A 72,089-nucleotide genomic window follows, 5' to 3' on the forward strand; every position below is an offset into this window, starting at 1 on the left:
ATCTATGAGTTGCAAAAGATGTATCTTGTAGTTTGCTTCCTCTAGCAATGGCAGTAAGTGCCACAAATGCAGAAGGGTAGTGGCACTAGAGAAGGATGGAGGGCAGCGGAGTCTTCCATCTTGATTTTCATCAAATCTAGTAAATGCTTCCAGGCCAAGCTCCCCAAGGTACCCCGAGATCCATTATGCCAACACAGGAGTACCAGTCAATCACCTTGTGAAAAGTGTTAAAATGCCTACTGAAACAAAGGGCAATTTCTCTTCTTCCACCGTTATAAATCAACCATTAAAGTACGTTCCATTAAAATAAAGTAGAATTCTGCAGATGTTGAGCTGTTCAGCAGTGAAATGTGCCACCTCAAAGAGAATAAGTTCCCCACCATTGGAAGTATTCAACGAAGTTGCCTGACATCTGCCAAGAATGATATTGCTGTGGATTGAATTGTGTCTCCCAAAGATATGTGTTGTAAAACCTAATCTCTATGACTGTGATTATAATCTCATTTGGAAACTGGTTTTCTTTGTTACGTTAATAAGGCAGGATTAGTGTAGAGTGTATCTTGAGTCAATCTCTTTTGAGATATAAAAGAGATTAAACATACAGGGGAGCAGAGGAGAGATGAGAGAAGACTGATATCAAACCACATGGAGCTCTCCACGGACCCTGGAAACAAGCTGAAGAGACAAGAACCTTCCTCCAGAGCCAATAGAGAGAGAAAGCCTTCCCCTATAGCCATCGCCCTGAATTTGGACTTCTAGGCTCCTAAACCGTGAGGCATCACAGTTTAGGAGGCTAGAAGACTCGTGGTGGAAGACACATGAACAACATGCAATAGGGTCACTCTGAGTTGGAACCTACTCTACAGCACCTAACAATAGTCTATAGTATAAGTTAACCACTTAAAAAAAAGAATTAAAAGTCATAATTGTCACAAGATTTTTATTTAAGGTTATGCTTTGTCATACATAGTTTTTATTTATTGGACACTGACTATATTCCTGGCTGTGTGTTAAGTGTTTTACATATGAATGTTCACAAAACCAATATGAGGTAGATTCCTTAGTCTTTTTTCCCAGGAAAGAGAGACTCATAAAGGTGAAGTAATGTCCTCAAGATTTCTCAGTTATGAAGAAGAAGAGTTTGAATTCAAATAAAAGCCAGATTCTGACACTGGTGTTTTAGCCATTAAGGTCTCCTGACCCTTGTTTTTATTTGTATGCTAAGCTTTACTTAATATAAAACTAAATTGATGCTTTTAAATCTTAATCTTGCTATTAAACCTACCCTCAGCTATGTTTGTAGATATCATTGCAGATATTACTCATCTAAATTATTATAATAGTACAGAATTGAATAGTATGTGATCTGTCTAGCACATCTAGGTTTTTTCCCCCCTACAGTCTAAGATGTAGAGGCTGACTTCTTCCAATTGGTTATTCCATTCAATTAAAAAAATATTTAAAAATTCCTGAAGATGTTCTATGCATTACTGTAGAAAATGAATATTGATATTTGTTAACATAACTCTGATTTTAATTAACATATTGAAAAGAAATTAACGAGTTTGGGTATTATCCTTGTAATTGTTGATTTCTTAGTTTCTTTTTCGCCTTTGAACTCTTTAAAATTTTAATTTAAACTACAATTTTCATTACTGTTTCAAATATGAAAATTCCCTGCAACACAACCTCTTAATAGTTCCCCTTAAGCATTTTAATCTAGCTTTGACCTAGGCAAAAGCTCAAAGAAAGAGGCGATTCTTATTCCATGACCAGAAAGTCAAAGAATTCTAGTCATTCCAAACCTGTGGTCCAGGAAGAGAATTACAGGAAGAAGAGCCCTCCTGCTTCCTACATTGTGTGTGTGTGTGTGCACACTAGCTCAGTGCTAGTTTTTATGTATGTTTTAAAGAGTACAAATATTGGAAAACTACACAGAGATTTGGTATTGAAAGTGAATATTGTAAACAGTTTTCTTTATACAGTGTGACTTCAGAGAAGGCCTGCTTGAGATAAGGTTTTGCTAACTAGATTTTAAATCTTAGAGTAAAAGACAATTATCTTCTTTGTAGCACCTGCAGCAAGCAAAGAATGTAGAATTCACAATAGGATCATAGAACCTGAACTGTAGAATTCATGCTATTAAATTGCTCAATGAATCCAGCTTCTTGAATAGCCCAGTGACAGGAGCTCTCTAAGTCAGACAGAAACTAATTCTACTGCTGAATACTTTTAATTGTTTTAAAAAAGAACCAAAGGAAGAAAGAGAAAATGGAAGAGAGGAAAAGAAAGAAAGAAAAAGAATTCTAATATTGAACCAAAATATGCTTCCTGGTGATTTGTACCCATTTTACTTTTTTTCTCCACCTAATAGTTATTCATGTGTGTTTCCCTTTAAACCTCTCCTTTCTAGGTAAAAAGTCAATAGAGCTTTCTACTCTTTCTGGGGGAATATCAGACTCACTGGCATGGGTGCTGAGTCTTGAGATACTGTTTCAAACTGTGCAACACATCTCACACGGGGGAAACTGACATGCCTTTAGGATTAGGGGAAGGGAGCCACTGTTACCAATGGGAGGGTTATCACAGGATTAGGATGAGTTGGGATGGGGAGCATCTGAGAACCGCTGGGACAGTGTGGATGCCACCCAAGTGGAAATAAGGATGCTAGTTAATTTGTCTGTGGGAACCGTTTTTGGGTTCTCCAGGAAGCAGATGCTGAGAAGGAGTTAGGAGTACAAAAGGATTATTGGGGAGTAAGACCTATAAAAGCAAAGGAAAGGAAACAGAACTGGGCATGGTGGGCAGTCAGAAGGTGATGCAGACCTGACAAAATCTGCCAGCCCCAGGAGCAGTTCAACCCTGCAACAAATATTGCCTGGTACAGGGACCTTGCATGGGGTGGAAATGGCTAGGACTTTGCACCACTATATTGCTCAGTCATTGGCTGGGGATCCCCCACCCCCACCCCAAGAAGAATGTGAACAACTAGGGGCTGTTGGGCAATGACACACCCTGCATTTGGGCAGCAAGTCCTTTCTTGAAGAGGGATCTGAGAAATGCATGCCTGTGTCTATCTCAAGAGGGAAGGAAGGAAAGAATCTGAGAGGTCTTTTAGAGAAGTTTTGACAAGACTTGGTGATCGATCAGATATACAAAAGGAGAGGTCAAAGACAACTCTGATAAATAGGACAGCACTACCGTCAACAGATATAGTTTGGTTAGGCTGTAATCTCTTCCCACCATGCCCATTGCTGCCTTTTACTGAAAGTAGCCTGATTATTTTCTGCCTAAGTTGCCATGGCTTGTGCCCTCTGTGTTGAGTGACCAACCATACTCTTTAGCTACAACCAATGAAGCTAACCAGAGGCTTGACCCATGAGCAAAGGCAGCCATACAAGGCTGGAGGTGTCTTGATGTGAAACTGTTCCATTTGAATGGGAGCAAACCAACCCAATATATTCTCTTTTGGAAAGACACAAAAGCTAAGTGAAGAAGAGGTTAAAGCACTGCTCAGGCTAAACCCTAAAGGATTGGGCTATTGTTCTCATTCCCCCCTGCTGCAACGGAGTTATCCAGAGAGCAGGAGGACCTAGGAGCCCTGCTGCTGTCTGATGAGATGACAAATGCTTTGCCTGCCAATATATTCTTGCAGTAAGCCCCCATTATCACAGGTGATCTGGCATGTCACTTCCTTAAAGAATGTACCCTTTGCATTTGAAGATGACAATGCCGAAGGTCATTTCTTCATTGTAGAAGAAGATGAAAAGATGAGAATTAAACCTGTACAAATTATCCTTGGTTCTCAATTTGGGCAACTTTTGTAAAACTTACCATATACAGCTTGCCTCCTCACCTCCTGCGTATATTTTTTCCACAGAAGGAGCTGTCATATCTCTCATTTTTGAATGCAAAGATGATCTGTTTATTGCACTTCTATGGTGTTCCAAGAAACTACTTGCAGTAGCCTGGACTAATTGTTTTCTTCATCATTCTGTTCTATTATGAGTTCCAGAAAGATGGAGTGACCGGTGAAGGAAACCTCTACTTTTGCCTTGCCATAAAGCAGATGTGTTATCTGTTCTCTCACTCATTCATTTGTTCATTCATCCCACTGTTCCCAGGTGCAGGGACTCAGCAGAGAATAAGATAGACTTCTTGACCTCTAGAGCTGACATTTTAGTGGGACAGAGGCAGACACCAAACAAAACCAAAATATACGGTATGTCTAATGGCAATAAGTGCTATTGAGAATGGGAGTGCCAGATAGGGGAGAGGAGCTATTTTTAAAGGTTGGTTTTGGGAGGCCTCTCTAATGAGGAGCTGTTTAAACAGATAACTGAATGAAGTAAGAAAGCAAGTTATAGGACTCTCTTAAGAAAGGTTTCAGGCCAGAAGCAACAGGAACTGCAAAAGACCTTGCATGGCGTATTCTAGGAAGGCTTGTTCCTTGGGCTGCTCTATTGTGAGAGTAACCGCTTTTTCACTTTCAAAAACAGACTCATGGGAGAAATCACCAAGGTTAATCTAGAGATGGTCAGGGTATCATCCTTGTTCACACTTAGCAACAATATTAATTGGACCATTTTATAAGGAATGATGATTTTTTGCATATGCTTAAAAATCAGTTGCTGTTGAGTTGATTCCTACTAATGCTGACTCCATGTGTGTCAGAGTAGAACTGTGCTCCATAGGGTTTCCAGTGGCTAATTTTTCAGAAGTAGATCACCAGGCTTTTCTTCCAAGGCATCTCTGGGTGGACTCCAATTGCCAACCTTTTGGTTGCCAGCCAAGCTCTTAACCATTTACACCACCCAGGGACTCTGACTCATTGCCATTGAATCGATTCCAACTCATAGTGACCCTATAGGACAGAGTAGAACTGCCTCCTTGGGTTTCCAAGGGGCAGCTGGGGGATTCAAACTGCCAACCTTTTTGGTTAGTAGATGAGCTCTTAACCACTATGCCACTAGGGCTCCTAACTAAGTACTTAGTTTCCGGAAAAAGAAACATATGTTGACTCAATTTTCATAAATCAGATATTTTATAAAGAACTACAAAATTTTGGACCAGCTCTGGTCCAGTATTATGAGCACTTCCAATCTCTCTTCAGTGATAACTCTAGAGCAGTAATTCCCATGCAGGGGTGATTTTGAGCCCCAGGGGACACTTGGCAATGTCTGGAGACATTTTTGGTGGGACAACTGAATTGGAGGAGTGGTTGCTCCTGGCATCTAGTGGGTAGAGACAAGGGATGCTACTAAACATCTTACAATAATGAACAGGACAGCCCCCACAAGAAAAATTATCTGATCCCAAATGACAATTGTTCAGAGGTTGAGAAACCCTGCTCTAAAGCCATAAGCTTAAGCTAAAACTTAAAAGGTAGAGGAGGGGCACATGTATCCTGGTCGGGTTAAAGCAGATGGTATGAGGCTATGTTTTTTGTTGTTCTTAATCTAATTCACTCACTCATTCACATACTCATTCATTGTTCAACAAATATTTACTGAGTACTTGTATTTGTCAGGAAACCCTGATGGCGTAGTGGTTAAGCGCTATGGCTGCTAACCAAAAGGTCCACAGTTCAAATCCACCAGGCACTCCTTGGAAACCATATGGGGCAGTTCTACTCTGTCCTATAGGGTCGCTCTGAGTCAGAATCAACTCGGTGGTAACAGGTTTTGGTTTGGTTTGTACTTGTTAAATATTACTATGTAATATGTCTTAGGCTGGGTTCTCTGGAGAAGCAAAACCAGTAAAGCATATATATAGCAAGAGAGAAAGATTTACATCAAGGAAACAGCTCACATGACTATTGTAGAGGCTGGAATGTCCCAAGTTTGTGGATTAGGATAGAGGCTTTTCCTGATTCACATAGCCACAGGGGCTGGCGAACCCAAGATTAGCAGGTGGGAGAGCAGGACTCCTGCTCATAGGCTATGAGGATCTGCAAATGCCAAGATCAGCAAATAAGCTGCTACCTCAAGTCCCAAGAGCTGGAGGCAGCTGCAGGATCCAGAGAGGGCAAAAGCCAGAACGTCCACTTATATTTGGACGCAGGCTACATGCCCAAGGAAACTCCCTTTCAGCTGACTGGCTACTCACAGCAGATCCCATTATGGGGTGACCACATATAAACACTGAGAATCATGGCCCAGCCAAGTTGACACACAATCTTAACCACGACAGTCCACCCCTTGTCAACTTGGCACCTGTACACGTCTCCACAAACCATACATATTCTCTGAATAAAGACAATTACAAAGTTATACTTGTGCCTAACGTGATACAACTAACACGCATACAACTGAAAATGCACTAGCCCTGTTTACATCTTATATTTTATAATTGAAGAAAACAAAAATATTTGATGCACACATACAATGGAGAAATACTCATAACAATTACAATCCTTGTTTCTGCAACCGGTTATATGGCCATAACTGGTATTTAGAACTACCTTCTTCACCACCCATTCCATATTCCCTTTGCCCTCAGCAAGCACGTCAGCTGGTCATGGTTTTTTGCCTGGTGGGGTGACCCAAACCTTCATTCCGGAAGGGTCTGGGCCATTAGTAGTCATGTCAGAATTGGGTTGCTGTAGTTTTCCATTGACTTTAATCACAGGGCATGATAGTACTGAGACACCCTAAGGAATCTCCTGCATTCCAGACATACTCTTCTTTACCTCCATTATGTGATATTGATACATTTTCTTCTCAGTAATCAGGATAATCACTTGATTGGGAGGAAGGGTAAGCAGAGGATATGCGTATCCACAGGATACCAGTGGCATAGCTTTCAGCACCACAGCAACACAAGAGCCCCCCCACCGTATGAAAAACTGACAGACACATGGGGGTTAAATATATAAAACCAAGAAAAACCAAACCCACTGCCATTGAGTCGGTTTCGACTCATAGCCACCCCATAGGGTTTCCGAGGCTGTAAATCTCTACGGAAGCAGACTGCCACATGTGTCTCCTGCAGAGCCGCTGGTGGTTTCAAACCGCTGACCTTATCTTCACAATCCTTTGAATGGTAGAGACATCAGATATAACCATTTACAAATAAATGATAACCAAGTTATTGAATGCTTTGTGTTAGGAATCTTGCTAAGCACTTTATGTATATTACTATTTGATCCTCAGCACCACCTAACCAGGTAAATACTTATTACCAGTATTTTATTGATGTGGAAATTGAGGCATGGAGAGGTTAAGCAACTTGCCTGAGGTAACAAAGTTGAGAAGGGAAGAAACTAAAACAGGTCAGGCTACTGGTGAAAGTCTTCAGTAATTTTCTCAGAGTTCAAGTCATAGGTTCTACTTATTCTGCTCCTCTGTTTATCACTGTCATAGGTTATTCCTTATTCCTCAAAATACTTTTCACCTGGGGTTTTCATGACATTTTCTACTTTTGCTTTTCTGCAGTCTCCTTACACCCTTATTCCACAAACATGCTGAGTATGTAAAAACCTAACAGTTCCTATTTCACTAAAAAATGTTTTGCTACTTAAAGCATGAGACAAAAACCTAACTTATCTGTTTCCTAAAGTAAATTCACAATTTACTTATGCAGAGAAATTTTTGCTTCCTCTAAAAAGGCATATATTCTATATAGGCATGTATTTGAGACATAAAGAAATGTCAATTTTCCTTTTTTAAAAAGATTTATTTTTAATGTCCTCTCAAATTTCTGGTGCCTAGCACAGAACTTAAGCAACTTTTTAAAAATTAGCTTTTAATATATTAGTCATTTTAAGTGAGTCACTGCCTAAAAGAATTTACTTGGGAGTCAAAGAATGGTAAACTTAACATCTCAGAAATAAAACCCAATCCATTTGCTCATCCATTCAGCCTACTATGAATCTCTGCTGAAACTTGGAGAAAATAAAAAACACTGAAATTAAACTGGTCACTGGAAACTCTTCCCAGTGTACTAGTTACAAGTAGTCCCGACTTACCACAGGGTTCTGTTCCCAGGACTCCAGGGTAAGTCAGTCCTGACATAAGTCGAATACCTCATTTTCTTTTTAGTTTTCAATATTATTGCCTTTTATTATTAGTATCTTTATAAATCTGATCTTTGTCTTTGGGGATTGGAAACATTACAGATAAATTTACAGATATAGTATCAACAGATTAAGTGCTGCAACACTGTGTGTAGTAAACGCTAACCCAAAAAACCAAACCCAGTGCGGTGGAGTCGATTCCGACTCATAGCGACCCTATAGGCCAGGGTAGAACTGCCCCATAGTTTCCAAGGAGCACCTGGCGAATTCAAACTGCCGATCCTTTGGTTAGCAGCCGTAGCACTTAACCACTATGCCACCAGGGTTTCCGTAGTACATGTTAAAAAAAATATTACCAACCATAAAATGTACAAAAGAAAGGGGCGGGGGTACAGTGGTTAAGCCTAGTTTGTCTTAACTGCAATAGCCTTAAATCGGGAACTACCTGTATTATCCAAACGCCAGTTGTGACTTCAGGTGAAACGTATTTGTAGAACAGTCTATCCACTGTACTCATCACATAGAAGACAAGGTGCTGGTAGGGACAGGAATCATATCGTGCATCTGCTGCTGAGAAATCTAGTACTCTACTGAACAGTAAAGAGGCTGTGCTAGCTCATCAGGCTCTTTTGCCACCTGTACCCAGGGCAGGGCCCTAGTAGCTGTTCAGTAAAGATGCTACGAAAAATGCGTTATGCTGAAAATAAAGATATGTTCAGAAATCAAGAGGCCAACACGGAGATGAAGAATCAAGAGGCCAGGGTAGTAGGAAGAGTTCCCGGTTCTCACTGCTATGTTACTTTTGCAAGTGGTTTTTGCAGGTCATTCCAGGACTATTCTTTTAACAAATTTGAAGGTAGTGGGGACAGAGACATTTGGTTATAAACTCGTTATCTCTTTGAACTTCCTTAAATTGTCTTGGCAGAGGCCCTACCGTTTTAGGTTGGCACGCTTGTGAGGCACCTGCAATTTCCGCCACTGGTCACCCTTCCTTCCCCCAGTCTTCTGGGCTCCTGGTTCCCGCTCACCTTGCCTGCGGCCAGCTTCTACCATCAGCCGGGTCAACAGGGGACTCTGGGAACTACTACAACCCTCAATACTTGCTTTCAGTAGAATAAAAGGTAATGATTTTCGTTTTAAATCACTGCAGTATGAGGTCTTCAAGTAAAAGCTTTATTGGGATAGAAAAATCTAACCTGTGAGAAACGAACCAGTGTGTTCAAAACTCTGCTTCTTTGCCGCCTTCATTTTAAGGCTTTCGGGATCGCCTCAAGCCCCCCATCTAAGACTGTCTTTTCCCCTCGGGAACTGTAGGCTTTTTGGAAGCCGCAGCGTCTCTTTCCAGGCCTCACCTCCCTCTAGCTCCGCCCGGCCCACCTCACCCCCACGTCGGCGCCCACCCATTGTCCCCTCGCGGCTGTCTTTGCGCGCGGATCCGGGGCTCCCGATTGGAAAACTTCCCCGTCACTCAGCCCACACTCGGGGGCCGGACACCTCAGTCTTTCCCTAGCCTTAAAAGGGCTAAGGCCGTTTTTTTCCCCGAGCCAGCAGGTAAACCCGCGAGGCGGAAGGGAGGGGCCGCGCGCCCAGGTCGGCCTCGCCTAGCGCTGGGGAACGGCCAGGAGTGGAGGTGGGGGAGGGAGCTCGCAACGCCCCCTCTCCCTGACCACCTGGCCGCGCCCTGCCCCACCATCCCGATCATAATGCCAGAGCTGCGGAGCCACTCTCGTAATTCAGTCCCGGGACAGCCAGGAGCAGTTACCACCGCGAAGCACGGGGGGCGGGGCGGGCAGGCAGGCAGCGGGAGACGGGTGGGGGGGAAACGTGAAAGGTCCCGGATGTTGCTGAACCGGAGCCCTTTCTGGAAGGAGTGACTGGCGCAGGCGCAGGAGGACCGAACGAATAGCTAAGGTGGGGGTGGGGAGAGATTTCCTTCCCTCTAGTTGAGAGGTTTTTTTTTTTGAATTGAGAGGAAAAGTGAGCCGGAGGTTGAAGGGAGATAAAGAGAGTGTCGGGGATCCGAGGTGAAAGCGAGGTAGGGGGTAGTGTTGGAAAAAAAAAAAGTTTCCTGCCCCGGACAAGAGTGGAGAAGTTGGAAGCTGAGCGGAGTGGGGAGGAGTGTGGGTAGAGGGAGAAGACGCACGCTCCTCCTCGCTCGCCCTCTAGCGCGGGCGGGCAGGGAGCGCGCGCTAGGGAGCGGCGGTTGCGCTGGGCCCCCAGAGCTGTAGGCACCAATCAACGGTTGCCATAGCAGCGTTTGACGTCATCGTACGTGTGGTGCCCCTGCTGCCGGGGCCGGTGATTGGAGGAAACCCCGTGTCTGCGGAGCGCTGTAGCCTGTGAGCAGCGAGATCCAGGGACAGAGTCTCAGCCTTGCCGCTGCCGCCGCCCAGAGACTGCTGAGCCCCCGTCCGTCCGCCGCCACCCACTCCGGACACAGGTAAGGGGCCCGACTGCCGCTGCCTCGCTCCATTCTTTTTTGTCGCAGACCAGCCTTCCGAAAACGTGGGAGCTTTCCCTGCTCCACATCTCCTCACCCCGGCTTGCCCCGCCGTAGCGGCGCTGAGGCGGAGTCTCCTCAGGCGGAGACGGGCGGCGGCTTCTCTTCCGCTGGTCTCGGGCAGGCGGTTCGCGGCTGCCTCCGGCTGCTTGCTTCCGGATCAGTTACTCGGCCCGGATAAGCGCTGGTTCTCCCTCGTTCCCAGTCTGTGGGGGTAGAAAACGCGCCCACACGCGAGATCCCCGGGGATTCACCCGGCCGCCGGGTCCTCGGGTGAGCGACTTATCGCCGAGGCACCCGGGCCCCATCCGTCCCCTGCCCTCGCCCCCGTGACCCCTCAGCCCCCCTCCTTCGGTGCCCCATTCCTCGCTTCCGCCCGAGGTGGCTGCGGGCATTGCAGTGGCGCAGGTGAGGCCGCCCCCTCCCCGCTCCCCGCTTGCCGCCCGCCGCCCGCGCTCCCCTCCCCCTTCCTCTCCCTCCCTCCCTCCCTTCTCCTCGGCGCAGCCTCCGCGCTCCGCGCTGCTGCGGCGGGGCCGGCCCTCCCCCACCCCGGGCGGCGGCGGCGCGGCGGGGAGCGGCCGGGGGCGCAGCGGGGAGGGAGAGGGGCCCTGCCCGGAGCTGTCAGCCAGCTAGGCCTGGGGGAGGTGGCGCTTCGGGGGCCGTGGGTGAGCAGAGCACGGGAAGGAAGGTTTGGGGTGGGGCTCGCCTGGGACCTGGAGCTGAATTTCCTGGGTTCAGCGGTGGGAGGAGGGACTTCAGTGTACCCGGTTTGGGTGGGGGATGAAGGTGGCCTTTTTTTCCTACATGTGAATGGGCGGCGGAGGCGCTGAGGGGGACCGGGAGATCAGGTCGGGAGGGGATGGGGAAGACAGTGGGTCGGTGTCTCGATCTGCCACCGGGTGGACTAGAACTGGAGAGGCCTTGCCTTCGGTTTTGGACAGATATCCTGCTTTCTGCGGCGGGTGTGCCCGAGCTTAACAGCCGGTGGTGGGCCAGCTCTGCTGGGTGTGGCTCTCCCCCTCCCCCACCTGCTGCAGCTGTCGGGACCTCAGACTCTCTAAATGGGCACCAGCGGTATCCGGTGGCGGAAGAGATGCCGGGTGGGAGAGTGGGGTGTGTCCGCGGCCAGACTGGTAGTGGTTCCGCTTCTGCGGGCGGCGCTGGCGTCCCGGCCCCCGGGCGGGCGGGCGGTCCCCCCAGCACGGGGCGGGGCGCCGGCTGCTCCTCCCTCTTGCTCGGAGGGCGCGGTGGGGGGGGGTGGTTAACACTCTGCGGTAGGTTGGGCTCCTTGACACAGATCCGCCATGACAAAGAGGGAGAGTCGGGGACTTGTGCGAAGGCACAAGCTTGGGTGGGGCCAAGGAGAGTGGGCTGCGGATAGCCTGGATGGAAGGATTTACAGTTCAAAATCACTCTCTGCCGTTTTCTATTACCAAACACGACATCCAAAGTCGGTTAAGGGTTAAATGGGTGCGGCGAGTCCTCCGCAATATAGAGGCGAGGCCTTTTTGAGCACTATGCTGTGAGAAGTCTAATCCGCTTCCCCTTGTACTGGAGAGTTGGGAAGAAAAACCTTTGTACTGGTTTTAAATGATTTTGGGGGAGGAACAGCATTAGCCGATGAGTGTTTCTGAGTTCCTAGGAGAGAAAATAATTTCGAGAACTGATGGGAGGATTACTCGATCACAATATTTAAGTAGTTTACACACTGAGACAGTATATCACATATCCACGCTACCTGATTACTTGTTTAAATACCGGGGACCTATGAGTCAGAATCGACTCTACAGCAGTGGGCTTGGTTTTGGTTGGTTTATTGTGATTTGTGGGGGAAATAGTTGCGGGATTTCCCTGGGAAGGTAAAGGATATCATATTGGAGGTTTAGGTCCCATGGGGAAACCCTGGTGGTGTAGTAAAGTGCTACGGCTGCGAACTAAAGGGTCAGCAGTTCAAATCCACCAGGCGCTTCTTGGAAACTATGGGGCAGTTCTGCTCTGTCCTGTAGGGTCGTTATGTGTCGGAATCGACTCGTCCGCACTGGGTTTGGTTTGGTTTTTTTTTTAGTTCCCATGGTGACAGTGGCTCTAATGTTCACCTTTTAGTAGTGCTCCTTAGGCTATAAGTTTTTCCTTAAAATTGTTTATCCTGTGGGATCATTGCATGGTTTAGTATCTTTATGTGCTTTTAGCCCCTTTCAAAAAGATGTCATTAAGGAAAAGTGTAGAGGAGGTAAAATGAAAAGTCTAGGGAGCTCTACAATGAGGGAAAGACATGTGAAGTCATGGAAAAGGGCAGCTTGAGTGGTAACATTCAATTAAATCGTGACTGCTAGAAACTGGAATAGTTTCATGTTTAAACTGGGACAGTGACATTGGAAACACTTGGAGATATTAAGTGCTTCCAATGTGGAATTTTAGTGCTCCTGGGTGAGTAAGAGTTGAAGTTCTAGGACTCCACTATGGGTATGTTTATTATATAAATATGTGTGTATAAACAAGGTATGGGTGCATGAGGCCTTAGGGTCCGTTAGGTATTGATTCTTGGTTATGTTTTACATTCAAAATATCTTAGAACTAGCGATTTGGTCATTTGTCCCATAAAATTGTCATGCTCTGATCAGCTGGCAAATGTTGGAAAGATCCAGTAGAATTGGGGTGGGAATGATATCAACTAAAATTTAAGATTAAATGCTCCCGATAAGAACCCGCTGTTACGAGAGTAAAATGAGCTGAATTACATTAATTTAACATGAATCATGATTCTGGAAGTATGATAGAAATTGTAAATTTTGAAGGCTGTGTTTTCAATTCGGCAGTTGGAACCCACCAGCCTCTTGGCAGGAGAAAGATGTGGCAGTCAGCTTCTGTAAAAGTTGCAGCCTTGGAAGCTCTATGGGGGCAGTTCTGCTCTGTCCTGTAGGGTCACTATGAGTTGAATTGACTCGACAGCAGTGGATTTGGTTTTTGGTGTTTTCAGTAAAGAAAGAAGACTTTCTTAATTTTGATTCACTATTGATACTGCTAACTAGAGTTGAGATTTTGGCCAAGTGTAAGTGGTGGTTTTTAAGTCAGCCTCTTGACCAAGTGTGCTTTGACTTTATGTGAAATGAGGATCGGCTGAACAAAGACAAGATCATGTAATTTTAGTCCCTGAACTGATGTTAATGGCAGAGTATATATTTTTTGATCATTCTTTGAGGTGTTGACGAAGCTTATTTACAACAGGTATAATTTGAGTCTGTTTATTATTATCTAAATGCTACTTTTTTTTTCCCCTCTGCAGAACATCCAGTCATGGATAAAAATGAGCTGGTGCAAAAGGCCAAACTGGCTGAGCAGGCTGAACGATATGATGACATGGCAGCCTGCATGAAGTCTGTAACTGAGCAAGGAGCTGAATTATCCAATGAGGAGAGGAATCTTCTTTCAGTTGCTTATAAAAATGTTGTAGGAGCCCGTAGGTCATCTTGGAGGGTCGTCTCAAGTATTGAGCAAAAGACGGAAGGTGCTGAGAAAAAACAGCAGATGGCTCGAGAATACAGAGAGAAAATTGAGACCGAGCTAAGAGATATCTGCAATGATGTACTGGTGAGAAACATTCAGTCTAGCATCACTAAAAAAAGCTTCACCTTAATATAGGTTTTCTGTAGAGTTACATTACTCTCAACTTTTTCTTTCTCTGATGTTTCTTTTCCTTTTAAAAATTGAGTGTTCTAAATTTAGAAGTCTTCAAGGTGTCATTAATAAAATGGTGTAAAATAAATGCAACAGTGATTACCAATTTTGATAAAAATAATAGGCTGGTTTGATTTTTACTAATTGGAAAGATAAACTGTTAACGTGACCATTTCAATTATAGCTATAATACATGTAGTAGTTCTAGAGCTAATTTCCTTAGATGTATATACATGGATCCTTGGGTTTAGCATACTTTGTTTTTGTAAGAGAGATGTAATAGGAGACTCATAATAGACACAGTACCACTCCCTAGACTAGATGCTATAATGTTTAACGTAATGAGTCAGCCATGCAGAAGATGCTGGCTTCAACAGAGCTTTTGCCTCTTGCTGCATTTAAATGTTAGAAGTCAACTTTAACCACTGACAACCATTATAAAAGGTTACAAGTAACTCAGGCTGGATTTTCAAGTTCAGTCAAGAAGTATTTAAGTATGCAGCACCTACAGTGTTGAAGCACTGCTTATCTAAAAGCTTAAAAGAATTATAGTACATTTTGGCTAATTTTAATCATGTCTCATAAACGATGGCTTTTTGATCCTGAAAAGTTTAAATTTGAGGATAAACTGGTAGATGATCTAACCCATTAGTATATAATATCTTATACATATCAATACTTTTCTTTTTAATGAATCAGGAATTTTTGGGATAAGGCTCTTTTACTAAATGATTATCCTTAGTATTTGAACTTTGTTCAGGTAAGAACTATTACAATGAATAGTGTGGAATTATTTCTGATGTGGTTGTGGGTTTGGGTTTTTTTTTAAGTTGTGACAGTATTTGGTTACTCTAGTCTTTAATTACTGATGAAATAGTTTAAATTTCTAATTTCTAAATATTTTTCACAAATGATTTTTTTCAGGTTATTTTAAAGAACAGTAATTTTTTTATACTAATTAATACCAGTTCACAGTCACAAAGTTTTATGTGGCAGCTGTCTTGGACACACTGACAGCTGTTACATCATAGTTCTAAGATGAGAAAAGTAATGCTGTTATTGAGGCTGAATGACGGATGTGTATCTTGTGATTTACTAAGGCAACAATATTTTAAGTTTTGAAAATTAGTCATTTTTTTCTATAATAAAAATGTTTTTCCCTGCTTTTTAACTAACTAGTATCTTTCTACATGTTAATTAAATTTTGTTCAGTTTGGTGTTTTTCTCCCAATTATTGTACTTGATAGGTTGCGTAATTTGTATTTTGGTTTCAAAGGATTTGTTATAAATTACTTTTAAGTCAAAAGTCAATTTTAGAAGTAAAAGAGGGTGTGTTAACATTTACCCTCTACTAACAAGCTGCTTATTTTGTGATCCCAGGTAGGTATTTGCATGTTTTCCACACACAAAGTATAAAACTCTTGTAAGTGTGAGAATTTTCCTAGGAAAAGACTAGCACCTTTGATTTGACTTCATTTTGGCTTCCTTATCAAGAAAAAAAAATTACTGTTTAGAAGGAGTGAATGTTAATGTCTAGGTTAAGTTCTAAATAGGTTTATTTTGTTGAAAAGATTATTAAGGGGATTGACACTGGTTACTACCCATGTTTAGAATAGCACTGGCTTCTCAAAAAGTCTGTATGGAATTCCCAGTTCGAAAATTTAGATCAATTAAACTTTAATTTCTTTACATACAAAAGGTTAAAGAATTTTCAGCAATCTTCTGGTTTCAGCCTTGGTCTTTTCAAGAGTAAGGCTCTGTTAGAGGTCTTTGCATTATTCATACCTCTGAACATGGAGGAAGAGATGCTCTCAAGTATTCATAAAATGAATAAGGTAATAGAGTTAGGCTAGCAGCATGGCTAATTTTCAGTCTTTTTTCTATTTCACCTTGGGAAAAATTGATAATAATAGACAGTGTGATTCTTTATAAGAGGGCTTCTTTTTGCTACCAGCTTTTTCTAGGAGGGCATGTTGACTCTTGAGCCCCTGTAGCGCAGTGGTTAAAGTGTTTGGCTGCTAAGTGAAAGGTCAGCGGTTCGAACCCACCAGTTCCTCCTCCTCGGGAAAGATGTGGCAGTCTGCTTCTGTAAAGATTTACAGCCTCGGAAACCCTATGGAGCAGCTCTACTCTGTCCTTTGGGGTAGCAGTGAGTCAGAATTGATGACGGTGGATTTGATTTTCTTTGGTTTATGTTGACTCTGGAAACATCTTGCATAAAATCGTTTTTCCCATTACTAGTAAAATGGAAGAATAAAATGTAGCAGGACTGATACTTCTCCTAGAGAAAAAAAAAATTTGAGCCATTCTACTTGAGGATTAGTAAAGTGTTCATGCTAGCATGCTTTAATATGCTTATATATTTTAAGATCTTACTTATCTGGTGAACATATCAGTTCTGTTTTTTTTTTTTTCCAGAATGTTGGTTTTTAAAAATACGTAATTCTCTCATGGAGTCAGTGCCTTTGGCAAGTGGCATTAGTGATGAGCCATACTTCATTTTGTTATTTTGAACACCTAAAGCTTGGCTTCTAACCAAAAGATCCTCATTTTGAATCCACCAGCTGCTCCTTAGAAACCCTGTGGGGCAGTTCTACTCTGTTCTGTAGGGTCGCTGTGAGTCAATGACAACAGGTTTTTTTTTACGGGTATCATAATAAAGAAAGTATCCTCTTTCCTTCCATAAAAAAGGAGCTTATCTCTAGAGATCTGAGTTCTGGTAACTCATTTGCAGTTATCAAGTATTTATTTAATTTATGCCATTTAATAAACAGGTAAAGAGTAGGGACTGTGACTATTTCAGAAGCATTGTAGGAGCGTTACCTTGAAAAATGGTCACTAGTGTATTCACAATATGGGCGTTTTTGTTTGCAGGATGACTCGAGATTCTTCCTTCTCGTGCTGTTAATTTGAAATTGCAGTAAACGTAGCAATGCAACCTGCCTTTGCTGCCAGATGCTTAGTTGTTAGTTAGACCGAAAGCTCTCTAGGTAGTGGGGAAAGGGAGGTGGGGGAGGGGCCCAGCACTAGTGATCCTTAAATACCTCTTCTGTGTAAACCTGTAAGACGTGCAGCCAAAAATTGGGTAGTCCTTTTGTCTTGCACGTGATGATGATGAAATGAGGAAACGTATACCAGGATACGTAATTCAGACTCAAAATATGTCACGTAAAAAGAGCTCCAGATTGAGACAAAGCAACTTTTTACTATTAATAGCTACTTGGCCTAAGTCCCTCTGAGAAAACTGAACTCAATTAAATGGGAGTAATGTCTCTCCCCCTTTCTTCCTGTGGTGGTTGGAAAGGATCAGGGCAATGATAAACAACCATGCAGACAGTCAGACTCCTTGACATCACATGGACATCAAACATCAATATCCCTAACAGATACTAAGGAGGAAAAGCAACCAAACCAAACTGATAAAATTTTGGAATAAAAATTCAGTGAGATGACTAGTACCCTCTCAAAATCTTTTAAAGGCAACCCCCCCCCAAAAAAAAGTGGGTATCTTCTTAACATGCATGAGATCTCACCTCAGTGCAGCCTGTCATTGTCACCATTCTTACTCTTTTGGTATGGGGGAAGGCCCTGTCCTCCTACCTCCTATCAGGTTGTGTGAAGATTGAGAATCAAGTAAAGCGCTACCTTCTGTGGCCTTCTGTTCATCTCAGCTTTTAAGTTCAGCTTAAAAGCAGTGATAACAGTGCAAGCCTGACTGTTTAGGGCAGAGAATGGCTTCCTGTCATTATAGCAGGCATAGGAAAGGAATTAGTAAATAGTATGTCTAACATTTTGAACGGTTGGCAACAGTAGTTGAGTAATCCTAATAGTGATTCAGTTAACTTGACTGAGTTGCATTTTATTACGCTACTGTACATTTTTATTTGCCAAGGGCAGTTTAAGGTGTGGTTGTTGGGCACTAATTTTTACCTCCAGCCCACAGAATGGCCATTACATAGGGAACAAGGTAAGAAACTAGGCAGATCCTCCTTAATCTGAGTATTACAATTTGCCTTGGGCCTTAAAAACTGCTATATATTGTTTTTAAGATGAAAATTAGTAGCTCATTCATTGGAAGAAGGGCCTCAAAGGAATTCTGCAGTGTTATACTTATCTTTACTGCTTTATAGATAGATTTATATACCTTTTTCAAATGGGGCTTTTGATAGGGTTCAAATGGAAGTGTAAGCAATGTGACATTGTACATACTGTAATCCCTTCCAGGAAGAAATTTTTGGTAATAAAGTTCACAGTCTTTTTTTTTAATCGTGGTGAAATGTGTATAATGAAGCATTTTTACATGTATGGTTCAGTGACATTAATTACATTCACCATGTTGCAACTGTCAACACTATTCATTTCCAGTGTTTTCATTACCTTAACAGAAACACAGTGCTCCTTAAGCAATAGCTCCCCTTTTCCCACCCTATGCTAGATCTTTTCATATGAGTGGGATCACAGAATATTTGTCCTTTTGTATCTGACTTATTTCACTCAGCATAACACATTCAAGGTTCCCCCATGTTATAGCGTGTTTCAGAACTCCAAAGAGTTTTATCATAAGCATTAAGTAATGCACTTGGTGGTGAGGTATTTTGTACAGTTGGGAAATCTGAGCTATGTGAAGTAGAAATGAGGAAAATTAAAGAAGGGGAATGAGAAGATAGATGCTCTCTATTTGTGGGAAGGGGAAGAAGAACCAACAACTTGATCAAGAGCCACAGGTTACCTATCCTTTTTCAGTATTAAAAAACCAAACCAAACAATACAACTCATAGCTGCCCTGTAGGACAGAATAGAACTGCCCCATAGGTTTCAAAGGTTGTAAATCTTTAGGGAAGCAGACTGCCACCTCTTTGTCCAGCAGAGCTGCTAGTGGGTTTGAATTGTGGCCCTTTCAGTTAGCAGCTGAACAGTTAACCATTGCACCACCAGGGCGCCTTTTTTCCCTTTTTTTCAGTAGAAAACCAACACGAAACCCATTGCTGTCGAGTTGATCCTGACTCGTAGTGACCCTGTAGGACAGAATAGATTGCCCCATAGCGTTTCTAAGGAGTGGCTGGTACATTCGAACTGCCAGCCTTTTGGTTAGCAGCCATGGTTCTCAACCACTACACCACCAGGGTTTCTTTTTTTTAGTTTAAAAAAAAAAAAACCTATTGCCATCTAGTCGATTCCAACTCATAGCGCCCCTGTAAGACAGAGTAGAACTGCCCCATAGAGTTTCCGAGAAGCGCCTGGTGGATTTGAACTGCCGACCTTTTGGTTAACAGTTATAGCACTTAACCATTACACCACAGGGTTTCCTTTTTCAGTATAGCAATACTTAAATGAGGATGGGGTCTTTACCTGTTCCAATAAGAGAGAAGACAGCCTAGAGATTCATAGCAATAAGATGAGCTGTGAAGATAGTTAAAAGTGAACAAGGAAAAGATTAAAGGTTTCAAAATTGGAGTTGGAGAGAAAACCTGAGAAAAGTCTTGAAGTATAGGAAGAACATATACACATGAAGGGATCTAGCTTTTTAAATCTACCCAGGAAAGAAAAGAAAAAAAAATTACATTCCTAGCAGAAACATATGAATAAAAAAAGGAGGGAAACAAGCCATGCTAGAGTTGTAATAGATTATGAGTATAATTTTGCTCCTCATTTTTTAATAGCCAACCTATTAGTAAAAAAAAATCCTGCTGGTAGTACTTTGATAGTAGTATAGTAAAAGTTTCCCAGTTAGTTGATTACTTGAAAAATAGTTCAAATACGTAATTAAACATTAATTTTAAATTAAAACAAGTGTATATTGATTCGCCTTTCCTTTGAGCATATGTTAGATGCGTCCTCTGTAAAATGCAGTTTGAGTTTCTATAGTAGAATGAGAACTTAAATGTTTGATAAGCAAACTGTTCCAAATCCTAGATACGTACAATTTTTTCTAGTCTTTTAGTTTTGTCGACTCGAAGCGGTTTTTCCGAGTCCCCTTTAAAACTAGTCTTTCCAAAGCATTCAGCTTCGTTTTCACAGGAACACATCTTTTCACAGGTGTGTTTCATTATGTAGCATCTAAGTAATTAACGTCAGTGTAAATGACAAAGTTTTGGAAACAAACATCAGACTTGGTAATCATGCATCTCTGCTGAAGGAAGCTGGACATTTCAGAAAGTAGCTGAAAAACCTATTAGTCACAGCATTCAGTTCAAGTTGTGGGCACTAGCATTTACCTAGGAATGAAGAACCTAGGATAAACCAGCCTATTTTTAAGTGGAATGTGGCTAATCCAGCAAATTAAAGGCTCTGTAAGAAAATTGGGGCATTTTAGATCATTCAATCAGAACGAGATTTTGTGTCACAAAAGTTTTTTAAGGGAGAGAGCTTTGCTGCATTTGGACCTTTTGCAGCAATTTTGCAAGAGGTGACACTGAAAAGTGAGATGATAGGTACTTGTTAGATCACTAAGGGCCTACCATAATGCTGTAAACTAAAAATGGAGACTCATTAAAGGCCACGGAAAATATTTCAAGGTAAAGAAATAATACCAAAATTTTCCCTTTTAGAAGGTGGGTTGGTAGACAGGTAAAAATAGTTTTGTTTTTTATGATTTGTCCATTGTTTTTGTAGATTTGGTCTCTGATAATCTGCTTCTGTTCTTTGGGTTAATTTTCTCCTTTTATCACTGTCAGAACAGATTTTTCAGCGGGACCCTACATCATAGTTTAATCCTTGCCTTATACATTAAGCTTGTTATTTTTTAGACTTTATCTAAATGACTTAGTGGGCTTGACTTTGGTTTCATTTTCTGATTGCAAGCTGTTTTCATCACGTTGCCTAGATCAAAGGTTCCCAATTAAATTCACTGTCATATTCATTTCTATGGTACACTATCGTGGGTAGTATCTGTGTACCAGCAGTAGTTTTACCCTTACTCTCCCACTTGTAGAATAAATTTATCCTTATAGAATAAGCATAAATTTAATTTAAATGGACAAAAGCTAAACTTCAGCGTAACTTCCTGTTGCTGGTGGTCTCTCACTTGACACCTTTATTGTTCCTTTCTGGGCTGTACACTGCATACAGTTTTCATCCTTAATCTTTCTAACACACTACTTTCATTCTATTTGCTTGTTCTTTGCCAAAATCCGCCATACAAAGCTTTTGACTCTTACTGTCCCAGGTCTAAGGCATTGCTAATTCCCATCTTCATGGCCTGAGGGTTTCTGCTTCATTACCCTAATTTAGAATTTATTTTAAACTTGGTGTCTAAGTAATTTTCAGCTTAAGAGGTTTGACTCCATTTTTTCATTCTCCTTGAAAACAGGACCATTGATGTTTGTGGTATTTAGTATATATTTATGTTTTTAGGTGGCGCAAATGTGAATCTGGCCTGGAAAGAATGGTGTACTTAGCCACCATGTCTGAACAGTTCCTACTGTGTACCTTTGAGCAGTGATCATTCATTCTCTACATGTTCTCTAGTCAGTAATTCCCTGTATGATGAAAAACTTGAAAATTACTGTGCAGCAGCAATTGTCATGGATTTAGTTTTTGTATTTTCTGCAATAATGTTTTTTTAGTAATAATGTAATGAATAAACCCATTGCTGTCAAGTCACTTACTACTCATGGTGACCCCTTACGTTACAGAGTAGAACTTCTACTTAGGCTTTTCTTGGCCGTAATCCTGGAAGCTGATCTCTAGGCTTTTCTTCCACAGTACTGCTAACCTTTAGGTTAGCAGTCACAAACCATTTCCGCCATCCACGGGCATCAGTGTAGAATAGAGTCCTATATTTTGGCTAATTTTTTTTTTTTTTTCAATTAACATCCTCTTCTTACAGTGTAGACCTTTGGGCAACAAAGCCATCTAGGTGAGTGTAGCTGATTTGTTATCAGCATGATCCTATTATGTGGCACATGTACATTTGTTTACATGCGTTGGAATAGATTACTAAAAAGTTTCAGCATACGAGCTTTTGTGGACTTCTTTTGATTTATTGTTGTGAGTCTTCTCTCAAATAAGATAGATGCTTTCAATGATAACCACAGGTAGAATGCGAGGTAAGAATCTAAGGACTGTCAGCCGAATGTTAATCTATAAAGTTAAGTAGACCAAAATAAGACTTAATTATTATCCCTGCATTTAATTTGCAAGGAGTGCCCAATTTTTTTTTTTGTACTAGAATTTCGATTATTTGAGTGTAATTGGAACATAATTAGAGAACTTAGAAACATTTTTAAGTGAGGATTAGTTTCCAACTTGCAGACAGGTTTTAGGACCTAAGGGTTTTTAAAAATGGGTCACATTACCAAGGAACTCAGTAGTGAGTTGAGTGTTTCTCATCTAAATGATTAATTACACATGCGTTTCTTAGAGAGACATACTTATTTCTTCTGTTGGTCCAAGACTTGTGAACTGCCTGTTCATAGCCCATAAATACGGTGGGTTTTTTTTTTTTTTTTTTCCTCCTTAAAACACAACAAACATAACTCCCTATCAGGAACTGCCAGCTCATCACCAGTAAATACTTTTTTTTTTTTTTCCTTTCTTAGAAGAAACACCATTTCCCAGAGTTTAGAATGACATAGAATCTATTTGGACCACATTCAATTCAGGGTCACTTGATAAAAATCCTACTCAAAACTCATTACTTAGAATGCGATTCTATGGAATGACATTTGAGGGCAATGTTGTATTAGTAGGCTGTAGTATGCGTAGAACATGCAAGTTTTCAATTCAACAGTTTCATCAGTACTTTAATACTGTGTTTGGAAGATGTTTGGAAACGTGTCATCTCAAAGTGATTGTGCTGTTCATTACATGCTGTTTAAGAGTAATGATTTTCCCTTCTGATTGTTCCTGTCTGATACAGGGAGTTATCATCAGACTGTTTCTTTAATGTGGACCATAAGGATAATACGTGATGAATACGCTCACACAGTAAAGGAAACTAAAGTACTGCCTTACTCTAGAATGCTGGTACAACTTAGCACAAGCTGTGCATTACTTCTTGGGTTTGAATTATGGACCCATTGTATGACTTTGGGCAAGTTATATCTCTCTGTGAGTCTGTTTTCAGATATTCAAGATAGGAACGATAATAGTATCTACCTCATAAAGATCGTTTTGAGGATTTATTGAATTAACACACCCCCATGGTGGTAACAAAATATTGTTTATTTTCTTTTGTATCTCTGATATTACTTCAGTACATCTTGGTTAAGAGGATTTAATAAATTGCTAAACTCTTTAAACACTACTTACCGGTTTATAAGCCCTGTGTTACATGCTAGGAGCAAAGAAGAAATGTATTGCCCCTGCTATTAAAAAATTCTGACAACCTAGAGGGGAAAAAAGATACGTACACAGATAATACAAGGGAGCAAGTGAGAGAGAATGTACGGTATTGCATGTTAGTTGAATACGGAAAAACTGGCCTTGTTCCCAAATTTAACCTTTTTAGTTGCACTACAGAGTTTATACACAAATACACAATGTGCGTGTACTAGTTAAAAATGCTGTAAAAAAAAGTTTCTTTCTCCTCTTTTTTGTTGTACATTAGATGTGTACAGAGCAAACCAGTTTCTCATTAAACAGTACACACATTATTTTACGACATTGGTTAGCAACCCCACCACATGGCGACACTCTCCCTTCTCAATCTTGGGTTCCCTGTTACCAGCTTTACTGTTCTCTCCTGCCATCTAGTCCTTGCCCCTGGGCTGGTGTGCCCCCTTAGTTTTGTTTTATAGGCCTGTCTAATCTTTGGCTGAAGGGTGAACCTCAGGAGTGACGTCATTACTGAGCTGAAAGGGTGTCCTAGTCTCTGTCAGGCCAGCAAGTTTGGCCATTCTTTTTGAGTTAGAATTTTTTTCCTACATTTTTCTCCACCTCTGTCCGGGACCCTCTATTGTGATCCTTGTCAGAGCAGTCAGGGGTGGTAACCGGGCACCATCTAGCTGCACTGGACTCAGTTTGGTGGAGGCCATAGTAGATGTGGTCCATTAGTCCTTTGGACTGTCTTTCAACTACTCTTGTAACAGGGATTAGAATAAAATTTAGGCTGGCCTTAACATTTTTTAATATACCTTTGTTTTATGGTTCCTTGTTGATTTAAGAAAGTTAATTTGGGAAGATTTGGCATCTATTACTGAGAAACACATTCAGTTGAGTGACCTGGATATAATCTGTCATTCATTCATCCTTAATTTTCTACCATTGAAGTTAAGCAACCTCTATCCTGGTTTCCAACTTAGAATTTTACTCTGTTAGGCCAATATTACACAATATTAAATTTAAAGTCAAAATGTCTGAAAATACCTACTAAATTAGCTCTTGATACCATTATAATACTTGATGGAGCACTTTCCTAATTGGTTGACTGGAAGCAACTGAAAAAAAAAAAAAAAACCACTGAGGAAGTTTATATTCAAAGAGGAAAAAAAAGGCCACTCTAGCCACAAGGGGGAGTAAGAGGCTAATTTCCAAATTGGTGGACCCCTATTTTTTATTAAAACAAATTAGTGGCTGCTTTGCCTATTTCCTTTTTAGAATGTTAAGAGATCTAGGAGTGATAAAATGCTCAGTGACTTTACAGAATAAAGTAAAATTTCTGGGAAAATTAAACACATGCCTTATGTCTACACAAAAGATCATGCAGGACTAGAAATGTGAACTCATACATTATATTTTGCTGAAGAGTTGGTATTAAATTATTTTTTATTAGTGAGTATATGTTATTAAAACATGTTATTAATATTTTAATTATTTGTTATTAAAAGTGGTATTTCTTTTTTTTTTTGGATTGAATAATAAATTGGGAGTTGAATTTTATAGAATCATTGAATTTTAGGACTGTTCTAGAAATCAGCCCACCTTTCATTTTTTAATAGAGCAAAAAACTGAAGCTTAGAGGTTCAGTGGTTTACATTAGGTCATATAGTGAACATGACCATTTCCTGTCTCTTATGTAGTACTACCTTATTTGTAGTTTAAAACGGGATTTTAATACAAGGGAAAGATTAGTCCAAAGGACTAATGGACCACATCTACCACAGCCTCGACCACATCTAACACGGCCTCCACCAGACTGAGTCCGGTACAACTAGATGGTGCCTGGCTACCACCCGTGACTGCTGTGACAGGGATCACAACAGAGGGTCCTGGACAGACCTGGAAAAAAAAAATGTAGAACAAAATTCTAACTTAAAAGGCCCAGACTTACTGGCCTGACAGAGACTGGAGAAACCCCGAGAGTACGGCCCCCCGGGCACTGTTTAAGCTCAGTAATGAAGTCACCCATGAGGTTCACCCTTCAGCCAAAGATTAGACAGGCCCATAAAACAAAACAAGACTAAAGGGACACACCAACCCAGGGGCAAGGACTAGAAGGCAGGAGGGGACAGGAGAGTTGGCAATAGAGAACCCAGGGTTGAGAAGGGAGAGGGTTGATGTGTCATGGGGTGGTTAACTAATATCATAAAACAATATGTGTACCAACTGTTTAATGAGAAACTAGTTTGTTTTGTAAACCTTCATTTAAAGTATAATAAATAAATTTGTTACCATTGAGTCAGTTCTGATTCACAGCAGCCTATAAGGAATATGTTAAATACAGAAAAGCATAGATTGCTCTGTTAAAAAATAAATGTATTTTAGAGTGTGCAATAATAGTAAAAAAAAAAAGTAATGTTTACTGTTACTCATTTTGGTGTTTAGGAGGGATGGGGGTTGTCAGAATGTGTGTGGGGCAAATCACCACTTTAATTTCATTAAAAAACGTCTTGAGTTATGGATGTATTTAGATTATATTTTAGGTTGTATATATATATATTATAATTTTTATTATGCTTTAAGTGAAAGAAATCAAGTTGGGCTATCATACAAAAACTTATGAACACCTTGCTATGTACTCCTAATTGCTCTCTCTGTAATGAAACAGCCCACGCCTTCCCTCTACTCTTCCTCTACGTGTGCGTGCGTTCAGCCAGCCTCTGAACCTCTCATCTCCACTTCAGACAGTAGATGCCAACGTAGTCTCATGTGTCTGCTTGATCCAAGAAGCTCATTCTTCACCAGTATCATTGTCTATCCCATAGTCCAGCCCAATCCCTGTCTGAAGAGTTAGCTTTAGGAATGGTTCCTGTCTTGGGCTAACAGAAGGTCTGGGGACCATGACCTCCGGGATCATTCTAGTCTCAGTCAGACCATTAAGCCTGGCCTTTTTACGAGAATTTGGGGTCTGCATCCCACTTCTCTCCTGCTCCCTCAGGGGTTCTCTGTTGTGTTCGCTGTCAGGGCAGTCATTGGTTGTAGCTGGGGTACCATCTAGTTCTTCTGGTCTCAGGCTAATGTAGTCTCTGCTTTATGTGGCCCTTTCTGTCTCTTGGGCTCATAATTACCCTGTGTCTTTGGTGTTCTTCATTCTCCTTTGCTCCAGGTGGGTTGAGAGCAATTGACGCATCTTAGGTGGCCGCTTGCTAGCTTTTAAGACACCAGATGCCACTCTTCAAAGTTGGATGCAGAATGTTTTCTTAATAGATTTTATTATGCCAGTTGACTTAGATGCCTCCTGAAACCATGGTCCCCAAACTTCCTACCCTGCTACGCTGGCCTTCAAAGCGTTCAGTTTATTCAGGAAACTTCTTTGCTTTTGGTATAGTCCAGTTGTGCTGATCTCTCCTGTATTGTGTGTTGTCTTTCCCTTCACCTAAAATAGTTCTTATTTACTATCTAGTAGCTCTCCCTCCCTCTCCCCTCTCATAACCACCAAAAAATATTCTCTTCTGTGTTTAAATTATTTCTTGAGTTCTTATGATAGTGGTCTTATACAATATTTGTCCTTTTGCCGCTGACTTATTTCACTCAGCATAATGCCTTCCGGATTCATTTTAGGTCTTAAATTTTAATGAGAATTATATTTGAGGGCCCCATCCCTTAGTTTCTTGCCACTTTCTCCGTTTTAATCACATGCATTTTTTGTGCATGATTTGTATAAAAGTAAGGATGTCATACCTTCCTAACATCTCTCTTCATTTGTGTTCGTGGAAGAAAGCCATACTAGTATACAATCTAAAATTGGAACAGGTTATGGAGGCTTGATCATTCTCCCAGCTATGTATTTGATGAGGTGAAGTCAAAGGAGACTGTTACCCAGCTTTATTTTAAAATTGCAGTCCATAAGTTTCTCATTAGCAGTTTGTTCTTTTGCTTTGATATTCTGGGCTGGTAATTTACTCTGGGCTAGTGACATTTTAAGGAGCCCTAATGGTGCAGTAGTTAAAGTGCCTGGCTGCTAACCAAAAGGTTGGTGGTTGGAACTCACTAGCCACTTCTCAGTAGAAAGGCGTGGCAGTCTGCTTCTGTAGAGATTATAGCCTTGGAAATCCTGGGGGGCAGTTATACTCTGTCCTGTAGGGTTGCTGTGAGTCGGAATCGACTTAACAGTAACAGATTTTTAATGACATTTTAAGTATAATTATCTTCGTGGAAATTAAATTTAATTCTGTGACCAGTTAGTGGCATATTCTCTAAGAGAACCTCACCCACACTCCTTATTTTTCTTTACAAGTACATCACTGTGTTTGTGCCATTTCTGTTCCAAATACAAAGGTGATAAAAGAAAACAGATGAGCACAAAAAGGGTACAAGGAAGCAGAGCGAAATGCACTGGTAATCCTATCATCTAGAAATAGTCGTTGTTAAAAAAGATTTCTCTTTAAGATTTTTATAATAATTTTAATATTACATTACTGAAGGGGAAATAGAGTCTGGTTTTCACCTTTTTTTTTAACATATGGTAGTTGTCGTTTCGATGAGTTATAACTTTTTTTTAATTCTTCATTTTGAAATAATTTCAGATTTAGAAAAATAAAAAGAGTTCCTGTATATTTTTTACCTAGATACGCCAAATGTTAATATGTTATATAACTGCTGTATAATTCTCAAAACCAGGTCTGAAACTATAATTGAATTTTATTTTAAATTACATTTGCCCTGGAAAATAATTCAGATAATATAGGATATAAAACGAAAAATGAAACTATTTTGACCTTACCCTACTCCTCAGAGCTAGTGTCTGTTGGTCTTTTATATATCCTTTTGGAAATTTACTGTGGCTGTGAGGTAATTCTATCTTTGAGGAATATAGACTACTAGGATCCTGTACATACTGTTCTGTAAGCTCCTCCTCTCTCCTTTTGATGTATATTGTATGCTTCATTCCATATCATCATCTTAATGTCTTTGTAGTATTCTGTTAAATGGTGTGAAATTTGGTTAGCCAGTTTCTTATTGACAAATTAGGATATTTCCTTTAAAAAACAAAAACTCTGCCTTCGATACTTCAAAACAAAAAACAATTTTGATTCGTGGGGACCCCATATATGTCCGAACAAAAGTGTGTTCTGCAAGGTTTTCAATTGCTGATTTTTCTAAAGTAAGTTGCCAGGCCTTTTTTCCAGGGTGCGTCTGGGTGGATTCAAGTCTGCAACCTTTCTGTTAGCAGCCGAGTGTTCAACTGTTTTGTGCCACCTGAGGACGCTGTATTAGACACTAAAACCCAAAAAAACCAAACCCGTTGCCGTTGAGTCGATTCCAACTCATAGCGACCCTGTAGGACAGAGTAGAACTGTCGCATAGAGTTTCCAAGGAGCAGCTGGTGGATTTGAACCACTGACCTTTCGGTTAGCAGCCGTAGTTACCATCGCCAGGGTTTCCGTCGTAGAGAGGTACAGAAAACATAGGTGAAGCTGAATAGTTGGGGAGAAAGCTTCAAGGAGAGCGTAGGATTAGAACTAGGTATTGAAAAGTGAATGATATTAGGCACAGATTACAGTTATCAAAAGTGTGATCTGTTAACCCCTGGGAGTCTTTTTAGGGGATCCATGAGGTCAGAACTTTTTGTGACTACAGTGTCATTGTTGACATCAGCACTAATGATGCAAGAGAAACAGTGGCTAAACTACTGACACCTTAGCACCAACGACAGGTGTACCAGACTCTGCTAGTAATTGTATTCTGTACCACACACTTGTATTTTAAAACAAAAGTCTAGTTTTACTTAAAAATGTCCTTGAGGCCATAAAATTATTAATCAGCCTTTACATAGACGTGTTACATAGACGTGTTTATTCTGTATGGCAAAATGGGAAGTACAATGGTTTTCTCCCAGAAACTGGTTTGAATCGCCAGTTTCTTTTAACGGAGTACCCTTTTTACTTTAAAGAACAACAGACGTGCCGTGGTTATTCAGACTTGGTATTTGTCAGACATTTTCTTGAAAATGAATGACGTGAACCTGTTGATTCAAGGGAAAAATGGTAGTCTTTGTGGCTAAAGATAAAATTTGACTTTTAAGTAAAAGGGAGACTTTTGGACAACTTAGATTCAATTCCGTGATCTTCACAGCTAACATAACATTGTGAGACTGCGTTTTCTTCACATCAATGAAAACATCACGACAGATTAAATGGATGCAGAAGAAGCTACAAGAGTCTAGCTATCGTCCAGGCATTAATGATATTTTCAAACATTTAAAACAATGCCACTTTTCTCATCAAATATTTTTGTTTTGGAAAGTAGTTATTTTTCAACAAAAAGTTGTTAATATGTACCAGACTTTTTTTAGAATGAATTTTTTTTTGCTTTTAGTTTTCATTTCTGATATGGTAAATATTGATGGATATAATCCATGTAAACAAAAGCCCTTTGGGTCCTCAGTAATTTTTAAGGGCTTAAAAAGGAGTCTTGACCAAAAAGTTTTCGACTATAAATAATGCAGCATTCATTGATACTAAACTCTAGGTTTTTTTCTAGAAAGTGTATCTGTTTTAGAGAGAACAAGTACCACACTTGAAATAAGGTGGCCTTTTTTTTTTTTTTTTAGCAAGGTGGCATTTTTTAAATGTAGAAACCGAGCTCACGTAAGAGCAAGACGCAGAATTAAGGTAGATTTCTGGGTGGGTTTGACTGGTTGATTGAAATGTCATTTTAAAGTTACTGTAGTATAGACATGTTCTTGTGATAATTTGCCTGATTAGCTTACAGAGTACTGTAGTTGGTTAGGGTATGTGGTTCAGATTAAATTGTTGTGCCCCCTCCAAAAGGGAGCCTTGGTGGCACTGTGGTTAAGAGCTTGGCTGCTAACTGAGAGGTCAGCGGTTCGAAGCCATCCAGCGGCTCCACAGGAGAAAGACGTGGTGATCTGCTCCTGTAAAGATTACAGTCTAGGAAACCCAGTGGCAGTTCTGGTTTGTCACATGGGGTCGCTATGAGTCAGAATTGATGCAACAGCACCTTCCAAAAGGATGGTAATTAACACTTCTCTGTTGCTTACTGGAAACCCTAGTGGCATAGTGGTTAAGTGCTATGGCTCCTAGCCAAAAGGTCGGCAGTTCGAATCCGCCAGGCACTCCTTGGAAACTATGGGGCAGTTCTACTCAGTCCTATAGGGTCGCTATGAGTCGGAATGGACTGGACGGCAGTGGGTTTTTTTGTTGCTTACTATGTGCCGACTATTGTAAATGCTTTCTGTATATTTAATTCAAGTCATCCTCACAACAAACCCTGTGTGTTGCCTACTACTTAGATTACCCTTTTTAAGATGACAAACCTGAGGCCCAGGGAGATTTTGGTACTTTGTCCAGAGTGACACAGTGAACTGCGATTTCAACTGAAGCAGCCTTTCAGTTAGTAGTTTATATAATTCCTTAATTTTAATGGACTCTGAAGTCAAAGCATTGATGTTTTTGGATTAAGGCATGTGTTAGAAACTATTAATAAATATATCCTGTCCTGGATAAACTGACTGGCTTGCGGGGGAGAAAAATGGAACTTGATCTCACATTTCTTAAGTGTTTTCACAACTTATGAGGTAATTGTTACAGTAAAGAGGGGAAAAAAAGCTCTTATCTCCAAGATCTCAAATTCAACATAATTCATCCATTGATTAGGTGGTTTAGTGCCCTTTTTCAGAACCGTATCATGTGTTTAGCTCAGGATTATGAACCATTTACTGAGAGGGATTAGAAATGTGCTTGTGTTCCAATATTGAGGAAATAAGATTCTGATTTACTCTGGTGGTATCCTACTGCTGAGTACATTTAAGACTTCGTATTCCACTTAAAATTATTAGGGTGACTACTATATAAAGTCAGAATGTGCATTAAGCAGAATTCAGGAAATTAATCCTAGGTATTTTTTAAAATGCTGGCCATGGTATCTTTAAAAGACAGTGGCCACATAGAATTCCCAAGGAGTAGCTAGTGAATTCGAACTTCTGACCTTCTTTCTGGTCAGCAGTCAGGTTCTTAACTATCGCCCCACCAGTGCTGCAAATAAAAGTTAACTGGGAGAAAAAATAAAAGCATGTATGTATTTTGAAATAAATTTTAGTAAAAAAAAAAAAAAAATTTTAAAAGTGTAATAAAAACAAAAAAATGAGTTGTGAATTTCTTGATCAAACGTATTTCAAGATTTATATGGCTTAACATTGTAGCCTCAGTTTACTGTTTGAGTGTAAGAAGTTCTCAGTTAAATTTTGTTTGAGCTGAAAATCTTTCTGTTGTAAATTGCATTTAGGTAAGAGTCGATTTACTATTTTGTATGAATTTTACATGTGGCAGGTACATCAGTAGTCAGCCTAACCCTACTTTTACAGTTCAAGTTATGACTCGTGGTCTACTTTGCTTTACTTATATAATGCTGTACTCACCCCCTTTTTAATTCAGGTTCTTGAAATGTCCCAGAATCATTACTGCTTTCATTTTACTACAGTAGTTAAACAGAGTGTAGGAGGTTTCATTGTATCTCTAACCTGGGATATTCTCTGAATTTTTTTGTGTACTATAAAAATGGCTGCTATCAGTCTTTTCCTCCCATCTTCTACTCTGCTTGCTTTGCCTGCCACCGCTGCTTTCTGATAGGAGCTGCTTTCTTTTTTCCTTTGTTCCCACTCTTCCTTCTCTTTTCCCTACATTTGCCACTCTATTCTAGCTTCCAAATCTGGAAAGTTTAACTTTTATTATTCTTTGGTCATTTTGACAAATTAACACAATTGCTTTTTTGTTAGAATTAATTCAGTGAACTCTGTTTTCCATTATAATTGAAAGAGACCACATGAGATTTAGGAATCCAGTTTGCAAATACCCAAGTGATCCTCCAGTTCTTTAAACCTCTGTAAGAATAGTGAAGCTTGCTGTCTAAGTGGCCTGTTCCAATTTTGGACCGCTCTAATGTTTTTTTCTCATATTGAACAGGAATCTGCCTCTTGGTAAATTAGCACTGGTCTTGTCTCCTGGAGGCATTGCCATGTCATACCTAAATCTCTGATTGCTTCCTTTAATACGCATGACAATTTCTAGTTTCCTTACGGTTTCTACTTGCTGTCCTGTATATTCTGTAGTTTTTGTTAATGTCTGTCTTGATACATTTTTAAAGAAACAATATAGTTTAGCAAGAATTCTCAACAAAATTGCAGCCAATAAAATACAACAGCATAACAGGAAAATAATACATCATGACCAAGGGGAATTTATACCAGGTTTGTAAAGATGGTTCAACATTAGAAAGTCATGATCAATGTAACCAACCACATATATAAAACAAAGAACAAGAATCACATGATCATTTCAGTTGATGCAGAAAAGCTATTTGATAAAGTCCAACGCCTGTTCTTGATTAAAACTCTCAACAAAATTGGAATAGAAAGGGAAATCCTTCAGCGTAATTAAGGGCATATGTATTAAACCAACTGCCACCATTATTCTCAAGAGAGAGAGTCTGAAAGCATTCCCTTTGGAAGAGACACCAGACAAGGATGCCCTTTATCATTGCTCTTATTCAATATTGTACTGGAAGTCTTAGCTAGAGCAGAAAGGGCAATAAAGGGCATACAAATAGTATCCCTATTCGTAGATGACATGACCACATGCATAGAAAATCCTACAGACTCCACAGGAGATCTACTGGAACTAATAGAAGAATTGAGCAAAATGGCAGGGTACGAGATCAACATACAAAAATCAGTTGGATTCCTCTGCACCAGCGAGAACTCGGAAAATGAAATCAGGAAAACAATACCATTTACAATAGCCCCCAAAAGAGGAAATACTTAGGAATTGATCTAACTAGAGATAATAGAAGACTTACACAAAGAAAACTACAAAACGCTACTGCAAGAAACCAAAAGAGACCTACATAAATGGAAAAACATATCATGATCATGGATAGGAAGACAACGTTGTGAAGATGTCAGTACTACATAAAGTGGTCTACAAATATAATGCAACCCCAATCCAAATTCCAACATTAGTCTTTAATGAGATGGAAAAACTAGTCACCAACTTCAAATGGAAAGGGATAGAGGCCCCAGATAAGCAAAGCATTATTGATGAAGAACAAAGTAGGAGGCCTCAAACTCCCTGATTTCAGAACCTTTTGTACAGCCATGGTAGTCAGAACAGCCTCATAGCGGAACAACAACAGACATGTAGACCAATGGGACAGAATCGAGAAGCCAGAAGTAAATTCATCCACTTATGGACAACTGATCTTCGACAGAGGGTTGAAGTCCATTAAATGGGGAAGAGAGAGTCTTTCTAACAAATGGTGCTAGCAAAATTGGATATCCATTTGCAAAAAAATGAAAGAAGAAGCATACCTCACACCATACACAAAAACTAACTCAAAATGGATGAAAGACCTAAATGTAAAACCCAAAACTATAAAGTTCATGGAAGAAAAATAGGAACAACACTAGAGGCCTTAATATATGACAAATAGAATATCCGACATAACTAAAAATACACAAATAGCGGAAGGTAAACTAGATCTCCTAGAAATTAGACACCTAATATTCATCGAGATTAAAAAGAGAACCTCCAGACTGCAGAAAAATCTTTTAGCTATGACATATTCAACAAGGGTCTAATCTCTATAATTTATAGAGGACTTTGGTGCTTCAGCAATGAAAAGATAAGCCAGTGAAAAAATGGGCAAAGGATATAAACAGATGCCTCACCAAAGAAGATATTCCAGGTGCATAACAAACACATTGAAGAGATGCTCATAATCATTAGCCATTAGAGAAATGCAAATCAAAACTACAATGAGACACCATCTCACACCAGCAGTGATGGCACTGATCAAAAAAGAAGACAACAAATATTGGCAATATTGTGGGGAGACTGGTGCTCTTACACGCTGCTGGTGGGAATTTAAAGTGGTATAACTACTATGGAAAGTGGTATGGTACATTGATCCAGCAATCTTACTCCTAGGTATATATTCTAGGAAAATAATAGCAGTGACAGTAGACGTGCACACCCATGTTCATTGCAGCACTATTCACAATAGCAAAAAGATAGAATCGAAGTGCCCATTAGATGGATGGATAAGCAAAATGTACATATACACAATGGAATACTGTGCAACGATAAACTGATGAATCTGCAAAACATCTCACAACATGTATAAATCTGGAGGACGTTATGCTGAGTGAAATAGTCAATCACAAAAGGACAAATGTTGTATAAGACCAGTATTATAAATAGTCTAGGTTTACACAAACTTTTTTGGTGGTTACCAGGGACGGGAGGAGGAGGGAAGGAAAATCACTAGAGAGTAGACACATGTTAACTTTGGTGAAGGGAAAAGCAGTACACAGTATGGCGGAAATCACAGCTTAACCAAGGCAAGGGAAGATGCTGGGGGGTACACAAGAATAAAAGGCAATGAGGGTAAATACTATATAACATACACAGTCCTGCAACAGCAGTGATAATGAGTGGATACATATGTAGATACGTAGTATACCCACATGCATATATAGGTTGGGCTATGGATATTTCTACATATGTATTCATACGTGCTGCATGTATATTCACATATATAATAGACTGCATGGGCGTAGTCATAGGAAACAACCTAACCATAACCAGAAACCTCACAGGACTGAGTTACTGGGCTTGAAGGCTAAGGACCATAGTCTCGGGGCACATCTAGGTCAATTGGCATAATAACAGTTCATAAAGAAAACATTGTACATCCTACTTTGGTGAGTAGCATTTGGATCTTAAAAGCTTACAAGCAGCCATCTAAGGTACAACTGTTGGTCTGTTTCCATCTGAAGCAAAGGAGGGTGAAGAAAACTAAAGACTCAAGGAAACGATTAGTCCAAAGGACTAAGGGACGACAGGAACCACAGCCTCCACCAGCCTGAGCCCAGAAGGACTAGATGGTACACAGTTAACTGCTACCAGCTGCTCTGACCAGGGACACAATAGAAGATCCTGATCAGAGTAGGGGAAAAAACAGGTAGAGCAAAATTCATAAAAGACCAGATTTTCTGGTCTGAGAGAGACTAGAGAAACCCCTGAGACAAGAGTCCTTAGAAACCCTTCTAACTAGGAACTGAAGCCATTTCTGGAGATGACCTTTCAGCCAAATTATAGACCTGTAAACTAAACGATAACACCTTGAGGAAAGTGGTTCTTAGAACAGCCATCTGTTTGAGACCAAAAGGGCAACATACACCCAAAAGCAAAGATGAGAATTCAGGGAAGGGGCAGGAAAACCAGACAAACTCAGGGTGGTAATGGGGAGGGTGCTGACACATTGCTAGGAGTGCAACCTATCTCATGGCACAATCTGTATAAATTAATGAATGGAAAACTAATGCTCTGTAAACATTTACCTAAGGCACAATTTTAAAAAAAATCACATTCTATATTTGATCTCATTGGCACAGTACAGAACTGAATCTTTTTCCTTAATTTAGATTCCTAATTGTATTAATGTGTTATGGGATCACATCCTTTTTCACAGTCATGTCAGTATTGAGGCAGAGAAATTGTAGCATAAATGTTAGGAGTACAGGTCACATTGCCTAGTTTAAGTTTCAGTTTCACAAGATACCCGTTGCCATCGAGTCTATTCTGACTCATAACAACCCTGTAGGACAGAGTAGAATTGCCCCATAGTGTTTCCAAGGAGCGGCTGGTAGAGTCAAACTGCCAGTCTTTTGGTTAGCAACCCAGCTCTTAACCACTGTGCCATGAGGGCTCCTCCACAAGGTAGCTGTGGTTTTGAGTAAGTTATGTTCCATTGCTGTGCCTCATTGTCCTCTATAAGATGAGGATAATTTGTTTCTACCTCACAGACAGTGTTATGGAAAGATCAGATTAAGTGGTCTGTAGAAAGTACATGGATCTATACATGGATCAAGAGGCAGTCGTTCGAACAGAACACTGCATTTTCTCTCAGCTTTCAGAGGTGTGTGTTCTAATCCCTACTGTACAGATGAGAAGACAACTGAATCACTAAGATTAAGTAGGTCACACAATTTGGAGTACCACAGTTTAAACCCATACTGACTTCAAAACTGCTATGTTATGCTATTTCCCAAAGTTTAATGAGTAATGCATAGAAGTGGAAAAAGCCTGGTCACTTTTCTAAGTGAAAAACAAAAAAACCCCACCTACTGTTTAACTGTCTTTTGCTGTTTGGGGTGTATCCCCAAAGAGCAACCATAAGTGTTTGTAGAATAGTATGGGGTTCAAAGTACAGAATGTTTTTTTCATTTGGCAGGTCTTTGAGTATGAAGGTATGGGTGTGATGTAATAAAAATTTTGTTATCCTGACCAAAGTGCTCCTTCTGATTTCAGGCCTGTAGTTACAAATGTTGATTAGAATAATCACAAGCCATTTCAAATCATTTCAGGTTGGCTTTTCACACCTCCAATGCAACTTGGCCGTTAGAGGTAATTTAAAAATTAAGTTAATTTAAAAGCATTTTCAAACTATATTTTGCATGTAGGTAGGTGATATATATGTTTGTATATATACACGTACATATAAATGTGTATGTGGAGCCCTGGTGGCACAGTGGTTAAGTGTTAAGTCCGCTTGCTACTTGGAAACAGCATGGAAGGCAGTTCTACTCTGTTCTATAGGGTCACTATGAGTCGGAATCGACTCAATGGCAACAGGGTTACGTATATGTGTGTGTATGTATATATACACCAAAGTACTGTGTGACTGCCTTCAGAATAGAGACCAAGAATTAGATATTTTTTCCTTGAAAGGATTGATTTATTTGGGGCTCAACCCAGTTGCACAATTGACTTTACCTTGATTTCCAGAGTATGCTTAAGAAAAAGGGAGTGGTTTTTGTTTTTATTTTGTTTTTAACTTTGCCTAGTTCTACTACTAGTTTTTTCTTTATCTTTTTCTCCCTTTAAAAAAAAAAAAATTATCCCTTCTTCCCTCCTCCATACACTAAGGTGAAAACTATGTGGATAACAAACAGTGGTCTCACTTTCTGCTTCAGTTGTACAATATAATTATTAGCATGTTAGGATTTAATTTAGTTTACATTTTTTAGGATTTTGAATAGAATTATAGGATGAAGTCCTAATTTTATTTCTTGTCTCAGGTAATCTGTAAACATGTGTCTTTATTAGTTAAAAATCACTATACTGAAATGAAAGGTCTATTATTCAGATCTGTAATTCTCATAATCATACCACTATTTTAATTTAGTTAGAAAAAAAGGTAAAACTTAGACTTTGAGCAGCTTTTTACCTATTGTAAGTATAACTTGGATTGTGTTATATGAACTTAAATAGTTTTGTTCTCCTTTCTCTGACACAGCCTGTGGTAGTATCTATTACAGTATTGGTTTCTGCTTCAGTAATACTACTCCAGAGAATCCAGAAGGTTGATCTTTTGTGTTCTCTTGTCTTTCCCATTCTAATGTCATGTCTACATTTAAATGGAAAGTTTGCCAGCTTGTTAGAACATGTTCCTAAATAAGAGATTGTGCTTCACATTCATGGGGAAACATGTAGGTTTTATCAGCATGTAAATAACATTGGCAAGGATTAATACTCAAATGTATCATCCTTAAATAATAAACTGAACCCTTGCTGAAACCTGTCCTGGGTGACCCTGCTGGTAGTTGAAATACATACCTCTGGCATGGGTATTTTAAATATTTCTGCCCAGGCGTTTTGCTTCTAAACCACAAAGTCATGTGCCTTCTGCACTTAAAATTGTACTATTGACAGGCAATACCAGGATATTAACATTTTAAAACTTTTAGTCTATAGAATGATCTTAAGAAATGCAAATTGTTTTAAATTTATTACTCTTTCTTTTCCTTCTAAGTCTCTTTTGGAAAAGTTCTTGATCCCCAACGCTTCACAAGCAGAGAGCAAAGTCTTCTACTTGAAAATGAAAGGAGACTACTACCGTTACTTGGCTGAGGTTGCTGCTGGTGATGACAAGAAAGGTATGCTGTTTTATAAGTCTGTTTCATTGAATTTGTATAAAATAAGACTCTATGAAGTCTGTATCTGAAGCATATTTTTTGTTTTTAAAATGCTTATAACACTGAATAAGCTGTAATGTTCTTAAATATTTTTTTCTAGTCCCAAGAATATTTATCTACTACCTAATACGATGTTCTAAAATGTATGCTTTCTGAAAAGATAGTTTTGTGCAAGGAATGTTTCCACGCCGTTTTAAGAAATAGTGGTCACAACAAAGCTATAGAGCAGGGCAAACTTTTTAAAAATGTAATAATGCTGAGATGATTACAAAGTTGTTTTTATCTTGACATGGCCAGTGGCTAGTGTGATATTCCAGGAGGAGCTCCCTATTTTTTTTTTTTGTTGTTGTTGTTGCTGAAGGGTGTTACCAGTTTAATATTTCAGAAGATACGTTGGCTATTAAAGGTTTGGGTTGATGGATGAAGATGAAGTGCAAGCTTCATCAGTACATTTTGGTGTGTTTTATTTTCCAGGGATTGTGGATCAGTCGCAACAAGCATACCAAGAAGCTTTTGAGATCAGCAAAAAGGAAATGCAACCAACGCATCCTATCAGATTGGGTCTGGCCCTTAACTTCTCTGTGTTCTATTATGAGATTCTGAACTCCCCGGAGAAAGCCTGCTCTCTTGCAAAGACAGTATGTATTTTACCTGTTTTGTGAAAATTTAATAATCCTCATTATTTGAGCACTAAAATATACTTTTTTATCATAGGCTTTTGATGAAGCCATCGCTGAACTTGATACATTAAGTGAAGAGTCATACAAAGACAGCACGCTAATAATGCAGTTACTGAGAGACAACTTGACAGTAAGTCCATAACAGCATCATTAATGGTTTTATTAAAGTGTTTAAAATACGCACTTAAAACTGAAGATACTTAACTCTAAGATGTTACTAAAGACATGAGAGTAACTCAGTAATGTTTTATATCTAACATGTCTAACATGATTTATCTATATTAGCAGTTACTTTGGGTTTTATGCAATTTAAGGTCCAGATTTTAGTTGTCTTTTAAGCATTGTTCCATGGAGCTAACTAGAGTATATTGAACTCTTAGGCCACTATTTAAAATTGGTCTCTGAATTTGAGGCAGTATTCATGAGAATCATATGTAACTTCTATAAGATTTGGTTAATGAGGTTTAAGAGATTATGTTTTATAGATAATTAAAAAGAATATTTCCAGTCTCTTTTATTAAATATCCTGTCTGCTGTTAAAACTGTGAGCAAAACTACCTTACAGAAACTGGAGTATTAAACCAAGGACACTTTAATTAGTTACAAGCCTAATCACATAGACCATTTATTTCACATTTCAATCTAAGTGATTATATTTTTTTTTTCCATTTTAGTCACAGAAGAGTTGAGTTTTTAGGGATCAAAAGTGTATTCTGAGACTGTATTTAAATTCCATTTAAAAAGGTACATAAGGTTTTTTGTCCATGAAGTTCCCTCCTTATTTATATCGAAATAGACAGCTGTTGTTGAGCCCATGTAATTCATAGGGACAGACTTGCCCAGTTCTGTGTCATCCTCACAGTCGCCAGCATGCTCGAGTCCATCACTGCAGCTGTTTTGTCATTCCACCTCACCTGAGGGCCTCCCATGTCCTCCACTAGCGGTTGATCTCATCTGATGACGAACCCAAGGCAAGAGAGGTGGACAGTGTTCTGTTGTGATCCTTAACATTTTCATTGACTAATTTTCAGAAGTAGATCTCCAGGCCTGTCATCTTTCAAGTCTGTCTTAAGTCTGGAAGCTCCGCTGAAACCTGTCCTGGGTCACCCTTCTGGTATTTGAAATACCTGTGGCATACCTTTCAGCATTACAGCAACATGCAGGTTGCCACAGTATGACAAACTGCCAGATGGGTGGTGGCATATAGACGTGTAAGGCATTAATAACTTCAACTAGAATTTTTCAGATACTCCACAGAATCCAAATGGAAATCTTTTTTGGCCTAGTCTTTTACTAAAAAAAAAGACTTATTATGGAATGTCATAATTGTCCTTCATGTATATACTCCAGATTAAAAAGAAGAACCATAATGCCATGATCACAGTAAAGAAATCAACAATAATCTCTTTATAACATTAAACATCTAAATAGTGTTCAAATTCCAATTATCTCTCCCCTTCTTTTCTTAACAGTGTATTTGAATTAGAAGCCAAATAAGGTCCACACATAGCAATGGGTTGAGTCTCCTTCGCCCTTAGAGTTTTCCCATTCTTCTCCTTACAGATTAAATATTAAATTTAAAGTTTTTAGGCTTAAGTGAAAGAATTACCAAGTATTTGCTATGTGTCAGATAGAAATCTAGGATTTGGAGATCCATGCTCTAGGAGCTTATAGCCTAGCTTTTACTGGCTTCTGTTAGTTTAGAGCCATTTCTCTTTTGGGACTCAGGATTGTTATTTATATATGTTTCAGTTTTATTCTAGTCTGCTGCCTATTTTCTACAAACCAGTTCTACATTCTAGTGCTGAATATTCTCAGTGAATGAGTTTTTTGAGCAGTATTGCATAATTGTTTATATTAAAAAAATTTTAAGAAAGTATAATTGGTTTCTGTCTACAAACGTTAAGAGTTTTGTTTTAGGCAAGAGGATAAGCTACAGTTCCTTAAAAAGAATGAAAGGCTCTTTTTATCTATATCAAATGAAAGAAGCACTTCAATTCAGTAATTTTAATATTAAGAATTTTTTTTTTTTCACTGATTTGCAGCGATGAGGTAGTTTGTCATTCTGAAAGGTGGAGCTTGGAACCTAGTTACTGTATTGTGTTGTCATCGCTTTTCAAGGGGGCCTGATTTAACTGCCAGTTGAGTTTTGGTTTTAATATAACATGGTATTAATGAAAAGTATACTGTCACAGCTGAGTCTGAGTAAGAGGAAAATCAAGGTTCTGGTTCTGCTCTATCATTATATGTTCATGTGCCTTCTGAGCCCTAGTAGTACCAGCTGTTATCATTATAGGTTGATTGGATCATTTATCGAAGTGGAAAAATTTTGCCAAAACTTACCGCAGTATTTGAGTCTAAATCTGTTTGAACAGTATTAGCAACACATAAACCTGGGAAGAGAAGTATCTTATATCAAACTTTTATGTGTTTATGTGGGAGATTCAAGAATCTTTGAAGACTGGAACTAGAAAAGAGACATTAGAGACGATTTCATCTTGTGGTATAAATCTCCTCGTCTAACAAAAGCACACAGGCTCAGAGAGATCATTTGGGTAGCACTGTGACCTTGCGAGAAGTCTCCTTTCCAGGACAGAGATATATTTGGTTAATAATGATCAGATCCCTGGTGGCACAGTGGTTAAGAATTTGGCTGCTAACCAAAAGGTTGGCAGTTTGAATCCCCCAGCCGCTCTTTGGAAACCCTGTGGGGCAGTTCTACTCTGTCCTGTAGGGTCGCTGTGAGTGGGAATCACCTCAATGGCAATGAGTCTGGATTTTTTTTTCAATTGGGGAGAAGTGTTTAATGATAATTTTGGGAGATAGAAAATTAGGAGGAGTTTTTTTTTTTTTTTTCTCATTTTTCTGTGAATAAGCAACAAAAAATTTAAGATCATTTTGAATCAGTCCTTTTATAATTACTTTTTAAAGTTTTTATATAGTGGCAAAACCTTTTTGTATATTGAATCAGCTGAAGTAAGCACTTTTCAAGTTTTTTAACCTACATTTTTTAATCTGTTCAAAAACTAACATTAATGAAAAAAAATTAATAATAGAATTATCCTACCACTATGGGACAAAAACTTTTTTTTTGATCTCTTAAAAGATTTGGTTCTTACCTTATTTTGTGTTCAGTCTTTAATTTTGAGCTATATAAACTCACGAAAGTACGTTTTTCTAAGTTAAAATGTCAGAAAAGCTAAAGTTGTGGTTTAACTCAGAGTTGATGCTGGCTTTTGAATTTCATGGCGTGTTGGGTTCTTTTTTGGAATGAGAGTTTTAGTCTCACCTCTGCCAAGGTAGAGCATTCAACCTTAGCTCCTAGTCAAGGGTCAAGTTAGATGATTCTGCTTTAGTTGCACTCTGTTAGTATATCACATCTCTCCCGTTGGGGCTCTTCAGGACAATGTTATATTCTGACAGCAGTTGATACTTTGTCTTTTGTAATATTTATCTTTATGGTTTCTTCTGTTTTCTCTTCACTTTCTATGAATAAGAGTTTCCTATATATACTGACTTTTGTTATTTGAAGATGACTCTGCTGTATACTTACTAAGCTTAGAAAATGGTTAGAGGGAAATAAATGCCTTGAGGTGTTTTGTATTTGAGTTATCTTCAATGCTGGTATCTTTTTAAGAAAGACATCCAACTAAAACCATGTTTGCATTCTGGTACCTTGGCATATATATGAAAAATTTTGTTTTTTTTTGAAAATGAAAAATCTTTCCTTCTCTTAACAGTTGTGGACATCGGATACCCAAGGAGACGAAGCTGAAGCAGGAGAAGGAGGGGAAAATTAACCGGCCTTCCAACTTTTGTCTGCCTCATTCTGAAATTTACACAGTAGACCATTTGTCATTCATGCTGTCCCACAAATAGTTTTTTGTTTACGATTTATGACAGGTTTATGTTACTTCTATTTGAATTTCTATATTTCCCATTTGGTTTATGTTTAATATTAGGGGAGTAGAGCCAGTTAATATTTAGTGAGTTACTTGTTTTCACCTTGAGATGGCCAATATGGGGATGTGGAATTTTTATACAAGTTATAAATGTTTGGCGTAGTACTTTTGGTACATTGTGGCTACACAAGGGCCAGTGTTAAAACTGCTTCCATGTCTAAGCAAAGAAAACTGCCTACATATTGGTTTGTCCTGGTGGGGGATAAAGGGATAATTGGTTCCAGTCACATGTGTAGTTATTGTGGGTACTTTAAGGTTTGGAGCACTAATAAGGCTGTGGTAGAAATAGATATCCCATGGATAGTACATGTTGAACCATGTTTATCTATGGAATACACAATCTCAGTGTGCACACCTTTGACTACAGCTGCAGACGTGTTCCTTTAGACAAAGTTGTGACCCAATTTACTCTGGAGAAGGGCAGAAACGGTTCACATTCCATTATTTGTAAAGTTACCTGCTGTTTGCTTTCATTATTTTTGCTACACTCATTTTATTTGTATTTAAATATTTTAGGCAACCTAAGAACAAATGTACAAGTAAAGATGCAGTAAAAATGAATTGCTTGATATCCATTACATCATGTATATCAAGCACAGCAGTAAAACAAAAAACCCATATATTTAACTTTTTTTTAGGTTTTTTGCTTTTGTGATTTTTTTTTTTTTTTGATACTTGCATAACATGCATGTGCTGTAAAAATAGTTAACAGGGAAATAACTTGAGATGATGGCTAGCTTTGTTTAATGTCTTATGAAATTTTCATGAACAATCCAAGCATAATTGTTAAAAACATGTATTAAGTTGATGTAAGTGGAATAAAAGTTTTATGAATGGACTTTTCAACTACTTTCTCTATAGCTTTTCATGTAAATTAGTTTTTTGGTTCTGAAACTTCTCTAAAGGAAATTGTACATTTTTGGAAATTTATTCCTTATTCCCTCTTGGCAGCTAATGGGCTTTTACCAAGTTTAAATACAGAGTTTATCATAATGACAAACATACTACTAATATAACTACTACTCTTGCCAACCATGACCCATTCTCTCCTCTTTCCCCTCTCAAAAAAACTAGTTTCTATTTTTGGAGGGAGATTGAACAGAAAAAAGTAATGTGTTCCATTTAAATTTTGGTATATGGCATTTTCTGATGTAGGAAGCCACAATGTTCTTGGCTCATTGTGACATTGGGTAGCATTAACTGCAAGTTTTGTGCTTCCAAATCACTTTTGGTTTTTAAAAATTTCTTGATATTCTTAGAGCCTGCCTTCAGTTTTGATCCTTTTATTCTATTTGTCAGGTGCACAGGATTACCTTCCTTTTTTAGCCTTCTGTCTTGTCACCAACCATTTCTACTTGGTGGCCATGTACTTGGGAAAAGGCCGCATGATCTTTCTGGCTCCACTCAATGTCTAAGAGACCCTGCTTCCTTTGCTTGCATCCCACAAACTACTTCCTTCATCCTTTTACTACAGCAAATCTCCTTAGTTGATGAGATTGTGTTAATCTCCCCGTAAGCCCTACCTATCCTGAATGGTCCGTCGTCGTCTGCCCTTAAATCCTTTCTCCTCCTCTATTCTCTAAATAATGATGGGGCTAAGTTATACCCAAAGCTCACCCTATTTCCTCAGTACCTTGCAGAAAACACCAAACAAAAATACCATTTTAAAAGAGGTGTATTTTTTTTTTTCTTTTAGAATGTAAGCTCCTCAAGAGCAAGGACAATGTTTTCTGTATGTTTATTGTGCCTAGTACACTGTAAATGCTCAATAAATATTGATGATGGGAGGCAGTGAGTCTTGATGATAAGGCTGAGAAACTGAGATTCCAAATACTGTTTTGTTGCTTGTTCCAGTATGACCTCAGATTAAATTGGGAAGTACCGGCCCCTTTGGACAATTGTCCCAAATATTATCTTCAAATAAAAGTACAATGGAGGCCTGAGGGTCTTTGTTTCAAGGGGAAAAGATCTCATGCATTTGGTACATCATCATGCATCTTCATTCATAGCTCTTTTTAGCTTGCGTATTAATTTGCTCCTGACCCCAGGCCAAGAAGGTGAAATAATTTTATAGCTAAGGAAAATGAAGCGAGACTGAGGAGACGGATCTCATCCAATTAAGTTATAAATAAAATCTGAAACATGTCACATCTGCCTATTAGCTATTTATGTTCATCACTCATCTAGTTTGAATCTGAAATAAATCATAAATACTTCATTAATACTAGCTGTTAATCTCTATTTCTGTGTAGTGGTACTTTTTAAAATTTCAGCTCTGCTTTTACTTTAAAAAGATTTCCAACATGAGTTTTTTTTGGTCTTGGCATTTGAATAGCTAATTGTATATAACATACCTTATTTCCTTAATTATCCCAAATCCAGGCCTCGTGTCCGTTTTTGTCAATATCGCACAATAGTGCCAGGAAATTGGAGAATTTTACACTGTATTTTGTGTGTGTGAAGAAATTGTTTTTTAAAAATTGGCCACTTTAGAGTTGTCCTGTGGAGAGTGGAGCAGCAGTGTGGTCAGTAAAGAGGATGGACTTCTGCAGCTTGGCCTTCTGTCCTGGCTTTTCAAGTTACGTAGTTGTTACTTTGTGCTATAAAAATCATACAATAGTGGGAAGAACGGGAAGGTAAAGGAATTAAAAGAATATATGTCAAGTGGTGTAACTAAAGGCTGGATTTTTTTTTCCTTCCTATGACACATACAAAACAGTCACCAATGCCCAAGGCATATTTTAAAACTAGTCAAGGCCAACTTGGAAGCTGCAATCTTAGATCGTTTACTCAACGTGAGTAAAGCCTTGATTGAATGACTCTGGCGACTAGGTCAATGGGGAGATGTTCAAAATCTCCCATAGGCTCTGGATGAAGATCCAAGAGCTTTGGAGATTTTCTAGCAGTGGCAGCAGCATTTTAAATGATTTATATTGTCAGGGGAGAATAGCACTTTGTTGGGATTCCAGTGCCCCATAGTCACTGAGAGCTCCAATGTTAGGAACTCTGGCGCTTTGTGCTCAGAATCATAAATTGCTTTATTGTATTTTCTGTCATACCATTTTAAAAATTACAGTGGTTTAATTGTAATATCCATCGTCTTGTGGTGGCTGAGACTGGGACTCATGAAATGAGTAGACTTGGTTCCTTTTCTGAATGTGAAACTACATTAATAAAATACTTTTATATAATCTTCAATTTGACTTACAGCAGTCATAGTTGGTTAGTTAATTCTAACTCACCTTTCAGAGGGCGAGAGACCTAAAAATAAGATTCCTGAGTTGAGGGTATGTTTAGAAACTTTACAACAGACATCTAAGAAAACTGGTTTTCTTTTGTGATGTCAAAATGGTGTTGAGGAACCCATCTCAGAAGTAAATGTGAAATCAAAAACTAAAAAATACCCAGATACGATTATGCTGCTCTCCTGAACTTGGAAGTTCACTTTAATTTACATGACTGTTGACCCCCAAATATTTCAGAATGTGAAAGGTAGTGGAATAACCTCTTGATGATAGGCCGGCTGTTTGGAAGACATCTACACCTGCACTGTATCTCTATTAGGTTAATTACACAATTTTGGAAGTGTTGCTTTTTTGTCCACGGTGGTTGGGCAAGCAAGAACGTGTGGCTTTTGTATGCAGAAACCAAGTTAATACATTGAAGCATAGCTGTTAGCAACCCTAGGTGATGCCAGAGACCCTGAGCACTTTTTTAGAGTTTTCATATTACTTTTGAGTTCATTCCATGAAATTTCTGAAAGCCAAACCTAACTAGCGTAATCATAATTAAAGACTTGTCAGAAATTAATTTCTAATTCTAGAACTTCCATAATCATACCAGTATTTTCAGTAGGTGCCTATATTTTTTAGTATTGGTTGTTTGGCTTGGGTCAGCTACAAGTCTCTTCAAGAAAGGCCTAGAGAAGATTTTGTTCCAGTCAAGATGCACAATGAATGGGATCCAAATGGAGGTTACAGCATGTACAAAGGCATCAAGATGAAGGAGCTTAGCTTTCACAAAAGTGTAGAAAGAAGAGATGGGTAGTGTCCTTTTTTCCTGTGGATTTCATCTTTAGTGCTTCAGAATCACATGAGAGGATCTTGTTTAAAATAACTATTCCCAGCACCCAATCTCAAAGGTTTTAATTTCTTAGGTCTAGGCTGACACTCATGAATAATACGTTTTTAGCAAAACTCCCATGAATGGTAATGATGCATAATGTCCAAGCTGCTGAATACAGACATAATATGGGAAATAAGGATGTGTGAGACATTTTTTAGCCCCCAAAAAAGCTGTTTCTAGAAGTCTGCAAAAAGAAATTTGTGAATCTGCTTAGCAGCTCACCATGATTTGTAGCAATGTTTCATAAACAAGACTAAGGGTTAGCTATCAAAACAGGTTTTTCACATTAATGACTGTGGTATACCTGGGGAGTAAGGCCTGAACATCTACTTCCAAAAGATGACACCCAGTCTGAAACGTGTGGTCACTACGGGTCAGAATCAACTCAATGGAAAACTTTTTTTTATCGTTAGGGACAGGTACCAGTTAAAATTTTTAGTGTTTAGGGGGAAAAATACCCATTTATAGAGAGAACTTACTCTGCATGTGTCTGTTCTTAATGGATGCCATGTACAAATGTCAGCTCCAGGTGAAAGTTAAACGCTAAAAGCAAAACAAGAACATTCATGAGTTAGCTTGCTGATTTGAGTACAAGGAAAGATGTCAAAATGTGCACAAAAAGCACATTTATATCCATCTCAACCCAGAAATTCCTTCCTGGGTATATCTCCTAAACGTCTTGCTTTATGTGCACCAGGAAACCATACAAAAAATATGTACAGGAAACCATTGCAGCTGTGCTGTGAATAAGCAAAAACCTGGTAACAAAAAGGAGAATGGGTAGTCAATGACAATAGCAAAATGAATGAGCTAAATAGCCCAGTCAGCAACATGGTTGCATTTTAATAACAATTTTGAGTGAAAAAACAGCTCCAATAAACTGCATGGGGTCTGATACCCTTACAAAATTGAAAAATGAGCAAATCATTTGCTTAAAATACAGATCCGTGGGAAAAAAAAAAAAAGTTTGTCCTCTACCAAGGGAATGAATAAAAACCAAACCAAACCCGTTGCCGTCGATCCTGACTCATGGTAACCCTATAGGAGAGAGCGTCACCACCCAACAGGGTTTCCAAGAAACAGCTGGTGAATTCGAATTGAGGACCTTTTAGTTAGCCAAGCTCTTAATTCAGAATAGTGGCTACCCGTGGGGAAGAGGACATAGGTAGACATAAGTTGTCACTAATGTTCTAGGTTGGGGGTCAGGTGGTGGGCTCTGAAATAGAGCCATTCAAGGAGAGAGCCATGCAAGGACCAGGGGTGAAAAAAGATTATGATTAACCCAATTCTGGGCATCAGAGGTCACAAAAGAAAAAACTAAATGGAAGCAAAGTACAGTGGGTCAAAAAATTTATTAGTCAAAGGCTCACTTGAACAGTAAAAAGATTGGTAAGAGAAAATATGAGAAATAAGTCACCAAACTCCAAATGCTAGGAAACCTAACGAAACAGGCAAAACATTGTCACTAAGACAAAAATCGCTACCCTATTAATTTCAGTCTTTTAAAATTGTTTTATCTTCATGCTGTCCTTCCATTTAACTCTGGAAGAGCAGGGAGCAAGAACTGGAGATTTATTCGTGGGAAGGACTGAGCTGGGAAAGACATTACAAAACACTGGAAGTAGAGTGAAAAGTACTGATCTCTGAAATGATCAGAAAAGGCTTCAAGGACTTTAGGTAGCACGTAATGAGGCCCTATGTTTGTGGAGCCTGAAAAATTCTGTCACACCAGCCAAACCACTTCAGCACATTCAGGCTTTTAGGTTCCTCGCTTCTTAACTTTAGAGAAAATGAATCTGTGTTCAGTCCTAAATCATTGAGGCATCTATCACATCCTATGTGTCCAAGTCTTAAAATTTTCACTGTTTTTCCTCATGTTCCTTTAGGATTTTTTTTTTTTAAGTTCTATATTAGTTGGTTTCTGTAGGAAAAGTCTGACGAGAGAGTTGAAAGTACAGAAACTACTTTTTTATGAATCCTTAACAGTATTAGATCAAATATAAATATGTTTCTTGGTCATTTAGTTTTCCTTTCCCAGGATTTGCAATAGAGGTGTCAACAAAGTTTTTTTTTCTTGGAAACCTTAGTCCCTCTTAAAGGTTATAAGGGTCAAAGTGGAAGAGTCCAAAAAAAATGAATTTCTTTGGAGAAAGCTTTAGAGTACTGAACATTTCTCTCCACTATCACCTACCCCCTCAATGGAGGAAAGGAGGGGGTGACCCAATGGGACTACTTCACAAACGATTCTGGCAGAGGGTCATGGGTGTGTCAGAAGGTCATGCCAGGCCAATGGGAAAGCCTCAATTGAGAGACGGTGCCTGGGTGGCTATGCTGATGGCAGAGTAGGGAGCAGTAACCACTGTAGGAATGGCCTGCTCACTCAGGGACTGTGGGGGCACAGTCTGGGCATGTTTCCATCAGGCCAGGATCAAGACAGCCTATTGTTATTTGCTGTCAAGTCAACTCTGATTTATGGCAACCTTATAGCAGAATGAAACATTGCCCAGTCCTGTGCCATCCTCACCGTCTTTGGTATGTGTGAGTCCCTTGTTGTAGCCACCACGTCAATCCACCTCATGGAGGGTTTCCCTTGTTTTTGCTGACCCTCTACTTCACCAAGCATCATGTACTCCAGCAATTAGCCTTTCCTGATGACATCTCTAAAGTAAGCAAGACAAAGTCTTGCCATCCTCGCTTCTGTGGAGCATTATGGCTATACTTTCTCCAAGACAGATTTGTTCCTGGTATTTTTCTTGGCAGTTCATGGTGTAGTCAGTATTCACCAATACCACAATTCAAATAAGTCAATTCTCCTTTGATCATTTTCACTGTCCAGCTTTCACATGCATATGAGGTAATTGAAAAGACCATGGCTTGGGGCAGGTGCAAAAGAGCTGCATGGGTGGGATTCCCACAGGCAGTCTGTGGAGTGAATCAACAGAAACCAGAGTCAGAGGGGAGTCATAAACAGGAGCTGGCAGAAGTGACTCTCAAGAGATAATCAACAAAGAGAATTTTAAAAAGGAAATCACCAAATCAATACCATTTGTATTAGTCCCCAAGAAGATGAAGTACTTAGGAATAAATTTAACCAGGGACATAAAAGACCTATACAAAGAAAACTGCAAATGCTACTGCAAGAAACCAAAAGAGACCTACATAAGTGGAAAATCATACCATGCTCATGGATAGGAAGACTCAACATTGTGAAAATGTCAATTCTACCCAAAATGATCTACGGATACAATGCAATCCTGATCCAAATTTCAACAGCATTTTTTTAATGAGATGGACAAACAAATAACCAACTTTATATGGAAAGAGAAGAGGCCCAGATAAGTAAGCATTACTGAATAAGAACAAAGTGGGAGGCATCACACCACCTGACTTTAGAACCTATTGTATCATCACGGTGGTCAAAACAACCTGCTACTGGTACAACAGCAGATACATAGACCAGTGGAACAGAATTGAGAACCCAGACATAAATTCATCCACCTTTAAGCGGCTGATATTTGACAAAAGCCCAAAGTCCATTAAAACGGGGAAAAGAAAGACTAACAAATGGAGCTGGCATAACTGGATATCTGTCTGCAGAAAAAAAGAAACAGGACCCATACCTCACACCATACGCAAAAACTAACTCAACATGGATCAAAAACCTAAATATAAAATCTAAAACAATAGAGATCATGGAAGAAAAAATAAGGACAAAGCTAGTGTCTCTCATACATGGCATAAATAGTATACAAAACATTACTAACAATGAAGAAACACCAGAAGAGAAACTAGGTACTTGCGGGCTCCTAAAATCAAACTCTCAAATGATCATTGAAAGTCTTCACCAAAAAAGTAAAAAAAGAACCTACGAACTGGGGAAAAAATTTTGGCTATGACATATCTGATAAGGGTCTAGTCTCTAAAATCTACAAGATACTGAAACACCTCACCAAAAAAAGACAAATAATCCAATTAAAAAATGTGCAAAGGATTCGAACAGACACTTCACCAAAGAAGACATTCAGGCAGCTAACAGACACATGAGGAAATTCTCACAATCATAAGCCATTAGAGAAATGGAAATTAAAACTACAACGTGATACCATCTCACCCCAACAAGGCTATCACTAATTCAAAACACACAAAATAACAAATGTTGGAGAGGTGTGGAGAGATTGGAACTCTTATGCACTGCTGGTGGGAATGTAAAATGGTACAACCACTTTAGAAAACTATATGGCGCTCCCTTAAAAAGCTAGACATAGAAATACCATACGATCCAATAATCTCACTCCTAGGAATATATCCGAGAGAAATAAGAGCCATCACGTGAGTGGTCACATGCATGCCTATCTTCATTGGCAGCAGTATTCACAACAGCAAAAAGATGGAAACAACCTAAATGCCCATCAACAGACGAATGGATAACAAATTACAGTACATACACACAATGGAATACTATGTAACGATAAACAACAATGATGAATTCAGGAAACATCTCACAACATAGATGAATCTGGAGGGCATTATGCTGAGTGAAATAAGTCAATCACAAAAGGACAAATATTGTATGAGACCACTATTATAAGAACTCAAGAAGAGGTTTAAACACATAAAAAAAAATTCTTTGACGGTTACAAGGGTGGGAAAGGGGGGAGGGGGAAATCACTAACTAGATGGTAGACAAAGATCAATTTCAGTGAAGGGAAGGACATCACACAATACAGGGGAAGTCAGCATAACTGAACCAAAGCAAAAGCAAAGCAGTTTCCTGGACACATCCAATCACTTCAAGGAACAGAGTAGCTGGGGCTGGGGCCTGGGGACCATAGTTTCGGGGGACATCTAGGTCAATTGGCATAGCATAGTTTATAAAAAATATGTTCTACATCCCACTTTGGTGAGTGGCGTTTGGGGTCTTAAAAGCTTGTGAGTGGCCATCTAAGATACATCAATTGGTCCCATCCCACTCAGAGCAAAGGAGAATGAAGAAAACCAAAGATATAAGGAAAATACTAGCCCAAAGGACTAAAGGACCAAATGGACCAGCGACTCTACCAGCCTGAGACCAGAACAACTAGATGGTGCCGGTGCCTAGGTACCACCAATGACCGCTATAACAGGGAGCACAACAGAGAGTCCCAGACAGAGGAGGAGAAAAGTGTAGAACCCAAATTCATGTAAAAAGACCAGACTTGACGGTCTGACAGAGGAATCCCTGAAACTATGGCCCCCATGCGCACTGTTTCCCCAGAACTGAAACCATTCCCGAAGCCCACTCTTCAGACAAAGATTAGATAAGACTATAAAACAAAAAATAATACACGTGAGGACTGTGCTTCCTAGCTTGATCAGATATATGAGATCAAATGGGCAACTCCTGTCCAAAAGCAGAACGAAAAGGTAGGAAGGGACAGACTCTGGTTGAGTGGACACAGGGAACCCGGGGAGGAAAGGGGGAGTGTGCTGTTACATTGTGAGAATTGCAACTAATGTCACAAAATAATGTGTGTATAAATTTTTGAATGAGAAATTAACTTGAGATATAAACTTTCACCTAAAGTACAATTTAAAAAAAGAGAGAGAGAGAGAATCAAAAACAGGTCTGTGAGGAATCAATGAAAGTACCTCAGAAGGTCATCTTTTTTTAAATGTCATTGTTATTTATATACTTTTAAAATAGTATTTTAAGTAAAGTTTACAGTTCAATACAATCTCTCATATAAAAACTTATACGCACCTTGCTATGTAACCCTAGCTGCTCTCCCCCTAATGTGACAGCACACTCCTCCTCTCCACCCTGTATGCCCCGTGCCCATTCAGCCAGCAATTGCCCCCCTCTGCCTTCTCATCTCACCTCCAGGCAGGAACTGCCCACATAGTCTCATGTGTCTACTTGAGCTAAGAAGGTCGCTCCTCACCACTATCCTTTTCTTTTAGTCCAGTCCAATCCTTGTCTGAAGAGTTGGCTTCGGGAATGGTTCCAGTCTTGGGTTAACAGAGGGTCTGGGGGGTCCCTCCAGTCTCAGTCAGACCAATAAGTCTGGTCTTTTTATGAGAATTTGTGATCTGCATCCCACTGTTCTCCTGCTCCGTCAGGGATTCTATGTTGTGTTCCCTGTCAAGGCAGTCATCATCTAGTTCTTCCGGTCTCAGGCTGATAGAGCCTCTGGTTTATGTGGCCCATTCTGTCTCCTGGGCTCATGTTTACCTTGTGTCTTTGGTGTTCTTCATTCTCCTTTGCTCCAGGTGGATTGAGACCAATTGATGCATCTTAGATGGCTGCTTGCTAGTGTTTAACACTCCAAATGCCACTCACCGGAGCGGGATGCAGAATGTTTTCTTAATACATTTTGTTATGCCAATTGACCTAGATGTTCCCTGAAACCATGGTCCCCAGACCCTCATCCCTGCTACTCTGGCCTTCAGAAGGTCATCTTAAGCATCTGTTGTGGTCAGAGGGAATCAATGACCCATTTTCTTCAGCTCCAGTTAATTAGGACCTTTCCTGTCCCAACCCCACTGCAACTCCAAAGGACCCAGAGCAGCCGAAGGGGATGAAGGAGAGCTGGGTTAGGTCAGACATAGAGATGAAGTTGACCACAAGCCCCTCCATCGATTGCAGGCTTGCAGCTGGGAGCAAGTCCAAGCAGGGAGAGGCAAGGAGCTTTAGCATGAAATGCAGGTAGAGATTTGGACTACTATATTATTATACAGGACTAAATATTGTCGTCCCTGCCTATCAAACCATTTCAGCTCACATTAAAAAATAGCGAGGGCAGATCTGCAAGCAATGAACGGAAGGATCAGCACACCAAGAACTTGAGCTAAAGAACCATCTGAAAAAATATATATAAAACACGCATTTTTAATACGATTAAGAAGACGAAAATACAGACACCAAAATGAAAAAATTAAGTTTATAGGTAACTGAATAATCTGGCAGGCAATCTAATTTAGAACTAAAACCCAACTGTAATAAACTAAGAAAACATATCCCCGTTGCATTCTTAGGCTTTTTGTTTTTTGCTTTAGGCAAAACATTAACCATGAAGATTTTACTTTTCCCAGGAAATAAAAGTTTTTCTACCTAATGAAAGGAGCCCTGGTGGTGCAACAGTTAAGAGCTCGATTGCTAACTGGAAAGTTGGCAGTTCGAACCCACCCAGCTGCTCCAAGGGAGTAAGACCTGTCCATCTGCTCCTGTAAAGATTAAACTAAAAAAAAAAAAAATTGCTGTAGAGTTGATTCCAACTCACAATGACCCTATAGGACAGAGCAGAATTGCCCCATAGAGTTTCTGAGGAGTGGCTGGTGGATTTGAACTGAGGGCCTTTTGGTTACTGGCTGAGCTCTTAACCACTGTGCCATCAGGTCTCCCCCTGTAAAGATTACACCCTAGAAGACCCTATGGGGCAGTTCTACTCTGTCACATGGGGTCACTACGAGTCAAAATTGATGCTGCAGCACCCAGCAACAATATCGACTACCTAATGGCACAAGTGGAACACTGGTGGTGTAGTAGTTAAGTGCTATGGCTGCTAACCAGAAGGTTGGCTGTTTGAATCTACCAGGAGCTACTTGGAAACTCTATGGGGCAGTTCTACTCGGTCCTATAGGGTAGCTATGAGTCGGAATCGACTCGAGGGCACTGGGTTTTTGGGGTCTTATGTCATTACCCATTGCCAGGATTCAAACTGCCGACCCTTTGGTTAGCAGCTGTAGCACTTAGCCACTACGCCACCAGGGTTTCCAAATGACACAAGATAGTAATTTTATTTTTTCCTGAGAACAAAGCCTTATTTACTCTTTCATTAAGAAAAAAATTAATCATATATTAAAATATAAATATAGCCAGTGTGTCTTATTTTAAATATCTTGATTATATCATTTAGCACACACTGGAGAGAAGGCTACTCATCAAAAGAAAAAAGCACAGTGTTGCAGATATTTAGGTGATTTGGGGGTCAAAGGCCTTTTTTTGGTTGCATATTCTTAACCACAGGAGCAAACATTAAATATTCTGCAGCTTTTTATTTTGAAAAAATTTTAGATTTACAGAAAAATGGCAAAAATGTACAAAGAATTTTCATATATCCTTTACTCAGATTTTCCAAAAGTCAACATGTTAACAAATTTTATTTTTACTCTTTATATAATTTTTTTGTTGGAATCGTGTAACAGTAATTGCAGATATGATGTCTCTTTACCTCTATATACTTCAATATTTCCTGGAAATATAGTCATCTACATAAAACTCTATAGTTATCAAAACCAGAAAATTTACGCTGATGTGATCCTATTACCTAATCTACAGACATTATTCAAATTATGCTTGTTGTCCCACTAATGTCCTTTGTAGCAAAAGAAATTTTTTTCTGGATCCAAGATTCAATTTAGGATCTTTAGTTGCATTTAATTGTATCTTTTTAGGCGGTGCAATGGTTAAGCACTTGACAACTAACAAAAGGCTGGTGGTTTGAACTTACACAGAGGTGCCTGGGAAGAAAGGCCTGGCACTCTGCTTCTGAAAGGCCACAGCCTTGAAAACCCTATGGAGCAATTCTGCTCTGCACACATGGGGTCACCATGGGTCAGAATCAACTCAAGGGAAACTGGTTAGTCTCCTTTAATCTGGAATAATTCCTTAGTTTTTCAGAACCTTAATAATATTTGGAAACCCTGGTGGCTTAGTGGTTAAGTGCTACGGCTGCTAACCAAGAGGTCGGCAGTTTGAATCCTCCAGGCGCTCCTTGGAAACTCTATTGGGCAGTTCCACTCTGTCCTATAGGGTTGCTATGAGTCGGAATCGACTCAACAGTAGTGGGTTTTTGATAATATTTGAAGCGTATGGGTCAGTTAATTAATTTGCAGAATGTTCCTTGTTTTGTTTGTTTTCTCATTAGATTTATGTTACTTCAGAAGTCCCACTGAAGCACTGTTGGGTCCTTAGTGTGTCGTAACAGGAAATACATGATACCTTTTTATCTCATTACTGATTCTGCTAAAGAAAAATAACTTCTCAAATTATTAAGTAGAGAACACATTATTTAATCAACATTTTCATTGTTTCAAAATTATACAAGTAAGACATAAACTGCCAAACCACCACACCCCACTTGCTAACAGGGGGCCATTTCTAGCAGCAGCAGTAGTTAGCCTACTGACCTTCAGCAGAAACTCCGGACGACAAAAACCTGGCCTCAGCTAGAACCTGCATGTGCAAGAGGATATCAGGGAGAAGCACAGCATGCCCACTCAGGGCAAGCCTTCTGGAGAGGCTCCAGCCAATACCAGTACCAGCTGCCATTGAGTCTATTCTGACTCATGGCAACCCCACGTGTGTCAGAGTAGAACTGTCCTCCATAGGGTTTTCAAGGACTGATTTTTCCAAAATAGGTTGCCACACTTTTCTTGTGAGGCACCTCTGGGTAGATTCAAGCCTTCAGCCTTTTGGTTAGCAGCTGAGTGAGTTAACCATTTACATCACCTACACACTCTGCTATACCCAACAGAGACTGCAATTTCAGCTTCTGGAGGGCAGGGGCTCTGTCCTGTTGTTCATTCTGTCCTCAGCACTAAGCATAGAACTGACACAGAATACTTAGCAAATCTTTTAACCTTACTTCTACTCTTTCTTGCTCTACAAACACCTGATTAATGAGCCCTGGTAGTGCAGTGGTTAAGAGCTCAGCTGCTAACGCAAAGGTCAGTGTTTCGAACCCACCAGCCACTACGCAGAAGAAAGATGTGGCAATCTGCTTGCACAAAGATTACAGCCTTGGAAGTCCTATGGGGCAGTTCTAACTGCTGTCGTCACAGCAATGGGGATTAACATAGTGACTTACTCAGAACAGGTGCTCAAAAAAAATGTGTGTTGGGTTGGAGCAAATGAATCTTACTTGTGGTAATTTGCATCCAAGACCTTCTTTACAGAATATACTTTGTTTCGTATTAACAATTGTTTATTTAATATAAAGAAATAATGTCTCAGAGGTTACCAGTAATAGTATTAGTTTGAGTTATTAGTTAATTTAGAGCAGACTTAAAAGGACAAATGTACCTGGCTTCTAACATTCTACAAAAATAGCCAAAAGTCAGCCATGTTGTAGGATCCGTGGGGTCTGCTCTTTCTGATTCATACACATCAGAACATGATGACAGGCTTTTTGGCTCCCTCATCTTTATGAGGACCTAGTGCACTCTTTTCAACATACAGTCAGTCAGAGTGTTACATTGGCCTTCACTTTCTTGAAATTGACTTGATTTTTTGTTCATGGACTCAGGATTCTCTTGTAACTGAAGTCTCTTCGCTGAGACTGCTATGTTGTTGTTACCTTCTCTCAAGTTGATTCTGACTCATGGCAACCCTATGTGTTCAGAGTAGAACTACTCCATAGGGTTTCCGAGGCTGACCTTTTGGAAGCAGATGACTAGGTCTGTCTTCCAAGCTGCCTCTAGGTGGGTTTGAACCACCAACCTTTTGACTAGCTGTTCAACACCAGTAGAGCTCATCTTTAGATAAGAAAACCTCCTTGGAGGGCAATTTATCAATATTCATTCAGTTTCAGAAGTACATACCCCTGCAACACAGCAATCCTACTTCAACAGTCCTCATATTCTTGTTGTTGTTAGGTGCTGTTGAGTTGGTTCCAACTCATAGCGACCCTACCTACGCACAACAGAACAAAACACTGCCTGGTCCTGAGCCATACTTAACAATCGTTGTTATGCTTGAGCTCATCGTTGCAGCCACTGTGTCAATCCACCTCCTTGAGGCTCTTCCTCTTTTCCACCGACCCTGTACTCTGCCAAGCATGACGTCCTTCTCCGGGGACTGATCCCTCCTGACAACGTGTCCAAAGTATGTGAGATGTAGCCTATCCATCCTTGCCTCTAAGGAGCATTCTGCTTGTACTTCTTCTAAGACAGATTTGTTCATTCTTTTGGCAGTCCATGGTATATTCAGTATTCTCTGCCAACACCACAATTCAAAGGCGTCAATTCTTCTTCGGTCTTCCTTATTCATTGTTCAGGTTTCACATGCATATGATGTGATTGAGTCAGGCGCACCTTAGTCTCCAACACTTTAAAGAAGTCCTTTGCAGCAGATTTACCCAATGCAATGCGTCTTTTGATTTCTTGACTGCTGCTTCCATGGCTGTTGATTGTGCATCCAAGTAAAAAGAAATCCTTGACACCTTCAATCTTTTCTCCGTTTATCATGATGTTGCTCATTGGTCCAGTTGTGAGGATTTTTGTTTTCTTTATGTTGAGGTGCAATCCATACCGAAGGCTGTGGTCTTTGATCTTCATTAGTAAGTGCTTCAAGTCCTCTTCACTTTCAGCAAGCAAGGTTGTGTCATTTGCATTATGCAGGTTGTTAATGAGTCTGCCTCCAATCCTGATGCCCCGATCTTCTTCATATAGTCCAGCTTCTCGTATAATTTGTTCAGCATACAGATTAAATAGGTATGGTGAAAGAATATAACCCTGACACACACCTTTCCTGACTTTAAACCAATCAGTATCCCCTTGTTCTGTCCGAACAACGGCCTCTTGATCTGTGTAAACGTTCCTCATGAGTACAATTAAGTGTTCTGGAATTCCCATTTTCTCAATGTTATCCATAATTTGTTATGATCCACACAGTCAAATGCCTTTGCATAGTCAATAAAACACAGGTAAACACCCTTCTGGTATTCTCTGCTTTTAGACAGGATCCATCTGACATCAGCAATGATATCTCTGGTTCCTCATCCTCTTCTGAAACTGGCCTGAATTTCTGACAGTTCCCTGTCAATATACTGCTGCAGCCCCCCAGGTTGAAAGGCACTCAAGAGATGACTGGGGAAGAGCTGCATCCTCAAAATAGAGTCTACCTTAATGACGTGGATGGAGTAAAGCTTTCAAGACCTTCATTTGCTGATGTGGCACGACTCAAAATAAGAAGAAACAGCTGCAAACATCCATTAATAGCCAGAACCTGGAATGTAGGAAGTATGAATCAAGGAAAATTGGAAATCGTCAAAAATGAAATGGAACACATAAACATTGATATCCTAGGCATTAGTGAGCTGAAATGAACTGGTATTGGCCATTTTGAATCAGACAATCATATAGTCTACTATGCTGGGAGTGACAACTTGAAGAGGAATGGTGTTGCATTCATTGTCAAAAAGAACATTTCAAGATCTATCCTGAAGTACAACTCTGTCAGTGATAGAATAATATCCATACGCCTACAAGGAAGCCCCGTTTATATGACTATTATTCAAATTTACGCGCCAACCACTAGGGCCAAAGATGAAGAAATAGAAGATTTTTATCAGCTGCTGCAGTCTGAAATTGATTGAACATGCAATCAGGATGCATTGATAATTACCGGCAATTGGAATGCAAAACTTGGAAACAAAGAAAAAGAATCAGTAGTTGGAAAATATGGCCTTGGTGATAGAAACAATGCCGGAGATCGAATGATAGAATTTTGCAAGACCAACGACTTCTTCATTGCAAATACCTTCTTTCACCAACATAAATGGCAACTATACACATGGACCTCGCCAGATGGAGCACACAGAAATCAAATTGACTACATCTGTGGAAAGAGACAATGGAAAAGCTCAATATCATCAATCAGAACAAGGCCGGGGCCAACTGTGAAATAGACCATCAATTGCTGAAACTGAAGAAAATCAGAGCAAGTCCACGAGAGCCAAAATATGGCCTTGAGTACATCCCACCTGAATTTAGAGACCATCTGAGAATAGATTTGATGCACTAAACACTAGTGACTGAAGACTAGATGAGTTGTGGAATGACATCAAGGACATCATCCATGAAGAAAGCCAGAGGTCATTGAAAAGGCAAGAAAGAAAGAAAAGACCAAGACGGATGTCAGAGACTCTGAAACTTGCTCTCAAACGTTGAGCAGGCAAAGCAAAAGAAAGAATTGATGAAGTAAAAGAACTGAACAGGAGACGGGGACAAGATGGCTGACTAGGTAGACGCTACCTTGGATCCCTCTTGCAACAAAGACTCGGAAAAACAAGTGAATCAATCACATACATGACAATCTACGAATCCTGACCAACAGACACAGATTTAAAGAGTTGACCTGAGTGACAGAGACTGAGAACAAACAACCACGGGGAAGCAGCGACTGTTTTCGGAGCCTGGAGCCAGCGTCCCAGTCAGGAAACCTTGGCGCCGGGCTTTGGACTGGGTTCAGAGGAGCTGAGCACGGCAACCTGAGACGGTGCAAAAACGAGGCGCAGCCCTAGCCCCCTGAACTGACCTCGGGGGAAGCCCAGCCAGTGCACGCAGGCAGCACAGCGACGCGGCTGACAGGAGGAGAAGTCACCGGGAGGCAGCGACTGGTTTTGGAGCCGGGAGTGCAGCGTCCCAGCTGGGAAACCTTGGCGCTGGGCTTTGGACTGGGAGCGGAGGAACTAACAGCGGCTTCTGAGACAGTGCAAGCACGGGACGTGGGCCTGACCATTGGGGACAATCTCTACCCAGCCAGCGCACACAGTCAACGCGCCCCTCAGGAATCTCAGATAAAACAGTCATCCCAAGCAAGATAAGTAACTGTGTCTATATTCTGGGGTGCTACTCTCTCCTATTTATCTGAACCCTCCCCTCCCCTTCCCAGGCGGCTTCATTAACATTGGAATTTCCTGAGCCAGAAGGAGAACTGCTCTGCGGTTTTTCTTTTCCTTTTTGTTTTGGTCTTTTCCTAACCCATTCTCCTGGCCTGAGAGAAGCAACTCCAAAAAACCCAGGGACCAAAAATCCTTCCCTAATTGGACTAAAAACACAGAACCAGCTCCAGCCAAGCATATGCAATCCACAGTCTTGGGCTTTCATCCCTACAGGGAACAAGGTGGCTATTATAATGCAAAGGCATTTCTGATAGGGATCTGACTGCATTTGTTTTAGTGGATTTACTTGAAAGACAAGTTTCCCAGGTCTGATATCTCTGCGTATTCAACAGAGCCCTCACTGAACCACAACAGGGAACTGAGGGCTGAAGCTCCCCCCAGACCATCTAGCCTCCTGCCTTAGGTGTCTAAGGAAGGTGACACCTACCAATCTGTAGAGGTACTTGCATTGGGGGCCTAAGGTACAGCTGCAGAGCCCACCCACCAAGGTGCTTTAGGAATAGAGACACACCCACCTCATGACACTTGGGGGAAGCCTGTCAGCATCCTGCCCCCCCTGGAGTGTGAACCCCAGGTGCTTCTAGAATCTGGTGCACACAACTATCACCACTACTTCCCTAGGTGGATAGGTGACAGTCTGCATCACACACTTGATGACCCAAAATCAGATTCTACTCAAGAATAGTGAATGGGCTCAGGCTTATATACCTGGTAACAGCCCAAACCAGCTGGCAATAGGACATAAGTGAGTCAAGGGCTACAACAATCAAGACAGCGCAATCTAGTAGCCCATCTATGTATATTGAAAGAAAACAAAACAAGATAAGACTCAGTGAGCAAACATAGAATAAATCAGTACAATATCTTAGTGATGGCTCGGAGACAGCAGTCAATATCAAACCACACAAAGAAGCAGACCATGACTGCTTCTACAACTCCCCAAACCAAAGAATCAAAATCTTTCCCAAATGAAGATACAATCCTGGAATTGCCAGATACAGAATATAAAAAACTAATTTACAGAATGCTTCAAGACATCAGGGATGACCTCAGAAATGAAATAAGGCAATCTACAGAAAAAGACAAGGAACACACTGATAAAGCAGTTGAAGAACTCAAAAAGATTATTCAAGAATATAGTGGAAAAATTAATAAGTTGCAAGAATCCATAGAGAGACAGCATGTAGAAATCCAAAAGATTAACAATAAAATTACAGAATTAGACAACGCAAAAGGAAGTCAGAGGAGCAGACTCGAGCAATTAGAATGCGGACTGGGAAATCTGGAGGGCCAGGGAATTAACACCAGTATAGCTGAAAAAAAATCAGATAAAAGAATTTTAAAAAATGAAGAAACCCTAAGAATCATGTGGGACTCTACCAAGAAGAATAACTTGCGTGTGATTGGAGTCCCAGAACAGGGAGGGATAACAGAAAACACAGAGAGAATAGTTGACGATCTCTTGGCAGAAAACTTCTCTGACATCATGAAAGACGAAAGGATATCTATCCAAGATGCTCATCGAACCCCATTTAAGACTGATCCAAAAAGAAAAACACCAAGACATATTATCATCAAACTTGCCAAAGCCAAAGATAAAGATAAAATTTTAAAAGCAGCCAGGGATAAAAGAAAGCTCTCCTACGAGGGAGAATCAATAAGAATAAGTTCAGACTACCATGCAGGCAAGAAGGCAATGGGATGACATATACAGAGCACTGAAGGAGAAAAACTGCCAGCCAAGGATCATACATCCAGCAAAACTCTCTCTGAAATATGAAGGCAAAATTAAGACATTTACAGATAAACACAAGCTTACAGAATTTGCAAAAACCAAACCAAAGCTACAAGAAATACTAAAGGAAATTGCTTGGTCAGAAAACCAATAATATCAGATACCAGCACAACACAAGGTCACAGAACAGAACATCCTGATATCAACTCAAATAGGGAAATCACAAAAACAAATTAAGATTAATTAAAAAAAAATCTCAAAACACGGAATCATTGAAGGCAATAAGTAAAAGATTACAATAATCAAAAAGAGGGACTAAATACAGGTGGTACAGAACTGCCATATGGAGAGGGATACAAGGCGACACAGGACAATATAAGTTAGGTTTTTACTTAGAAAAATAAGGGTAAATATTAAGGTAACCACAAAGAGGTATAACAACTCCATAACTCAAAATAAAAACCAAGAAAAACATTACGACTCAGCAAACATAAAGTCAAACACTATGAAAATGAGGAACACAAAATTTACAAAGAAAAACGTCTCAGCACAAAAAAGTAAGTGGAAAAATGAAATTGTCAACAACACACATAAAAAGGCATCAAAATGACAGCACTAAACCCATACTTATCGATAATTATGCTGAATGTAAATGGACTAAATGCACCAATAAAGAGACAGAGAGTCTCAGACTGGATAAAGAAAAACGATCGGTCTATATACTGCCTACAAGAGACACACCTTAGACTTAGAGACAAAAACAAACTAAAACTCAAAGGATGGAAAAAAATATATCAAGCAAACAATAAGCAAAAAAGAGCAGGAGTAGCAATATTAATTTCTGACAAGATAGACTTTAAAGTTAAATCCACCACAAAGGATAAAGAAGGACACTACATAATGATTAAAGGGACAATTGGCCAGGAAGATATAACCATATTAAATATTTATGCACCCAATGACAGGGCTGCAAGATACATAAAACAAATTTTAACAGAACTGAAAAATGAGATAGACACCTTCACAATTATAGTAGGAGACTTCAACACACCATTTTCAGAGAAGGACAGGACATCCAGTAAGAAGCTCAATAGAGACACGGAAGACCTAATTACTACAATCAACCAACTTGACCTCATTGACTTATACAGAACTCTCCACCCAACTGCTGCAAAGTATACTTTTTTTTCTAGCACACATGGAACATTCTCTAGAATAGAAGATCACATATTAGGTCATAAAACAAACCTTTGCAGAATCCAAAACATTGAAATATTACAAAGCATCTTCTCAAACCACAAGGCCATTAAAGTGGAAATCAATAACGGAAAAAGAAATCAAATACTTGGAAACTGAACAATACCCTGCTGAAAAAAGACTGGGTTATAGAAGACATTAAGGAGAGAATAAAGAAATTCATAGAATGCAACGAGAATGAGAATACTTTCTATCAAAACCTCTGGGACACAGGAAAAGCAGTGCTTAGAGGCCAATTTATATCGATAAATGCACACATACAAAAAGAAGAAAGAGCCAAAATCAGAGAACTGTCCCAACAACTTGAACAAATAGAAAGTGAGCAACAAAAGAATCCATCAGGCACCAGAAGAAAACAAATAATAAAAACTAGAGCTGAACTAAATGAATAAGAGAACAGAAAAACAATTGAAAGAATTAACAAAGCCAAAAGCTGGTTCTTTGAAAAAATTAACAAAATTGATAAACGATTGGCCAGACTGACTAAAGAAATACAGGAAAGGAAACAAATAACCCGAATAAGAAACGAGATGGGCCACATCACAACAGACCCAACTGAAATTAAAAGAATCATATCAGATTATTATGAAAAATTGTACTCTAACAAATTTGCAAACCTAGAAGAAATGGATGAATTCCCAGAAAAACACTACCTACCTAAACTAACACAATCAGAAGTAGAACAGCTAAATAGACCCATAACAAAAAAAAGAGATTGAAACGGTAATCAAAAAACTCCCAACAAAAAAAAGCCCTGGCCCGGATGGCTTTACTGCAGAGTTCTACCAAACTTTCAGAGAAGAGTTAACACCACTACTACTAAAGGTATTTCAAAGCATAGAAAATGACGGAATACTGCCTAACTCATTCTGTGAAGCCACCATCTCCCTGATACCAAAACCAGGTAAAGACATCACAAAAAAAGAAAATTATAGACCTGTATCCCTCATGAACATAGATGCAAAAATCCTCAACAAAATTCTAGCCAATAGAATTCAACAACATATCAAAAAAATAATCCACCATGACCAAGTGGGATTTACACCAGGTATGCAAGGCTGGTTTAATATTAGAAAAACCATTAATGTAATCCACCATATAAATAAAACAAAAGACAAAAACCACATGATCTTATCAATTGATGCAGAAAAGGCATTTGACAAAGTCCAACACCCATTTATGATAAAAACTCTCACCAAAATAGGAATGGAAGGAAAATTCCTCAACATAATAAAGGGCATCTATACAAAGCCAACAGCCAACATCACCCTAAATAAATGGAGAGAGCCTGAAAGCATTTCCCTTGAGAATGGGAACCAGACAAGGATGCCCTTTATCACCGATCTTATTCAACATTGTGCTAGAGGTCCTAGCCAGAGCAATTAGGCTAGATAAAGAAATAAAGGGCATTCGGATTGGCAAGGAGGAAGTAAAATTATCTCTATTTGCAGATGACATGATCTTATATGCAGAAAAACCTAAGGAATCCTCCAGAAAACTACTGAAACTAATAGAAGAGTTTGGCAGAGTCTCAGTTTATAAGATAAACATACAAAAATCACTTGGATTCCTCTACATCAACAGAAAGAACATTGAAGAGGAAATCACCAAATCAATACCATTCACAGTAGCCCCCAAGAAGATAAAATACTTAGGAATAAATCTTACCAAAGATGTAAAAGACCTATATAAAGAAAACTACAAAGTACTACTACAAGAAACTAAAAAGGAGCTACTTAAGTGGAAAAACATACCTTGCTCATGGATAGGAAGACTTAACATACCTTGCTCATGGATAGGAAGACTTAACATAGTAAAAATGTCTATTCTACCAAAAGCCATCTATACATACAACGCACTTCTGATCCAAATTCCAATGACATTTTTTAATGTGATGGAGAAACAAATCACCAACTTCCCATGGAAGGGAAAGAAGCCTCGGATAAGTAAAGCATTACTGAAAAAGAAGAAGAAAATGGGAGGCCTCACTCTACCTGATTTTAGAACCTATTATACAGCCACAGTAGTCAAAACAGCCTGGTACTGGTACAACAACAGGCACATAGACCAGTGGAACAGAATTGAGAACCCAGATATAAATCCATCCACATATGAGCAGCTGATATTTGACAAAGGCCCAGTGTCGGTTAATCGGGGAAAAGATAGTCTTTTTAACAAATGGTGCTGGCATAACTGGATATCCATTTGCAAAAAAAATGAAATAGCACCCATACCTCACACCATGCACAAAAACTAACTCCAAGTGGATCAAAGACCTAAACATAAAGACTAAAATGGTAAAGATCATGGAAGAAAAAATAGGGACAACGTTAGGAGCCCTAATACAAGGCATAAACAGAATACAAAACATTACCGAAAATGATGAAGAGAAACCAGATAACTGGGAGCTCCTAAAAATCAAACACCTATGCTCATCTAAAGACTTCACCAAAAGAGTGAAAAGACCACCTACAGACTGGGAAAGAATTTTCAGCTATGACATCTCCGACCAGCGCCTGATCTCTAAAATCTACATGATTCTGTCAAAACTCAACCACAAAAAGACAAACAACCCAACCAAGAAGTGGGCAAAGGATATGAACACGCACTTCACTAAAGAAGATATTCAGGCAGCTAACAGATACATGAGAAAATGCTCTCGATCATTAGCCATTAGAGAAATGCAAATTAAAACAACGATGAGATTCCATCTCACTCCAACAAGGCTGGCATTAATTCAAAAAACACAAAATAATAAATGTTGGAGAGGCTGCGGAGAGATTGGAACTCTTATACACTGCTGGAGGGAATGTAAAATGGTACAACCACTTTGGAAATCTATCTGGCTTTTTCTTAAAAAGTTAGAAATAGAACTACCATACAACCCAGAAATCCCACTCCTCGGAATATACCCTAGAGAAATAAGAGCCTTCACACGAACAGATACATGCACACCCATGTTTATTGCAGCTCTGTTTACAATAGCAAAAAGCTGGAAGCAACCAAGGTGTCCATCAACGGATGAATGGGTAAATAAATTGTAGTATATTCACACAACGCAATACTACGCATCGATAAAGAACAGTGAGGAATCTCTGAAACATTTCATGACATGGAGGAACCTGGAAGACATTATGCTGAGCAAAATTAGTCAGAGGCAAAAGGGCAAATATTGTGTAAGACCACTATTATAAGATCTAGAGAAATAGTATAAACTGAGAAGAACACATACTTTTGTGGTTACAAGGAAAGGAGGGAGGCAGGGTGGGAGAGGGTTATTTACTGATTAGTTAGTAGATAAGAACTACCCTAGGTGAAGGGAAGGACAATACTCAGTACACGGAAGGTCAGCTCAACTGGACTGGACCAAAAGCAAAGAAGTTTCTGGGATAAACTGAATTCTTCAAAGGTCAGCAGAGCAAGGGCAGGGGTTTGGGGACTATGGTTTAAGGCGACTTCTAAGTCAATTGGCAAAATAATTCTATTATGAAAACATTCTGCATCCCACTTTGAAAAGTTGCATCTGGGGTCTTAAATGCTAACAAGGGGCCATCTAAGATGCATCAACTGGTCTCAACCTACCTGGATCAAAGGAGAATGAAGAACACCGAGGTCACACAATAACTATGAGTCCAAGAGACAGAAAGGGCCACATGAACCAGAGAATTACATCATCCTGAGACCAGAAGAACTAGATGGTGCCCAGCCACAACCGATGACTGCCCTGACAGGGAGCACAACAGAGAACCCCTGAGGGAGCAGGAGATCAGTGGGATGCAGACCCCAAATTCTCATAAAAAGACCAGACTTAATGGTCTGACTGAGACTAGAGGAATCCTGGCGGTCATGGTCCCCAGACCTGTTGGCCCAGGACATGAACCGTTCCCGAAGACAACTCATTACACATGGAAGGGACTGGACAATGGGTAGGAGAGAGATGCTGATGAAGAGTGAGCTACTTGTATCAGGTGGACACTTGAGACTGTGTTGGCATCTCCTGTCTGGAGGGGAGATAGGATGGTAGAGAGGGTTGGAAGCTGGCAAAATTGTCACGAAAGGAGAGACTGGAAGGGCTGACTCATTAGTGGGAGAGTAAGTGGGAGTATGGAGTAAGGTGTATATAAGCTTATATGTGACAGACTGACTTGATTTGTAAACGTTCACTTAAAGCTCAATTAAAATTATTATTAAAAAAAAAGAACTGAACAGAAGATTTCAAAGGGTGTCTCGAGAAGACAAAGTATAGTATTTTAATGAAGTGTACAAAGAGCTGGAGATGGAAAATCAAAAGGGAAGAACACACTCGGTGTTTCTCAAGCTGAAGGAACTGAAGAAAAAAATTCAAGCCTCGAGTTGCAATAGTGAAAGATTCTATGGGGAAAATATTAAACGATGCAGGAAACATCAAAAGAAGATGGAAGGAATACTCTGAGTCATTATACCAAAAAGAATTAGTTGATATTCAACCATTTCAAGAGGTGGCATATGATCAGGAACCGATGGTACTGAAGGAAGAAGTCCAAGCTGCTCTGAAGGCATTGGCGAAAAACAAGGCTCCAGGAATTGATGGAATATCAGTTGAGATATTTCAACAAACAGATGCAGCACTGAAGGTGCTCACTCATCTATGCCAAGAAATATGGAAGATAGCTTCCTGGCCAACTGACTGGAAGAGATCCATATTTATGCCTATTCCCAAGAAAGGTGATCCAACTGAATGTAGCAATTATAGAACAATATCATTAATATCACACACAAGCAAAATTGTGCTGAAGATCATTCAAAAATGGCTGCAGCATCCTCATATACACAAGGTTATTCACTGCAGCATTGCTTAAACAGCAAATGACTGGAAATCACCTATATCCCCATCTATATATTGAATACTTGTTGTTTGCCATCTAGTTAGCTCTGACTCATGGAGACCCCATGGGCAACAGAATGACACATTGCCCTGTTCTGCACCATGAACCAGACAGTGAAATACTTGAGTCTATTATTGGGGCCACTGTGTATTCTGAGTGCTTTCCAACCTAGGGGAATGCATCTTCTAGCACTATATCAGAGAATATTCTGTTTGACCCAGGGGGTTTTCACAGCTAAGATTTGGAAGTAGATTGTCAAGTCTTTCTTCCTAGTCTGTCTTGATCTGAAAGTTTCATTGAAACCTGCCCATCATGGAGGACCATGCAGGTATCTGGCATAGCTTCCAGCATCATAGCAACACAAAAGCTGCCACAGTATGACAAACTTACAGACAGGTGGTGGAAATTGAATACTACACAGCCATAAAAAAGAAAAAGGAAGCGCTTTGTGTCCTCATATGAAAAAATCTACAACATATTAAGTGAAAGAAGCCAAGTGAAGTGAGTATACCAATTGTGTAAATAAATTATTTCCTCTAAATATACAAGAAGCAAAAATCCATGAAGTTCATAGAAGAAAAAATAGTATCAACTCTAGAGGCCCTAATACCTGGCATTAATAGGACACAAACCACAACCAACAACACACAAGCTCCAAATGATAAGCTAGGTAACTGGAATCTTCCAAAATTTAAACACTTACGCTCATCAAAAGAGTAAAAAGAGAAACAACAGACTGGGGAAAAAATTTGGGCTATTACAAATCAGACAAAGTTCTAATCTCTAAAATCTACAAAAAATCCAATACTCCTACAACAAAAAGACAAATAATCCAATTAAAAAATGGGCAAAAGAAATGAACAGACACTTCACCAAAGAAGACATTCAAGTGGCCAACAGACACATGAGTAAATGCTCACGATCTCTAGCCATTAGAGAAATGCAAATCAAAACCACAATGAGACACCTTCTCACCGCGGCCATTACTGGGGTGAGGTAAAACAGGAAATAACAGATGTTGGAGAGGCTGCAGAAAGATTGGAACTCTTATGCACTGCTGGTGGGAATGCAAAATGATACAACCATTTTGGAAAATGATTTGGCACTTCCTTAGAAAGCTAGAAATAGAAATACCATATGATCCAGCAATCCCACTCCTAGGAATATACCCTAGAGAAATTAGAGTCGTCATACAGACATATGCATACCCATGTTCATTGCAGCATTGTTTACAACAGCAAAAAGATGGAAACAACCTAGATGCCCTTCAACAGATGAATGGATAAACAAACTGTGGTACATACACACAATGGAGTATTATGCAACGAGAAAGAACAACGATGAACCTGTGAAGCATCTTATAACATGGATGAACCTGGAGGACATTATGTTGAATAAAATAAGTCAATCACAAAAGGACAAATATTGTAAAAGACGACTACTGTAAACACTCAAGAAAAGGTTTACATACAAGAAGAAACAACCTTTGATGGTCATGAAAGAGGGGAGGGTGGGGATGGAAAAACACTTAATAGATAAGTGGAACCTTTGGTGAAGGGTAAGACAGCACACAATACTGGGGAAGCCAGCACAACCTATATAAGGCAAGGTCATGGTAGCTCCATAGACATATCCAAACTCCCTGAGCGACCAAATTGCTGGGCTGAGGGCTGTGGGGACCATGATCTCGGGGAATATCTAGCTCAACTGGCATAACAGAGTTTATAAAGAATATGTTCTACATTCTACTTTGGTGAGTAGCGTCTGGGGTCTTAAAAGCCTGCGAGCAGCCATCTAAGATACTCCACTGGTCTCACCCCTTTGGGAGCAAGGAATAATGAAGAAAACTAAAGATGCAAGGGAAAGATCAGTCCAAAGGACTAACAGACCACATCTACCACGGCCTCCACCAGACTGAGTCCAGAACAACGAGATGGTGCCTGGCTACCACAACTGACTGCCCTGACAAATATCAGAATAGAGGGTCCCAGACAGAGCTGGAGAAAAATGTAGAACAAAATTCTAACTCAAAAATAAAGGCCAGACTTAGTGGCCTGACAGATACTGGAGAAACCCTGAGAGTATGGCCCCCAGGCACCCTTTCAGCTCAGTAATGAGGTCATTCCTGAGGTTCACTCTTCACCCAAAAATTGAACAGGCCCATGGAACAAAGCAAGACTGAAGGGGCACACCAGCCCTGGGTCAGGGACTGGAAGGCAGGGGGGAACAGGAATGGTGGTAATGGGGAGCCCAGGGTTGAGAGGGGAGAGTGTTGACATGTCATGGGGTTGTTAATCAATGATGCAGAACAATGTGTGTACTGACTGCTTGATGAGAAACTAGTTTGCTCTGTAAATCTTCATCTAAAGTACAATTTTAAAAAAAGAAAATTTACAAGAAACACATACATTTCATTGCCTTTTGGGAGAACTGGGTAGCTGGGAGACAGAACTGGGAGGGACGGCCTTTTGAAGATTTTGAATTTTGGCGTGTTTATAAATTATAAATACAAGTGAATACGACAGGCTTTGAAAATAACTTATCTGTTATTTGTCCGTTATCTGAGCATTTGTCGGGGGCAAGGGCCCTTGGAGAGAAGGCCAGGCTTTGGTCTCACCTTTCACTGATTACTTGTGAATTTGCACAAATGACTTAACTTCTTTGCCTCTGAGCTCAGTTTCCTCATCTGTTAAAAAATGGGCTTTGGAGTCAGACATGCTCCTAAAGCAGGAAGATAATTTGTAAGGATCTGGATTTCCAAAAGTAATGGCCCTTGCTCCTGCATGTTTGAGCTCCTGTTGTTCTCCAGACATCCAAGTTGAAGATGGAAATAGAGAGAAAAAAAGCCCTTATTCGTGTCTTCTCTGTAGAATCTCAGAGTCTAATGTCTTTCACTTCAAAGACTCGTAGCTTGAAAGAAAGAAATAATCCACTGTGAGTTTATCCACCAAAGTCCAGGGGGCTATTACTAGACTTTTGTGATGAAAATGGAACAGGGGAAAAAAAGACCAAAAAATATTCCTTCCCTTCTAACGTTTAACACACCTGCCAAAGGGGAAAGTTTTATATCACCTAGAGCCCGCATATTTACATAACAATCCCATGAATAAAGTTCCTTCTGAAACAGAAGGGCAGACTTAAAAGACTGAGGTTTACGTGTGCCTGTGTTTGCTGGTCCTTTAACATCAGTATTATGGTGATGCCTTATATTTGTGCAGCACTTTGAAATTTTAAAACATTTTTCATAATCTGGATATTATTGACTTCTCACAATCACCCTGTGAGGTAAC

General features: G+C 39.7%; 1 protein-coding gene across 2 annotated transcripts; it reads left to right on the forward strand.

Moving 5' to 3' along the window:
* Positions 1-10,273: 10,273 nt before the first annotated feature.
* YWHAZ (tyrosine 3-monooxygenase/tryptophan 5-monooxygenase activation protein zeta) lies at positions 10,274-45,090 on the forward strand. Of its 2 annotated transcripts, none has more exons than XM_049853814.1 (6): positions 10,274-10,457; positions 13,801-14,105; positions 38,349-38,472; positions 38,986-39,149; positions 39,226-39,321; positions 42,932-45,090. In XM_049853814.1, the coding sequence occupies exons 2-6, from the start codon at positions 13,812-13,814 to the stop codon at positions 42,989-42,991; spliced, it is 738 nt and encodes a 245-aa protein (XP_049709771.1). In that variant the 5' UTR covers positions 10,274-10,457; positions 13,801-13,811; the 3' UTR covers positions 42,992-45,090. The 2 variants fall into 2 exon arrangements, with proteins under 2 accessions (XP_049709771.1, XP_049709772.1); XM_049853815.1 differs by lacking the exon at positions 10,274-10,457 and adding an exon at positions 10,517-10,790.
* Positions 45,091-72,089: the final 26,999 nt, after the last annotated feature.

The sequence above is a fragment of the Elephas maximus genome, chromosome 15, assembly GCF_024166365.1.
Source record: "Elephas maximus indicus isolate mEleMax1 chromosome 15, mEleMax1 primary haplotype, whole genome shotgun sequence".
NCBI lineage: Eukaryota > Metazoa > Chordata > Mammalia > Proboscidea > Elephantidae > Elephas > Elephas maximus.

Excerpts from the sequence above, each read along its gene's own strand:
- YWHAZ (XM_049853814.1), top strand. The coding sequence starts at position 13,812 with ATGGATAAAAATGAGCTGGTGCAAAAGGCCAAACTGGCTGAGCAGGCT. Across the intron at positions 14,106-38,348 it reads ATATCTGCAATGATGTACTG|TCTCTTTTGGAAAAGTTCTT; the intron begins GTGAGAAACATT and ends TTTCCTTCTAAG. Across the intron at positions 39,322-42,931 it reads TACTGAGAGACAACTTGACA|TTGTGGACATCGGATACCCA; the intron begins GTAAGTCCATAA and ends TTCTCTTAACAG.